Raw genomic sequence first — 72,089 nt, forward strand, 5'->3', positions numbered from 1 at the left:
GCAGATGCGGATGCTGACGAAGTTCGGGCTTTGTTTCTTGTCGCCTGCAAAATTTAAATAGTTTTGCTCTTCAAATTCATATGCCATCCACCGAAAATAAAAACCTACAATACTTCATCATGCTACGACGGGCTGCACCAAACCTATGTAATATAAAACATGGATCGCTGTGTTTATCAAAATTAGTGGGTCAGACGCCCTGGCACATATGTGATTGGATATGCTTATACAAAATTAGTATCTGACTACACAATAGGAAGTTCAATTGTTGTAAGATGGAGCATTACAATTATTTTCCCAAGTTTTCGCCGCAAAACTTTGAAACGGCTAAATCAAAAGAAATATTAGAACATGTATTGAACAAGAAACTGTACCTGGGGACCTACAACCATCCTTGAATTGCCACTAATAGATGGTTGCTGTGAGTCTTGACGCTGCTGTGGTTGTTGTTCAAACTCTTGCTGCTGCAGAGCAATTGCCAACTGCATATCAGAGCTGCCAGAACACAGTTTAACATTATTAGTACATTTTCCACTCTATAGGCCAAACCATATTTTAATTAGCAAGCTGTAACTAGTCTAATTGCAGAAACAGGCAAAACCATATTTTAGTGAGCAATATCCCTAAAACTTCATTTCTCATCTGGTTTTAAACCACAGATTGTAAATCAACTACTAATCTGCAAGTAGAAGCAAAGTAAAATAGTTACTTCATATCAAATGCCGCTTGTCCTGCACTATCCATGCTAGCAAGATAGTCCTGAAACATTGATTTCATATTAGCATCCCAGAAAACTGTGCACAGACTAAATACAATAGTACCAAAGGTAATGCATACCGCAGTGCTGGTGACAGCATTGTTTTCATCCCACGTGTCATTTGTATGATTTTCTACCTTAAACTCTTTGAAGTTGCCTGTCATAAACAATGTATCCCCATTGACCTGAAATGTGTAGGGAACCATCATTAGGATACTGAAAGCAGGAGAGAGAGAGAGAGAGAGAGAGAGATTGACAATGTGAATGTAGAATACCACTTTAAAAGTTTGAGCATCAAGGCACCCTACTATTTTGAACATCTCTCTACAAATGGAACTTTTATATTTCTATGGCAGAAAATAGCGGGATTGTTAATGAACTTCTTCACCTAACATTTCAGCTAACAAGAAACTTTAAACTAACCAGGTTGGGCCAATGGGGTTCCTCAGTTTAAATATTTCCCTTAAAATGGTTAGGTTCCACCATAAGTATATTAATATAAAAAACATCAGCATGTATCTACTTTTAACTGAGATCAAAACCAGTGATCATGCTTTAAATACCTCCGAGCAATTCTGATTTGTCAATAAAAATATATTTCAATGCGATTTCTTTTTTATTTTTCATTTGTTTAGCCAATCCATCATGATAAGTAAAAAGGGGTAATGGATAACAATATCCTTTACTTAAAAACATAGGAATTACAGATCGTACCTCATTTAGCTTTTCCCACACCAAATCAGGCTGATTTATGTAACCCTGATCAGTGGCCAAAAGATAAAGTTCACCATCGAACTGCAAAAGAAATGAGATCTGGTAAATTTTTTCCCTAAAAGAAATTAAATCATTTATTTCAATTTTTTTTCCCCACCCAAACAGGTGATCCTGGCAGTTCAAGAAAAGCAACATCAGTCATTAAACTTCCAATACATACTAACCTTAAACAGGGTGCTGAAGTGATTATTTCGAAAGAAAACACATAGCTCACGCTCTTTAAGACCCTCTTGTAAGCAGAAAAGGCTGCACAACCACAATAACAATAAGTTAATTGAGAGCATGACTTTAATCCAAAAGGATTACAGGGCTACAAAGGTCAAAGTAAGCCAGCATACCCATTAAATGTCAACTGACTAGCATTATTCTTCAAAAAAGTCCTGACCAGTTCACCTGAACCCAGTTGGCAATTGCAATGGGAAATGGTTTAATCAGAACATTACAAACATTAACTGAACTCAAAATAGTCACCAAAGTTACAAATGAAATAACGAGATCCACAAATAATCATTTTTCCGCTCTGATATGGTATAGTACTCACCTTGTTGTGGAGTGATTTCACCATTGGGCCTTGCATCTAAGGGGTTTTTGTCGTCTTGTTTTGCAAGTACCACCTCACCTTCATATACAGGCTCTCTGTCTTCTAAAACTGGAGTTCTTGAATCCAGAATGCACTCCTCTCCTTCATATATGGGCTCACCGCCTTCAACACTTGATGCTAAAGTTTCTGACGCATCATTTTGCTGTTGCTGCATTCTGCCAGTAGATGAATTCAAACCAACATTTGAAGCAGATGAGCAAGATACCTCTGTCACGTTGCTCTTATTTTGCTTATCCAGATGTCCATGAGCATCAGGTGTAAGCTTGGCCTGGCTCTCAAACTTTTCACCCCCTATTGACACATCTGTAAGGTTTTTCTCCACTGACTCAGTATCTTTCCCAGGAGAAAAAAAATTTCCACCTTCAATCTTGATTGATTCATTTGTAGTGCTTTTCACAACCAGATCAGAAGAAACAAGCTCTTCTGATTTCATATAAGTTGGCTGATCAGTATTTTCTGCCTTAAGAGTCTCTGACAAAGAAAATGCTGTTTGTCCTGGAGTAGTATTGAAAGATATCACATTACTACTCTCATTCCTGGAGGCATTGCAATCTTCTGGTACAGACAGTTCTGACTGATGTACATTATTGTATACAGCAGCATGATTCTCTGATTCATCTACAGAATCTACAGGCATAACCTTCTCAGGATGTGTACTTGCATCTGAGCTAATTGACAGAGGGGCTCTGTCAGTAGACTCAGTACAGACGACTGCAAGCAGATCACCCGCTGAGGTTGTCAATTCGGCCACAGACATTTGTAAAGCCCTCATCAACTCCTCTTCTTCTTCACGGTCACCTTTTCTTGCCTTTGGTTCATCAGAAGCTGAACGTGGAGACTCGTCGAAAGATCTAGTTTTAGAAAGGCATGGTGAAGGGACTCCCAGGGTTGCAGTTGTTGCAGCAGCAAAATCAACGCAATCTTCTTCTAGAGTGCTCTTACATTCACTCTCCATATTCTGTGCTTCCAGTGCAACAAGCTCCCCCATGAGAGCATTATAAGACTTTGACCCAATTGCATTGGCAGTACAATCATCCTGGTTAGCATACACTAGCAAATTGATTACAAAAACAAAGACCATGATGTAAATACCAGATGGCATATTATTCAACAAAAAACAGAACAACATTCTAATGAAAAAATTATGAAAGAAACCATATAATGTTATAAACCAGGGAATAAAGGATGTGTGCATTGTAGCCTAGTAGCCTACTCAGAATATCATGAATTTTCCCGACATAAAAATTTAAATAATAAAATAAAAAAGTAGAACCATAGCATATTGTATCAGTAACAAGTTTCCCGGAAAACTTAAATCATATTAATGACTCACGAGTTACACCAACACAGAAAAATCATCTGAATTTTCAAACTATATGCTGTTTTCCCACTCCAGAAATTCGCAGAGATGAACTGCATGTCAAAATTCCAATCAAGTGATGACCAATTCAATACCTAAGCAACAGATTTTCTGAATTTGTTTCCAGTTATGATGTGATACATGTCATTTCATTACTGGAATTTTCCATATATAAGGGCTGGTTGAGAGTAAATATATGTATGCACACAGACCTCAAATCCTGAGTTCAAACCCCATCACAACCCCTTTGGTGGCCACCTCATAAACTTTATCCCAGTAATTGCCTGCTGTAAGTGGCACACACGGACTACAAGTACCCAAAATCAACCAGATACCACCTTAGCAAAACATACATGGACACATGCATACAAATGTGCAGGACCTGTACATATTATGCAAGAGCAATTTTGATGTGTGGCTCTCTTGTGCTTGCCTGCGTAAGATCCAATTGATTATTCCTACCCATAAACTAAATATACAATCTATGTTCTTTCTTCGGCCAAAAAGTTTGTGGCCCATCTTTGTGGTGAGGTTTTAGTCGTTTAATGAAGACACAAGATATCTTATATTGTGGAGGCACACGTTGTCATCCAGTATGTAGACACATGACCACAAAGTTGTTTAAGCAGTCAGGTGTGTGAAATATAATATAGTTGTTGTGTGCAGACACGTGATGTCTTTACGTCAGCACAAGCACAAATCTATTTTTTTTTAATGCTTTTCATTTAATTATGTCAGTTTCATTTATGTTTCTAAGTTATTAATTAAAATTTCAAATTATGTAACAGGTAGGAGAATGATCATCAACCATATCCATATGCTACATATTTGGGGGTATATTAAAGTATACCATAATTGGGAAATAAGAAGATTTTCCTTCCTAATTTGTTTACGGTGTTAAGTAGTTTCTACTTTGCATAGTATGGTTGTGATTTAGTATCTTATTGTGTATCTGTGACTAGAGTTATACTATATTTAAACCCTTCAGGCTTATGATTAGTCCATATAATTCTCTTCCCAATTTCTTAACTACTATATTATGTGAGGCAAATAAGCATTAAGGGAGCCTACTACACCAGGCCCAATTGCATGAACCTCCAGCACACGTCAGACTTTTGCAATAAGCAAAATTAGTGCTTGAATAACTCTACTCATGCTACGTAAGGATTGAGAACTAAAGAAGCAAACCTGCGGATCAACGATCCAACCATGATATAGTGGAATGTCTAACAGGTCAAATATGGCACACTCTGGAGTAAACTCAAAATCATCTATCCTGCAATCATTAGTTAAATTTCCATTAAAACTCACAATGCAGAACATCACAATAACCTACAGGAAGAAATAAACAATGCCAACCTTCTGAATTTTATATTTACATCAATCCCCGTTGCAAGTCGAGGGAGAAGGTCAATAGCATCAGCAATGTTCTGCTGTTGGTTTTCTACATATCCAGCATCTTTATTCTAAATCACAATAACAACATAGTTCGCATCAACTTACAAAAAGAAAGAGAGAAACTCGGAATTGGTAATGAAAGAAAATTGTTGTTAATTACATCGATATTACTGTTAGAATCAATCAGTCTTTCAGCAATGAGCGAAAGTAGTTTCTCCTGTGAGACTTCTGCCGTGTCTGGACTCAAATTCAAGCTGTTCCTCAGCGAGAGAATGTTACCTGTAAGAAACTCAAATTCAAACCAACAAAAAGAAGGCACGAGTCTATGTCCCCAATAAAATAATAATCGCAGTATGCGTATCTTTCCCTAGGTGTAAGTCACAGGATTATTCATGTTCAAATTCACTTGCATGCATGATAATTTTGTTCCTACATAAGGAATACATCCAGAACACTGTAATTTATCATAGGCCTGACCTCATTAAAGATCTTTTATAGCTAAATTGAACCATTCATTTAATTAAAATCAAATAGCAATGGCACTTAAGATTCATAAAGTTATCCATTTAATCTGCAGATCTCCCAGCAACAAAAAAGCTAAACAAGAAAATAACAATCGAAAAATAATAACAATTATAATTGAAGATTGATTACAGAAACAGTAATAAACGGCGCGATTTTTCCTTCTCAGCTTGACAACCAAATAGAGTGTCATTCAATCCAAAATTCAAATCTCGATAATCAGATATGTTATATGTCACCATTTTCTCAACGGTCAATCTGAGAAGGAAAAAAAAGAATTGTGCACGTGGGAAAACATAGGGAGCTGCTATTGCCACTCCAAAAAGTCATCCCTAGCGAAAATAAAGGAGAGGAGTGCATGATGACTATTTTGGAGCGCTAATGACTATTCCCCAAGCATAATTCAAATGATCACTCCAGGCGTTAACTAGCAAAATAGTTTGGAGGGAGGGGGACGAACCCTAACAGCAATGCACATTTGATTAAGGCTCAAAACCTAAATTCCTCGGTTTCTTTTAGTTTGGTTCGATAATTGACACGATTGACGATCAGAAAACCCTAGAAATTAACTGAAAATTTGATAACAGAACCCTCCAATCTTGAGTATATGAAGCATGATTAAGCAATATTTGCAAGGACCAAATCTCGATTTCGGACTCAAAAAACAGATCAAACAAATGAAGAATTCAGGGTATTGAGTGATCAAGTCGGTATTTTTCCTCCACGTTTGTTTGTTTGCCAAAAAAACAGCGTATGAAAGATAACAGAAATTTCGAATCTCAGTTTCTGACTACACTAACACACCCTGCAACTCACACCTACAGAAATCCACGAACCAATTTCAGATTGCGAGTCAAAATACCAATCCCTAATCATTTTCCTCTACTTTCTTGGCAACCAATCAATCCGAATCAAAAAGCAAGAAAAATCAGAAAGCGAAACCCTAAGCGAACGAGAGAGAGAGAGAGATGAATTACAGATAGCGAGGAGCGGGCAGGGACCATTGTCGTTCTGGAGGACGATAGGCGTGGAGCGTCCCAAAAATTGGATGAGCTTGGTCTTGTGGACGCACTCTTTCACTGATTGTTGTTGCTGCTGCGGCGGCGGTTGTGGTGGCTGCTGCTGCTGCTCGGGATTCGATTCTTCAGTCGACGACGACGACGACGCCATGGCTCTAATTGAATTTTGATCACCACCGTCTCGGTTTTTCGTTTTCCCTTCTGTTCGTTAGATAGTGAGAGAAAGGAGATTGTGACTGGTGGAGCATTTGCATTATTTTTTTGGTTCGACGGAACCGCCTGAGCTAAAGTTCTATTATTTTTTGTCCTTTGGTAATATTTTTATTAGAAACTTCGTATTTAAGATTTAAGGGATGTATTCAATTGAGAATTAGAGAGATTTTAATTTATTTATAAATCTATAGATTTTTATAGAGTTTAATTGATTTGTAGAGATTCCATATAAAATTTTGATTCAATTCCCTCGAAATCTCATGTGGAAATGTGAGATTTGTAGATGCTTAAAATACACAACGAAATCTCTTCATTTCCATCTAATTCCTCAATTTTCTCAAATTCTTTAAAATCAATTTCTAATTGAATACATCTAGAATGTTTTAAACTTCTTTAAAATCCTAATTGAATACACCCAGATTTATAAGGATTTTAATAAACTATCTTAAAATTTTAATTGAATACACCTTGAATTTCAGATAATCACTTAAAATCATAATTGAATACCCCTAGATTCATTAAAAGAATTAAAATCCCTTAAAATTCCAATTAAATACACCCCCTAAATTTTTTATGAATAACGCTATTTTCATGTATTTATTAATTTTATTTTATTGATTTTCTTCAATTCATTCAAATTACGTTTTAAAATTTAGAATGTTTGTTAAAAATAAAAATAGGCGTGCGGCACTATTTTTTTATTTCGCGTCTAAAAATGAAAATGAAAATTTTCCAATTGTGTTAGGTCCAAGTCCAAAGACGTGATAGCTGTGTATGTAAAATATAAGAGGCAAAAAGTCAGTCGATAACCCCTTTGCAAAAAAAATTTTTGTGGAACAAATGAAGAGGTGGGGGATTAGGCTAAACCGTTAGAAATAATGTGTTTCAAATTCATCATTAGATAGAATTGAATTTAAAACCTCTCACTTACATATAGATAATAATATCATTAAATTATAATATTAAATAACGGTATGTCGTGATTTTAGAAACTAACATTTTTGGAAGAAGGTGGTATATTATGGAAAGATCCGGATCTCTTCCATCAAGACCACCTGATCAAGTGATTTGAATTCTTAAAATTTGATCAAACAGCTAAAGTTATTATAACTTTTAAAATGGATCCTTGTTTTTAGCCGTTGGATCAAATTTCAAGGGTTTAGATCACTTGATCTGGTGACCTTGGTGGAAGAGATCTGAAGGTGATCTCTTTCCGTATAGCATGGACTTCTACAATACTGTTTAAGATTACCCTTAAAAAACTAATGGTATCTTCCTAACAAAAAATTGTACCATGAATAATTTTATAACGTTAAAATCATCAAATTCGTTGGCTTTATTTGGTCGTTAAATAACCCTTTCACTATAAGGGGTAGAGTGAATTCATATAGTAGGAAGGGAATCCGGTTTCTCTTAAATGTAGTCTTGTCTTCATGCATCATTAGGAACACAGCTTTAGCTTACCAAATTGGATTTACTTAGTATACGTCGCCACAGTCTTAATGATTAAGATATGAAAATGTATATAATATATATTTGTATATGTTGTCAATGGTATTTTAGTGATTGTGTAAATTTAAAGTAAAATCTCAATAGGATTTGGAGATCAACCTCATATATAAGCTTTGTATTACTTGTAATGTAAAAAAGTCCATCATGATTAGCATAAGTAAAGCTATATGGTCAGGGGGTGAAGACACAATTCTTATACACCTGAGTCATCTCTCTCTCACATCCATTTTTATAAGGGTTTTTTTTCACAACTGGTCCCTGAATTTGGATGTTTCAGATCAATCATCCTTTCGTTTGTATTCTGTTAAAAAAATCTGTTAGTATCCTGATGTGGCACATTATGACCCCCCACTCCACAATTATGGCGCCATGTGGATATAATATTACAAAAGTATATGAAACCACATAAAACAGATAACTTCACATCGTATGTGTGGAGAATCTTCTAGACTCGTCATAGGATACATTTGAGCTTCAGGCCCAAGTATTGGGACATGGGTATGTATGGACTTCAAGCCCATTCCAAAACCAAAGGGGTGCATAACCAATAAGGTTCGGAGGTTCCCATAAAAAACTGGGGATAGGGGGTATGTTTGGCATCCTACTACTGAGCAGGAAGATCAAGTTTAACATAACCCCATCCAAAACTCGGCATGGGATTCGGTAGGCTCATGTCAAAGCATAGCATTTTGATCGGTACACTTTTGCCGAAGCAGGGCATTCCTTTTTTGTGGACCACAGCCGAAGCTGTCAGGGTCATTTGATAGATTTCTACCAAAGCAGGGTCTATATTGTTCGGTGGACTACATACCTAAGCCGTTAGGGTCCTTTGTTAGACTCTTGTCGAAGCATGGTCTATACTATTTTGTGACTCCCAATTGAATCTCTGAAGAACCTTGCTATTGTAGCGGTTGTAAGGCTCGCCGTTACAAGTGGCGTCTAGGTTTCTGAGGTTGAAACAGAGGCTCCAAACGTCACCATCAACCTTAATTTGATCGAGGGATGTGTTTTCCAAGCAACCTTGGGCTCACAGTGGAACCCGATCTTTCACCATAGAGAAATCTCAACATCAAAATTCAACGAGCAGTCCTCAATCTACTTCTACGGTATGCAGATTCATCCCCATGGTTGTCAATGTCCTTGATGGATTATGGTGGTTATGGAGCCAAAAATAATCAAGAGGCGACACGTGGATTTTTGGGTAAAAATGACAAAATTACCCTCGAGGCACATCAGGTTTCCTACGCGCGAGCAGCAGACAAACATCCCTCAACCAAGCCAAAAGTGCCCAAAATAGGTAACAAATTCAAAATTATTTCATCCATCCTCATCTTATATTCCCTACAAGGTATTTACTCCATAACCTTCAAAACATTTCATATCAATTGAGTTAATTGGCCAATTAATGGATTTATCACCTAATTAATCCATTAATTGCCAAATAACTCACCCATTACACCCCAAAAAACACCCAAAAGGCCACTCTCTCTCCCAAAGAGGGCCGGCCATGTTTTATAAATTGGACCCCATTTTCTCTAAAAAGCTAAGTTACCCACTCTTGCAAAACTTCCAAAAACTCTCCAAACATTTTTCTCTCTAAATTCTAACTTTGGCATCGGAGGTTCTTTGGCCAAAGCCCTCTCCCCCTCCCCCTCCCCCCCCATTCATCATGGGCGCGTGAGGCTCTTGGCCTTGATCAAAGGTGTTGATTGTTTTGTAGGTGCAATTTTGTCAAAGAAGGAGAAGGCAAAAATTTGCATCCACAAATTGGTGCTTTCATTGAGAGTTGAGATTCACTCTTAGAAGACTCTCTTGCAAAAAAGTTTTTTTCTCTATTTTCTCTATTTTTCTAGTCCACTTGTATTTTTTGTACGTTTTTATTATTAGAATTTTTTATTTGCAAAGATTCTTTGATAAAACGTAAAAGATGAATACAATAGCTAGAAATTTAGAAAATTCCACAAGTGAAAATTCCAATATTAAATAAATGGGACCGCGGCGATCCACGAGACTAAATGTGATCTTAGGGGGAGCGGCATCACCACCACAAGGCTCCACCATGGCAACCACCGAGGTGGCCACCACAGCAATCACCCACGGCAAGGTCCATGGCTTCACCACCAATGCCAAGCCATGTCACTCCATGCCCAACGCGAGCCCAATGCGTTGCCAAGCCGAGCTCAAGCCTCACATTCGCGAACATCACGTGTTGAGCAGCCTACTCTAGCGCCCCAGCCTGCTCTAACGGCCCTGCCTGCTTCCATGGCCCAGCCTGCTCCCATAGCTTTCCAAGCAACCCAAATCGGCCCAAGATTAGCTCAACCATCCTGGCTTCAAGTTTCAGGACCTATGATTGAACCGGGAGCATTTTTACCTCATTTCTCCATAGATTTGACATTTCCCAACTCAAATCTCGCGCCTAGAGTCTACCACCATTCCACTGCTCAAGGAAGTGCATTCCTTCCAGACTTTTCCAATCCAAATGGTGAACAACATTTGTCTTGACAAGTCATAGAGTTGACGAGCGCCCTTGCATAATAGACGACCTTGGTGAATCAGCTCTTGCGGCACACCGAGATGCAACATGCCTCGAATGAGGAGTCCCGAAGTAGGACAAGGGCAGACGAACCTCTCCAGCAGTATCCTGGTAAGCAGCCATTCAACTAGCCACGATCTGAGCGTTCTGGCAATTTACGCTCCCGCTTGGGTCCTTAGGATAGCGTATACTCTTGTTGTAGCGCGCGGAGGAGCGTGCATTCTCGATCAAGCCCACGAACGAGCATACGTTCATGGTTGAGGCCTCACTCCGGTTATCCACATGGATAAACTTCCAGGCTAAGTGTTCATTCACAACTAGGCTCGTAAAGAACATTCTCCATCTCACATCGGAGTAAGCAGCAAGACAAACGAAGAGAAGCGGTCACTCAATCCAACTTAAAGTTCAATCGGTAGCTTGCGAGCAGCTTGTTCGCCTGCCAGGAACGTGCCATATACACTGCAGTTGCAACATAGACAAGTCAAGCATAGGGAAGGGTGACCCAAACCCACATGTCACGACTAAAGGCAGTCGAAAGTTCCACTGCCCCAATAGAAGAAAATTCAAGAAGAAGTCAAGAGGCTCCTAACTAAACGATTGCACAATTTCCAACGTGATGAGGCTGCTAATGATGCACTTCAACGAGACATGACCAACATAAGTATGTCACCATTCACGAATGAGATCAAGTGGACAAATCCATCTTCGCGGGTTCACTATGCCTCACTTCACTCCGTTAATAGGGAGACGAAAATCCAGATTGACATCTGAAGCATTACTGCAGTACCATGATCCTCTATAGGAACAACGATGCGCTTATGTGCAAAATTTTTGCCACAACTCTACAAGGCGAGGTGCAAGACTGGTTTCACACTCTACCACCGCAATCGATCCAGAGTTTCAATTAACTTTTATTTGTTTTCACTAAGGATATTCGTCTAACCGCTCAATCAAGAGGACATTCGACCATCTCTTCAACATCATAAAAGACCCTTGGGAAACAATTTGTGATTATGTCAAAAGGTTCAAAGCGGAGAAGCCCAAGATTATTGGCTGCAATGAGGACATATCAATGGCAGCATTCAGAAATGGGCTTTCTACCGAACACCCTTTATTCATAAAACTGATCATGGGAGAAAAACTGACCCTAGTAGCTTCGTATGCTTTGGCGGAAAAGCATACACTATCGGATGAGGCCAAGCAGTTTAACGAAAACGAGTTGGAAAAGATGTACATGGAATGTTCCCCAACCAGAGAAGACTCAGTTGCCGAAACATTCACCAAGTTCACAGTTCCAATCGGCCAAATTCTCTGTAAGCTCAAGAACGAAACTTGGTTCAAATTGCCACCACCCATGAGAGGCGATCTTACCAGGCTGGATCATACAAAGTATTGCGCATTCCATCAAGGACCAGGCTACACTACCAACGGCTGCCTGAAGTGGAAACAGTATCTTAAGAAGCTAACAAATGAGGGTCGGTGCAACGAATATCTTAATAGGTCAACAAAACAACTTACACAAGCAGGGGAAGTTTCCATCACCCCCTGAACCCCATTAAGGTTTTTTTTCCAAATAAGTTCGAAGTCTTAAACAGCTCGACGAACAAGGCTACACAAGCCGAGGATTATCCAGTTTATTATGCAGTTTCTACTTTCTCGCACAGTTGATTTATTTCTTTATTCTCAATGAAGATTCAAGAAGTTATTCATAAGCCTGGCTCGACTACTGTCTACAACAACTACTCAAAATCCTTTTTGGGTCCGCTCTCCAGTGCGAGAGGATAAACTAAGTACTCTCCAGTGTGAGAGGGTAAACTAATTCCCCAACACCAATATGGGCCTACTTTCCAGTGCGAGAAGATAAACTAATTGCTTTCCAGTGCGAAAGGGTAAACTAATTCCCTGACACCCATATGGGTCTACTATTCAGTGCTTGAAGATAAACTAATTGCTCTCCAGTACGAGATGGTAAACTAATTCCCCGACATTCATATGGGTCTGCTCTCCAGTGCGAGAGGATAAACTAATTGCTCTCCAGTGCGAGAGGGTAAACTAATTGCTCTCCAATGTGAGAAGGTAAACTAATTCCCCGACACCTATCTGGGTAAGCTCTCCAGTGTGAGAAAGCCATATGGCTAAAAGGATCGAATGCTTGAAGATCGAGTAGGAAGCAAAATGGTCAGTGGGCAGCGGCCACTTTTTACACTCAACAATTCGATCATCCAACACTTCATCTTCAGCAACTCCAATCTTGGCAGTTCCACCCTTGACTGCTCCATCTATGATAGCTAAGAAATCAAACTCAAGCAGTTTCCTCATTTCTAGCAGGCAGCCTAAACCGTAACCCATGCCACTCCATTTCCTCAGCCTATGCCAAGCCAATCCTTGGCTCCAATCAAGCCGAGCAGCACAAGCAATGGCCCCTTCCACACCACCTCCTTGGCCCATGCCAAGCCGACTCCTGGCCCTTGCCAGCCGACATGTCGCACCACCCAACAGCTGCACCGCGACAGCATTATCCAGGAAGAAGACAAGGAAAATTAAATTTTTTACATCGGTGCGACGTAGAGACGAAGCAAGCAACGAAAGACGATCTTTTGTACGGGCAAGATGTAGAAGATTGCTAGAGGAGGGGGAACAAATATCCTCTAAGCTTTCTATCTCTTGTAGGGTAGAATAAATCGTTTTCCAAAGTTGATTTAACAACCCACTTAAGGTGGACTTAAATAAACTTTGAGAGGAATTTATTTCCCTTTCCTAGAATGATCTAATTTCATATTAAAGAGGGAATCTACATCAAAATAGGAAGCAGTCCTAAGTTTCCTAGAGCAAGATCTCTACACCTGCTGCCATTTCCTACAAGCAGCTTAGCAGGTATGGGGGCATTTGTGGAGCCAAAAATAATCCAGAGGCGACACGTGGAATTTTGGGTAAAAATGACAAAATTATCCTCGTGGCACACCAGGTTTCCTACGCGCGAGCAATGAACAAGCATCCTTCAACCAAGCCAAAAGTGTCCAAAATAGGTAACAAATTCAAAATTATTTCATCCATCCTCATCTTATATTCCCTACAAGGTATTTACCCCATAACCTTCAAAACATTCCATATAAATTGAGTTAATTGGCCAATTAATGGATTTATTACCTAATTAATCCATTAATTGCCAAATAACTCACCCATTACACCCCAAAAAACACCCAAAGGCCGGCCACCCTCTCTCCCAAAGAGGGTTGGGCATGCTCTATGAATTGGACCCCATTTTCTCTAAAAAGCTAAGTTACACACTCTTGCAAAAATCCTAAAAAACTCTCCAAACACTTTTCTCTCTAATTTCTAACTTTGGCATCGGAGGTTCTTCGGCCAAAGCCCCCCCTTTATCATAGGCGCATGAGGCTCTTGCCCTTGACCAAAGGTGTTGATTGTTTTGTAGGTGCAATTTTGTCAAAGAAGGAGAAAGTGAAAATTTGCATCCATACTAGTGGTTGAACAAAATTTGGGTCAAGGGTTTTGATGAGATTCAAAAGGAATCTCCTTGATTTTGTCACTGAGGTAATCCCAAATCACAAACATGACAACTACATGTGTCAGAGATGGGTGCCATCACCATTAATGACAACAAAAGTCGTTGGAGGTAGCTCGGGATCGCAACCCTCACGAATACACAAGGCAGGGAGGCGGGCGACTAGGTTGGGGAAGAAGAAGACATGTCAAACGACATGTCATGAAACCTAGGCTTAGGACTGGCATGGCTGAACGACTTAGCTCGACTTGAAAGCAGGCGTCGCTTCAACCTGCAACTTCTGCAATTTAAGGTTTTGGAATCCTTTCATTTTTCCTTATTTTTCAATATACCCCCACATATAATCAACATATAACATTCATATAGCATAGAACAATAATCATAGTATTCATGGCATAAATCAAACTGAAATAAAATAGCTTAGGGTTTAGGATTACTTGGATGTTGATGAAGATGGTGAAAAGCTTTCGCAAGGTTTCGTTCAAGGATCCTCTCCTTCTCGTAGAGACAGGTGATGATGATAACGTGTTGTAAACTATATTTTAAAGTGGGTGAGAAAGACAGAGGACGACACAAGAGAGAATAGCTCGGGAGTATGTAAATTATGTCCTCACCCCTTGGCCTATACCTTTATTTAATCATGACAGACTTTCTTACATTGCACGTAATATAAACCTATAAGAATTTGATCTCCAAATCTTTTCAGAATTTTTCATATTTATACAATCACATTCATAATTAATAGTACTATCTACAACAAATTGAGTTATTGTAATTTTCTTCCCATCTCTCTTTTGCTAACATTGGAGAGAGTGTGTTTGATTTTATTCAAAATGTTGAAACTCATAATTTTTACATGAGGCAAAATATACAAAATGAGTTTATACAAACTTTAGCTCTTATAGGGGGTGGGCTTGTGTAGCTGAACTAATTAAAAAACATTTACCTCTAGACTAAAGGTTTTAAGTTTGATTATCTTCCCTATTATCAGTTGTATAAAAATAAAGACTCTAACACTACGTTTGTATATGGAGATTTAAGATTACTAAAGAATTTTAAAATAACGGAATTTTATTTTCTAGAATTTGTGAATTTTCTTGTTCAGTTAACCTAAAAGAACAATAGAATTCGAATACAGAATTTTTTATTTTTAAACTCTCACTCGTAGAAATTTGAAAGCGACACCTAATTATATGGAATTTAAACTTTGGGATTGAAGATCCCAAATTTTAAGTTTTTTTTTTTTTTCTTTTTGGGTGAAAATTCTAAATTTCTTTATTTCTAAGTCCAAACAAGAGAATTGGTGCATATCAAAGTTTGACTTTCGTCAAAATTCCAAATTTATTCCCCCGTCCAAACATAGTGTAATAGTACAAAATTATTTAAACTTCAGTCGTAGTTCTCCATACGTTTCGATAAAAAAAAGTTCTCCATATGCTGCAAGCCATCAAACCAACTTTCGACAATTGAGATGCGCTTTGTCATAGTTCTTTCTTTTTTGCGCAAACCATGACGAGGGAGAAGCCCACCAAAGACATGATCACAGTCAGTAGACAACAGTAAAAATAGTGAATATCTTAAACTTAATGCAGAAGTTTAGTGCTTGCAGAAGAACCTTTCTGCTTGCAGTAAGGTTAAGTGACATGATATGAATTGGTGTAAAAAGAAAACAAAATTGGTATATAAGCCAAAGATATTGATTCATAGAGATTGCAGATCTTGGAAAAATCTATTTGCAAGGGCCAGAAGACTTCTTTGCATTCCTGCAAAAGCGAATGATTAATAGTGTCATAAATTCCTAAATATTATGTATTGATAAGTGATAAGAGAGAAAGCTAGAACCTGTCCCATAGGATAGTGTTCTTTGCAGAGCTTTAACATCAGGTGTCGTATGAGAGACCACGCCAGTAAGAAAATAGCCAGCTATAAAAACCGTCAAATAACATGCGATAAAGAGCAACAAAACGGTTAGTCCAAAAGAAGACATATCAGGCTCAATGTTAATGGCAAGTGGTGCTCCAACACACAGATAGCGGAGGCAAAAATGGCCGAATGGCATCACATATGTGGAGAAGAAACCTGAAGGTGCAATATATAAGACAAGTCAGAATCTCTCCAAATGAACATTGTGTTAAAATCGATATTATCCAGAGTTGGTGTATCATGGATTCAAAAGCAAGCCTGCAGCAACTGGAAGTGACTATAATCTGCAGAATGCTAGCTGGACACCATTCCCCTTAAGTCAACAATCTCTTTCCAATGAGCAATAACGATAAGAATGGTGTGATAAATACTGCAGAAGCAGTAGATAATGATGCCATGACAATGCTCAGAGGGGCCACTGTCGGGTCCAGTCAGAATAGTAGCATAGTTTGAGACTGGGCACCATTAACACAAGATACCAATATAATCCCAGCACCTGATCACAGATATAAGAAAAGTTCACACTTTCATTCTAGTGTTCTGACAGGGAGGCAGGGTGAATCTTCTTACCTACTGGAGTTGGAAGACCAAAAATTGCTACCGCGATAAATCCAAAAACATACCCAAGGAGCGGCTTGACAAGAAATTGACCAGTATAACCAGCTAAAACAGATGTCGGCCTCTTAAAAGCTTTGAGGAAATCCTTTTCGCTGGAACTAACCCCAACTGAAAACATCAAAAACCCTAATGCAGGTGCATAGTACCTGGGCCGTGGAAAAAGGTTTTTGTTACTTTAAAAATGAGAAAAAGAATCCACTTCTTTTGTATGCGTATCTTTCCACATACCAAAAAACATAGTCTACAAAATATTAAGATGAAAGGGGATTCTACAAAATATTGGCTGAATATGGTTGTTTAAGTCTTGGCATGTAAATCACTTAAACAACTACATTCAGACAAACTCCAGTTTTAAGTGTAGCGGTTTAAAACTCAACCTTCTGTGGAAGTAGCTCACTTTCACTAAACTCTTCATCCAAACAAGGTTTAATGATGACCAACCAATTCATTTAAACAAGGTTCAAGAACCTGTTGGTAAACCTTGTGAAAGGTGGAAGGACAAGAGCCAATATGTACCAGCAAGGGTTACATGTGCATGAGCACATTGTCATGCCACCATGGCAGTCATGATCGACTTGTTTAAGAGAACAAGCCCAGGTTTTGGTGCTCCAGAAAAATGCATTGCAGTAGTTGCAAACAATCCTGTTTTATCGACAGCACAAAACGTTTAAGTTGACAAAAACCATTAAATGCATTGCAGCCGTTGCAAATCAAAACGCTGTTTGTCGAGAGCATAAAACTTTAAGTTGACAATAATACCGTTAGCTTTTCTTAGCATCTCTTCACCTGATTTCAGCGCAATTAAAGATTCAATTTTCTAGCCTGAAGGAAAGATTTGAGTTTCTATTATTACTACAAGACATATATGTTTGCATCATCCTAATGATGATAAATTTGATGTAAGCACGTGAAAACTATCTTTGTCCAAGTAGTAACCAAGAAACAAACAAAACCAACGAAGAATGTCAACTAAATCTGCGTCACAATGTCACTTAATACTAGATTCAATCGTCTGCTTGGATTACTCTCAAGTTTTATGTTCTTCCAATTAAGCATGTGAGCTCATTCCCACAGTTACTTATAACGTATCTTCACTGTAAAACTTTCACAAACGGAACTATTTTAATGTTCTAATCTTCATTTGAAGATCAACCCTAGGGCATCAGATATCATTTAGTCCTCCAAATATATGAAATAAATCTATGGTTCATCATGAATATGCTTCTTGTTCAAATGATTTTTTGTAGGGATACAAATGAAGATTAAGAGATTGAATAGTTTCGATTATGAAATTTCTATGGTAAAGATACGATATTTGCAAGTGAAAGAATGGGTTCGTCTCCTACTGGGAATGCAAGTATTATCCTCAATCTAATCTTTTCGCGTCCCGACGTGCCGCATTCTCTCTTCCCACTCTCACCCCATCACATTGCATAACCAATGCTCATGTGAGCCTTCTATCTAGTACAATCATGTGAGATGAATTCAATACCAAATAAATAATGATGGCTTAGTCCAACTTGTATCTAGAGTAGAATATCTTTGTATCAAAACAAAAAGAAAACAATATTGGAACAAAAAAAGAGTCAGTAACAGAAAGAAATGCACCTGCGATGGTCCGGATGCATAATTGACCCGAATGCGAATGAAAAGAATCCGACAAGTTTTGCAATCGCATTGTACACAACAAACAAAAAATGATAAATCTAAATGAAAAGATTATATTTTTTATTCAAATAAAAGAGCAGAAAATGCGAAGATAGCTACTCACACGGAGATATCGACCGAGAACGAAGGGAGCTCAGAGACTGTGAGATTAGGATAATGGAACAAAGATTTGGCGGTTGGGTTGTTGATTTAGACGTCGGTGAATATGTAATTGGTAGTTGTTACTAAGAGGAGTATGCAGTTGCACTTGCAATTGCAAAGCCATTTTTGTGCAGACTCTCTGCACAGCAGGGAAGGAGGAGAGAGCTGAGATAAAAGTATACAGTCAGTCCACTAGTCTACACACTGCCTATATTTGTGGGTCAACGACTTCCGGGCCGGATCCAGGTCTGCCTCCCGGCAAATTAGGGTGGGCACATTCGTGGGTTTATAAACCAGCTCAACGAAATTTGTTTGGTTCGGTTGGGTTGTAAATTTTTAAAAATTATTTTTGAGCAGAAACACCACCACCCGTACAGTAAGTAGGTTGTGTTGGGTTGAAGAACAATTTTTAAACATACATGTATTTTACATACACATATACATAAATATAATAGTTATTAAACACACTTGGTTTATTTATATTTATGAAATTTAAATATTAAGTAATAAATAATGATTCTACAACACCAAATTCACAAGATAAGTTTAATGCTACATTAGGGAATTGCTATTGGTACTCCAAAAATCTCATTTTGTGCTTCAACTTTCTATAATTAAAAAAAAAATACACTTATGATGAGTGTAAAATTGGATTTTTAAAATGCTAATAACATTTTTCTTACATTATTACATGAATTTTTAGAGTGCTAATTTGACTTCACTTTACTACCTGTATTCTAGATTATTTGTCACTTATACTCTCTTTAGGAATAAGAAAGAAAATAAATAATCAAAAACCGTTCAACCCAACCCACCATAGAAATTAGAATTGTTTAAGTGAGTTGATTTGCCCATTTTCTTGAGTAAAAATAAATTTCAATAATGTAAAAATATATTACGAAGTAAGCCACCAAATATATGTCCAACGATCTCAATCCACAAATATATAAACTCATTTGAGCTTAATTACGTGCGTAGCCTCAATTTTAATTTTCAAAATCTTTTATGACCGCAACTTGCTTAATGCTTACCATTCCTTTGACAAAATAAAACAAAAGAGTAAGGGAAGTAGATAGTGGTACAATGTTAGGAACTTAGGACCATTTGGCCAATGTATGTACAGCGCTGAAGGTTACTTAGAGAGTTGTCTTGCGTCTCTAGGTATTCTTTACCTACTTACATGTGTTAGTTTCGGGTACAAATACTCTTTTATTGAAGGTTGTTCGGACTTTTATTAAGAGTATGACATGAGTTACTTCAACGTCGTGGCGATTGGTACTCGAACATTGACTCAATGCCTTTTCTCTACCTCTTCTTACCCTGAAAAATCAGTTTGAGCAGCTTGTTCCTTTGCAACGTTAGCATCATCTTTCTGTAGTTCTGGCGTTCTCCATTCTGGTGGAAAAAAGTCATATAGTTTATTAGACCCCTGCTAATTTGGTCGTTAGAATTAGATGGGATTAGACTCTAGTCCTGGTCAATCCTAAATACTAACGTATGTTTGTTGGAACTCTGGACTATTATTAAGATTGTATTACATTTTAATTATCACATATACTTTTAACTTAGTTAAAAAAATCATGACACGAAATTTTTTCTCGAAAAAAATCCCTCGTGCTTTTACCCGACGATCAATCTTTGAAATTCTTTCAGGTTGTTACAAATGGATGACAATCCACATGAAATTTTTTTCCAAAAAAACTCCCTTGTGCTTTTACCCGACGATCAATCTTTGAAATTCTTTCAGATTGTTATAAACGGATGACAATCCAACCCATAAATTTCAAGATAAGGAAAAAATTTCTAGGAAAAAGAAATCTTTAGAATAAGAACCCAAGCCAAGTGATGAAGTTGTTCCGTTAAACTAAGAACCACTTAAACTAAGAACCAGCTACACCAAACGTGGTATACTAGGCCTAGTCAAGCCAGTCTCTGTTATTTGGTGTACCAAATAAGACTTCTATGCAAAATATAGTATTACAATTTAGTAATTTTACTCTCTACTTATAAGTAAGTAATACCAGATTCGACTCACTTAGAGTACAAGTTCAACACCTAATTATAACTGATTGATTATATATAAAAAAATAAGGAAAATAGCTATATGTAATGACCACATATTAATCATATATCAATGCTGAAACTATGACATAACAACAACACGATGATGATATAATGACAAATAATAAATATTAATTATTTCTGCAACCAAATGTCAAATATGTTTATTGTAGTTAATTTTCTCAAACATTTATACTAGTCCAATTTACTTAAAATAGAGGCCAACCTTCCAAGTAATCTTCGCCCACAAATAAGAAAATCTTTGTAACAAATAAAATTATACGATAAATATATTTATTGAACGAATGATATATTATTTGAATAGATGACAATTATTGCAATGGTGATACTACTAGGAGAAGGTTGAATAAGAGGAGAACGTTAAAAAAAAGCAACCAGAAATCCAGAAGACTCGAACCAAAAACACAACATTTCAATATTTCATTACCAGCTGCAATGACCTTAACAGAAAAGAAAAAGAAAAAGAATAAAAAAGCAAAACCCAAACAGAGGAGACCTTTTACACAATAATGTCATGCATTGAATGCCCTGTCTCTTCACATACAAGTTACCTTTTACCTAACATTTATTTTAACATTATTTTTGTGTGGCCTTGATTTGGTAGATCTCAAAATATCAACTCCAGCAAGTCAACACTCATCCACTTTCGAAGGTCTTGGACTCTTGGCCGAAAGCTACCTTATGCGGCAGTACCATACCCATGGTTCCATGGTCATAGGGGTTTTGGATCAAGCAGGTGGGACACAAATGTGGGATGTGAGGTCTCACCTGACGCATAAAGCAACACACGTTAATCGTTAATGTGATGGACTTGAAATGTAAACTTACAGATGACTTGCTATTGTGTGAATGATGTCATATTCAAGAGTTGGCATACACTAGAATTTCCTTTCTTTATGAGTGTATTACTAATTTTGCCCAAAACTTTATCCAGACAATTTGTCCCCAAAATTTACTAAAAGATATAAAGTGGAAAAACTAAGATAAGACTTATTACAGTAATAGTCCTTAAACTCATCATCATGTGTCGATTTTTAACTCAGAACTTTTATTTTCTTTCTTACAAATGTTGAAACGTACTCTCGATTAACATTGTAGTCCTTTAGGTTAACTTGGTCATAATTTGGTTAACTATGGGGCAATAGAGTCACAAACGCAAATGAACCACAGAAACAGATTAAGAGAGGATTGTTGTAATTAAACGGATGGGAGGAGTTCACCGTCACACGGCAGTTCCTTCGTGTGGTCCCTGCTCCACACCCCTCTCAAGCAGAAGCCACGTGACAGACCTTGTGATGTTGACAACCGTCGACGCGTGGCAACACCTTATTGGCTGATCACTCTATCCAATCGCACGGAGATATTTGACGTCTCAGCCCCTCGTACGGACAAAGACTTTTTTAAAACGAACCATTTTTACGGTGCCCATTCGGTGCTCCAAATTTACCTGCAACTTCTTGTTACAGCGACTGTCCAGTTATAACTGGCAATAGACAAGAATGTTCGCTGTTTTCGCTTTAAAGCTCGTCACCTCTGAGCCGGCCAGTACCGGCGACGGTTGTCGGTCACTTTTTGCACGTGTCACCGAAAGACTTGATGGCATCAAGTTTCTGTGCACCCCATTAAGGGGTTTCAATTATTTTTTTACCATTGGGTGAAGAAATAGTGAGTGGGTGACATGTGTAGGCTGTGCAATTTATTCCCTTGTTTTTTACTTTTTTGGGAGGTGCCCATTAATTACCAAAAAGAGAAAGGGAGATGATGGATTAGGTTCAAATCAGATGGCCTCCTTGCCCTTTTCATTTTATTCCATGCTTTTTATATTTCCTCAAATATACTTGTGTACATATATTCCTAGGGTTCTCCTCATAGACTTTGAGACCTAAAAAGTAAAAGAAGAAAGTAGGGCAAATCAATCTGTCTCTATTAATCTTTACTAATAATTCATCTTCTTCCTCCTCAAATTATTTTCTAGGATTGCAGGTTTCTCTGGTCTGCCCCCTTTCCATATTTAGAAACCCTTTTTCTTGCGGTTGCTTGAGATTTTCCGGGAAATCGGCTACTGGGGTTTTCCGGAATTCGATTTTCGTGTTCGGAAAGGTGAGAAAATGGTGAGGGGGAAGACTCAGATGAAGCGCATCGAAAATGCAGCGAGCAGGCAAGTGACTTTTTCCAAGAGAAGAAATGGGCTGCTGAAGAAAGCCTTTGAGCTTTCAGTCCTGTGTGATGCTGAAGTTGCACTTGTGATCTTCTCCGCAAGAGGGAAGCTCTATGAGTTTTCGAGCACTAGGTACGTTTAGAACACAACCATAATTTTATGTTTTATTTTGTTTACTAAATCTGGCATTTTATTACGATTTATATTTTGTTGAATCTCAGTTTTTGACCGTAATCGATGGATAAAAGCTGCTTCTTGTGTAGTACGTGCAGCAGATAATAGATAGGAAAAAATCTATAATACCAAATATTGATCAGGCTTTAGATGTATAGGATCCTTTCTGATTCAATTTTTTTTTTTTTTTGTGCTAATTTTGTTTCATTGTTTTGCGTTTGGGTTGAAAGTTTTCTGGGTTTTAATTAATTGGGTTTTCTTTTTTATCTTTTGTTGCTGATCTTTCACTCACTATATTTATTCAAGGGCCGCAAAATTTCTGGGTTAATTGAACAATAAAAAATAAATCTTTTAGATGTAATTCTCTCTACCGTATGAATCTGAGGACATAAATATGTACAGTAGTTTCTGCTATATCTATTTGTCATCAGTTTTGATTTGTTAATTACTGAATCTTTGTGTTTGTAGATCTTAATTTATTGAATCTAAATCAGTGATATACAATAGATGGTGTAAATGAACCCGAACAGTGGAAAAATAACTGATAATGTAAGGTGAAATAACTGATAAATAATCTTGGAATTCTGTTCAGTACTGTATCTGAGGGACCTCTGAGCAATGGTTGTACTTGTCTTAAAAATCAGTATACAATTACCTTAATTTCAATTCTTAAATTAAATGTCAGTGTATATAGCTTTAGTTCCTGGCCTCCCCATTTTATATATTGAAAATGAAGGGGTCTCTTTTCATAATCTCTACTGCAAGAGATACTCTAATTATGCAAATAAGACTTAGTTTTAATGATGTTGTCGTCTAATAAGTACTTACAATGTTTTAAAAAAATCACTACATGTTTAATGATGATTGAGACGTAATATCGTTTTCCCTTCACCAAAAAATATATAAGGGGGTCTCTTTTAATAATCTCTACTAGAAGAGATTCTCTAATTATGCAATTAAGATTTAGTTTTAATGACGTTGTCGTCTAATAAGTGCTTATAACGTTTTAAAAAAAATCACTACATGTTTAATAACGATTGAGACATAATAAATTATCAATGATGTATGAGAGAATCTCTTCTCCACTCAATAAATACTATCTGGTAAAGTTAAATTAATAATCTTGTTTGAAGTATGAGATGAGTTTGATTTGTTACCAACAATGATTTAATTTTAGCGTTGAGAAATGCATGAATCTTGAGAACTGATTGATCGACATCTTATACCCTAGAGCACACTCCAAAATATTTGTTCATTTAAAAAGTTTAATATTATATCTAAGGTACTTGTGCTAAGAGAATCTTCTTTGTGATTGAGAAATAATAGAAAAAAAATATTACGAATGTGTTCGAACAAAATAGCATATAAGCCATTATAGTAAAACCAAAGTAGAATTTGACTATAATGGATATACAAATGTGTTCCAACTAAAATGAGTGCAAATATACCATTTGCTAGCTTCATTTTATCATATTGCATGCTTAATTAGGACAAGAGAATTAAGATCATCATTCCGGTGTATTCAAATATTGGTTAGGACGATCCTGGGTTAGGGAGGATTGAACTCAAGATCTCATGTACATGAGTGATTGCTCTTAGCTACTTGAGCTACAATTTTTTTTGCATAACAATAATTTTTGTTAACCATGCCTTCTAAGAAGTTGTTCAATATGGAAAGTGATGTTCACACTCCATTTCTAACTTGTCACACACTCCTCTTTATTTCTAAGCATGAATCAAGCGAATTCAACCGCCAAAATTAATTAGGAGCGTTTGAAAGACTGATAATGGGGTATGTTTATCATTTCCCATTCAATATATAAACAAGAGTACTAGGTTTCTTTGTTATTTTCATCAACAGAAAAATGTCCTTTTAGGTTATAAATAAATAACATGTAGAAACTATACCATGTTAAGATGTTTCCATCTAGTAGACTAGCACTAGGCGTATGTATAGTTTAGTTTTTTAAATATCCGTACCTTTTAGATATATTATATCTATACTTTTAATAATACTTGCATTCTCCCGTGAAGGGATGACCTCATTTTCCCTATGCAAATAATATATACCAACCATACAAATTTTCTAATCGTAATCGTGATATTTTTTAATCTTCATTTAAAGATCACCGCTACAAACAAATTATTTGAGTTGGAAATCATTTAGTCATTCAAATGTATACAAAAAATCAACGTTGTAGGTACTAAGTAACATATTCTTGATGAACCGTTCAAATGAAGATTAAGAAGTTGAATGGTTCCCATTATGAAATTTCCACATTAAGAAAACATAAAACATTCTCCAAGGGGGAATGTAAGTATTATTATCCAAATAAATAATAACTAAACAATCATTTACCATGCAGATGGCGCTTTACTGTAGTAGCGAAAAACAATAATGCCTGTTGTGGGTTCAATACCCATCCATCCCCTCTCCCGTAACATTTAACAATTTAACTCACTAATGCTAAAAAAACAATCGTTTGCCATGATCTCTCTCCCAACCTCTACTTTTTCTAACAACTTAATTGACATCTATACTCCTAAAACTTAACTCAAGTCTCATTTTAACCTTCTAAAACTCAAATGTTTTTGCCTTAACTCCATCGTGTCTCAATTTGCCCATATCATCAATTTCATTAATAAATTATTCAAAACTATTTACCCGTCACAAATGACACATATATCAACTACAATTGGTCCTATTTGTGCAGTGTAAACAATTTTAACGAATTTCTTAGTAAACTTAACGTTAGGGGCACAATGAGACATGATTTGAATTTCATAGAATTAAGACTTGAGTTGAGTGTAAATATAGCTTTTTTAAACACATTCCAAACGAGTTGTTAGAATCTGGAGATAAGAACAATAAATTGGTTGACTTGATATCCAGAGAGATTTAGTTTTTTATTCTTTCTCTACTATAGCATGGCCTTCAACTCGATCTAACCTTCTCTTAAGTTGTAAGTGTACTTTCACCTTGTTAAGCAACCTTTTGCATAACTTGAGTAAGGGGTGCCCGCCGTGGCCTTCAACTCGATCTACCCTTTTCTTAAATCATTGTAAGTGTACCTCCACCTTGTTAAAAAAAACCTTTTGCATAACTTGACTAAGGGGCTAACACTGTGCCCGACCTGACTTGCCTTTGGCGCACTGAATTATGATATATCCTCTCTTTCCATACTCGATATATATATATATATATATATCCTCAATCCTCAATCCTCAATCCTCAATCCATAATCTTATATATGTAGTACTTAGTCATCTTATTAGCTTTTCATTTCAAACTCCAAATCACGACGTCCATGGCTTGTCACTGTTTTATGAATTATGAATACATATAAATCCATTGCCCAACTTGAAACTTTTATTTGGGTTTAGTTTTGAAGAATTACTTTGAAAAATCTTCATATATAATTGAAGAATTAAATGAATAGTGGATCATCAATCTCACATCTGGACGTGCATGCAATTAGTTAATCTTGGTTAACATATTTAACTAGCACTGTTAGTGGTATTCTTATCTCTTCTTGTGCTTTCAGCATCAGAAGCACAATAGAACGTTACCAAATGAGAGTGAAGGATCAAGGCCAGCTCACTACTAAAGCATTTCAAGAAGATATGGAGGTAGTTCGAGTCAACTACCATTACACAGTCTTTCTATCAATCCTTTCATACAATTTAAAAACATCAATTCTGCTGCTATATAATTGGCTAACTTTTATTGAAGAACTATCTTTATATAAAACTTAAAATTAGACGGTTCAAATCATAACTGAAAAACGCACCTGACTCCACGGGGGAAATGGTTATCCTTTCTGGAAGGGCTATTACATATATACCTTCTTTTATCTAAGGCAATGCCTTTTCATTAAAACCTGCATCTGCATGCATGAGAAACGTTACTAAATTTTTTACTATTATTGGACTGTATGCAGCATGAGACGAATGACACTCAAACCTTGGCCAAAAAGATCGAGTCTATTGAAGCTTCTAAAAGGTTTAATTCGCTTCTTAACTTGAAATATGTATTTTAAGCTTGTTTAATTGGTTATGTACTATATATACTGCAGTCAGATTTTCATTTTGGTCGGAGATTATAGATAAATGCTTTACGTATGGTGTAGGAAGCTGTTAGGTAATGATTTGGAATCATGTTCCATGGAGGAACTACATCAGACAGAGAACCAACTGGAGCGAAGCTTAAAAAAAATTAGGGCCAAAAAGGTACAGATTATGAGTTCTATATAATGCATTCTTTTTCCTTCTTATGCTCTACACATCTGGTTTTCTTTATAATTATCATTAATATATAGGTCATCAAGTTTTTACAAGAAATGATACAGATTTCATTAATACGAACATAACAAGCACAAGATGGTGCCAATGGGTACATATTCTTGAGTGATCATTTTCCTAATCTGAAGGTCCTATCGAACAATTAACAATAAAAGCAAACACCTATGTGGCCACCAAACCACTACAATAACTACTAGACACTGGTGCAAATATACCACAAAGATGATGACAAATGCCTGCATCCATAGCCCACACAAAGCCACCATTGAACAGCGAGGCCACAAAATTCGGCTAAGCGAGCACAAAACTACTAGGTGGACAACACAAAAACACCAAAACTACTAAAATCTACGCCCAGAAGGGTCGACACCGAGGGCGAAGAGAGAGTGAAAGGGAGAAGAAGGGAGCTAGTGATTATGGGGGAGGATTGTGGAGGGGAAAACTCATGGGAGGAGTGTGTGATGTACATGAAGAAGGAGAGGAGGCTTAGGAGAGGAGGGGAGAGGGCTTTCACCGACCCCAGCCAGAGCAAGGGGTCGTTCCTGGAGGCACCAGATCTAGGGTTTGGGTTGGTGGACAAGAGGGTAGTGTTGAGAATGAATCTCACGTGTAAAGCCCAAGGGTCATGCATGTTTCACGTCTTCCCGTTTGTGTTGCCCACGTGTTAGGTTTGAAAATGCGAGGGCGTGTTGAGAATGAACCTCACATTGATGGGAGAAGAGACCTTGTGAGACCATGATTTTCTAAGCTCAAGACACCTGGCACTTAGAGTGGCTAAAAGGACTGAAAAGCCCTTGAAGTGAGATTAGAGGTACGTGTGTATTCTAGATCAGATAACTACATGCCAAGATAGTCCGGCACGGATCCATTAGCTCTAAACTCATTACTTATCTGCCAAGTAAGGAAACCCTAATTCAAGTCAAATTAGGATATCTTGGGATTATGCAACGTAATCATAATCCTATGGGGATTGGATATCTTATTCAAGATTCCCTCTTAGATAGTCTCCCGATATAATTGGGATTACGTCTCCTAAGACCTAATACCAAGGTGCTAAAAAACACTAGGCGCTAGTCGGGCACCTAGACGGATTTAGGTAAATTTATTGTATATCTTGTAAATAAGTGCATATTGTCTCTTACAAAAAATTATATTTATATGAAATACATGGATAAGATAATAAAATAATAATAAAATGCAAAAAGAGTATCAAACAATGTCTCTCCAATAAATAGGATTTTTTTTTATTTTTTAATGAATTAGATGGTATAAGATGAAAGTTCATATGATAATAACTATGTATTACTTAATAAATATTTTTTAAAGATTATTTATTATATAGTGAATGAACTTAAAAAAAAGTAAAGGTGTAAACGTTGTGATTTGTAGTATGTAAAATGGGAGGTGGGGAACACTGCACCAAAAAAGGATGTGGGGCACACCACACAATATTCAATGTCTGTAGGATTAGAAGTTAATTAATTTAAAAATAAAAAAATAAAACAAAAAGTGGAGTGGTTATGTGACTTATGTCTATCACGTGGGAAAGTGGTAAGAAATAGAAACTCATTTATTCTATCTTCTTCTTCTTCCTTCCGTCTTCTTCCTTTCATCTTCTTGAAACGCAGAAGGTAGAACCAGAACAAGAACCCAGCTCTCTACAACGACATAATGTCTAAAACGCCCAAACCCCCTAGGTCATCAAGTCGTCTGCCTAGGCCGCCCAAGCATCGCCTAAGCTGCCTCTGCGCCCGCCTAATCCTCTTGCCGTTTTTTCTCCCGATTATAGGCTAATCGGAGCGGCCGGCCACCTTGTAGCACCTAGGCAGCCGCCTAGGCCGATTTTTAGAACATTGGTAAATACCCTAGCCTAAGTATTATTCTCTCTAAGTCTGTTATGATCCAAGACTCAATCTCTACAAGGGATGCACATATTCTCTCTACACGCTGTTCGTCTGCACATAGAAATGGATGAGCATCTCCTCCATGTCTAAGCCAATGCACCTTCGCCAATGATGTATTTTGATGTAGCACACATTATACATACTCCTTTCTTAGAACTACACCAGTAAATTCCATCCTCGCAGATATGTAGGCAGTCCCATCTGGATCAATCAACACCCCCGCCCCCCAAAAAAAAAAAATCAACCCCATTCTCCCTTCACATGAGTTAAAGGGAAATTCCGCCTCCAGCTGTGGACGTGCACGATTTTGGTTGAAAAAATTGATGCTTTCATTGAGATATGAACTCATATTCCTTTGACACACAACCTCTACCAGGACTAACGATGAAAGCCTAAAAATCCCAATGGAGCTTTGATTAATGCTCCATGAAATGAAGCAAGGGCTCTTTTCCCACATAGCGTTTTGCTACGTATTATAGCTAAGTCTTTAATTCTTACCTTTTGTACTGAAAGATTTTTGTTTTACATAGTATTGGTATGAAGTTTGCGGCTTGGGTCTGGTTGCCAAACGAGCAAGTTTTTAATTTTTTATTTATTCAACTAAATATTTCCATTTTCTTCAAGAGGATCTTCTTGTGCATAGAAATTGAATGATAAGCCTAGGAAATCCTAGACTCCTGGGCCAACATGAAAGGAGGCAAAGGCAGGTTTGGCTCTGTGCTGACCAACTCCTCATCACATAACCAACTCGTAGACCTCTTGTATGAAGTCTACAATTAGCTTTCATGAGTGTGGCAATGAAGCGTGGACACCATGCCATTCTCCACAAGCTAAAGTGCGAGTATTGGTTAATTCGAAGGACATGAAAAGTGTGTTGGCAACTCTAGAGCAATGAGGGACTTATCCCAATAACATGAAAAGTGTCTGTAACTGCAGACCCCCTAAGCATAGTTTCAACGCGGAACATGAACCAACTCTTGTGCTGAGCAAAAGGCAATCGACAATTTGCCTATGCACATCAGTCCATTTCATGGACTAAACTGGAATTCCTCAAACATAATTGGACATAGAGGCTTGTATTGTTGGAAAGCTACCGATAGCTTTCTATAACATTTTCAGGCTTATGATTCCAGTCCCTAATGAAGAAATATTGTCATTTGACTACGAGTAGCACAAGCAAAGATTTTCTATGGATTTGCATAGTTCACCTTTTCAAGTTCAAACTGCAATGTGGAAAATAACTCGAAGGCCCATATGTCAAGTGAACAACCTTGGCACAAGCTATGGTGGTGCTCCAAGAGGTAAGTACCTTTGATTACTTAACTTTTATACATGATTAAATGTCGAATTTTACATGATTTAAAGATCTCATACAAAGACTGGGGCATGGAATCATAATGAGCCATGCGCATGAGTTACACTCTAACTTGAGTTAGCCTCAATCATGTGTGGCTCCCACCAAATCAACCTCTGATTGGTTCAATTCTAAATTCCATCAATCCACCACAAGCAAATTAGCTTGGCCAAAGAAATAATGTCATATGGAATGAATCAGGCACGTAGCATGGTTTAACATCGGGAATTGCATATTTAGAATAGAAACCTCAAATCTCAAAATGATCTTTTCAAATTGTCACTACAGATGACCTAAGGAATGTGAATCCTTGCCACCTAACAACTCTCATCCCTTCTTGCATGAATGTGCATGTTTTGATCCTCGCATGACTTTGTTCTTTCTTACATCATCTTTTTGCTGTACACAGCATCCCTCAATGTCCCAAATATCACACAGCTTTGAAACTTTGCAATAGTGCAAGTATAAAAATTCAAAGTAATAATGTCATAGGAGTCTTGTGTGATAAAGCCTATTCCATGATGTTCCGGTTACCAACTTGGGAAACTCGAGTCATATTAAGCGTGGTTATGTTAGGCGAACTATGAACATTGGAACATAGTCTCGTTGTCCGAAAGCTTACAGTGCACCATCTGGCTTTTGTAAAGTTCATGCAACCTAAGAATTGTGGGTTACACATTCAAACCTAAAGTATGAATACTTCTATCCCGGATCATGTACTAAGTTAAGTACATTTTGCAGCGATCTTGTGCCTAAAGTAGGTCCAAATGAGGCATCTAAATTAGGAAATCCTCAAGTGGAATTTTATTCTAGTGGAGCTTGATTCTAGGAAATAGCTTAGCAAAGTCAGCTAAGTTTAATATGATAAGAAACACTTAGGTTTGACTCATATAGAGTATGTCAAAAGGATTCTGAAGGTTTTTCAATCCCACGTGCAAGTGACCAAGCCCCCAATGAACTTTTGATTCAAGATTCATTACAGGCAAACATGTAATTTGGGATGGAAAGGAAACTCCTTCTCGGTTACACATTGCTATTATTAAAATCCTCAGACCTAGAATGGGGCAAAGTTAAAGAACAAACGGAATCAAAGTCATGGTCAACCTCTTTTACAACACTTAGATTAATCTTTTGTAAGTGTTAAAACAATCATCATTACTTAACCAACAAGATTAATCTTTTCAATGTTATCAAGGGGGTCTGAAGCTACCTAAGCCTACAAACTTATTTGTGTTTGACTACGCCACCTATTAACTCTGAATATGTTATTAGATTAAACTATATTCTATTAAAGGGAAGCAAATGATGACAAGCTCTTAAGTAATTTACTCTAACAAGATTAAAGGCTTGAGTGAAATAAACTTATCAAAATATCTCTAAAAGCATCTAAGTCCTAGGGACAAATAAAAAACGGCGCATTCCACCTAGCATCCAGCTTTTCAGCTATGCATTTGAAACTCCGCCCATGGCTTTACAATATGGTTTGGAACTCTTAAAGATCAGATCTTTGAGAGATAAGCAAGCAGGACTAGTTGGCTAGCTCTGGATCATTAAGCTGTTGAAGTTCAAAGGTCATTCCGGTGTGTATTACAGAAAAGGTTATTCCGGAATGATTCGCTTGTGTCCATTGGTAACCATCCATCTTTGAGCTGAACACACTCTCAGAAGTATAGCTAGAGGCATTTGTGGGACCATAATTTTTTGGTGGCACTTAGGGTAGTTAGAATGATCGGAAAAACCCTCAAAGTGAGATTAGAGCTCTATGGGTATTCCAGATCGGATTACCATAGGCCAAGGTAGTCCGGCACTGCTCCATTAGCTCTAAGCACATTAAAGATATCACTTGTCTCTCAAGTAAGGAAATCATAATTCAAGTTAAAATTAGGATACCTTGGGATTGGACAACGTAATCATAATCCTAAGAGGATTGTATATCTTGTCCTAAATTCTCTCCTAGATAGTCTCTTGATTTAATTAGGATTGCACCTTTCAAGATCTCTACAAATACCTTAGTTCGGGTATTTATATTAGTCTTTTATGATCCAAGACCCTCTCTAACATCTCCAAGGAACTTTGATGACACAATAAACTCATTCTCTACAAGGGATGTATATATACTCTCTACGTTCGTCTACGTGTAGACATGGAGGAGCGTCTTCTACGCACCTAATCTAAGGCACATTCGATGAGGATATATTCCGATGTAGCACACATCATACATGTTCCTTTCTTAACTAGTGATTTGACTCTCCATGCTCAGAGATATGTAGACAATCTGCTCTGGATTCAATCACACCACCCAATCAACCTCATTCTCTCCTTGTCAAAGTTCATGGGCAATTCCGACTACATTACGTTTCCATCTGTGGATATGCATGATTTTGTATCCAACAAACCTTGCATGGGCTTATAAATAAGTTAGACTACTCCTTATATTGTCAATTGATTTTATGATGGAACCTCAACTTTCTTCAATAAGGGTTTCAAAAGAGAGAAATATTGAAGCTGACTTTATTCACCTTTTGTAGTTTACATAGTAGGTCACCAATTAAGTGTACTTGATATAGCAATCATTCCGGATAGGAGAGGAAAAAATAAATAATTAGTAGTTCTAAATGTCAAACGTTTAAGTTATATATGTTTTATTTGTTGAAAGTGTGAATCTCATGATAGGAATAAAAGCACACCACAAAGTAGCGCACAATTGTCTTATTAATTTTCTATTAACAGTAGGATTTGTCAATTGTACTATATAAAAATAAGAGTCTTTTCCGCAGAAGATTGAAACTTAAACTACTTAAAGTATCACAAAAGCTGGGCTGTTATTCCTACTGACTAGCCATCGAAAAATAATTATTAGACTAAATTACACATCTAAATTCAATGAAATTTTATATGTAGGCACTAAACACACAGAGGTACTCACATTTATTTGAGATTTTTGGAGTTGATTTGCTATTTTAATTAAATCCAACAAAAATAGAACAACAACAATGATGAAATAAAGAAAACAAAGTTTAGTTACAAATTAAGAAAACGAGTTAGGGGTAGTGCAATGAAAACAAAGTTGAGTCACAAATTAAGAAAACGAGTTAGGGGTAGCTATCTACCACCAAATAATCATGCAAACGTGTAATATTTTGTTAGAATTCCTTCTATTTCCGAATGAGGATGCTCAAGGTGGCTCACTGTTATAACTCCAACTTATTACTCTCTCTCTCTTACGTAGTTTGTCAAGAGAATGATGTTTTCAACTTAACTTAGTTTCTAGCATGCAATCTAGAATGGCGTGTTCATAGATTTAACAAGTAGAAATCATTAAGAGCAAAAGGAGCTTGAGTCATCACGAGGCATCATAAGTATTGGCATTGTCTTACTTATTCTAGAAATTAGTTCATATATTAATCACAATTAACAAGTACTACTCTAGAACATATGGAGGTTCTCATTCAGTAAGGGTAAGCATGCACATATTCATAGCATTAGAATCTTAGATATGCTTACTAAGTATGCATCCATAGAAAACACATAAAGAATGCATCACTGATATAGGTAGTGAACTAATTTTCATCTTTCATAAAAGAAACTCAAACAAAATGTCATAGCAAACTTACAATCATATTCTGGGCTTCAAAACAGCCTCTAACTTCTAGAAATTTAGTTACACATGATTCTTAAATTAACACAAAAGAAAGATATGAGTTTGAGAAGATAAAACCAAAAGAATAGTGTTATCCTTTCTGCCTTGAATGCTTCCCTTTTTCACCTCCTTGCTAGCTTCCTTTCCTCCCAATATCTATGTTCAACTTGTTTTCTTTCCTTTTCATAAGCTTCAAAAGGTGTTATAGTTATCGCCATCATGACTATTCAATTCTAATCAAACCCAATTAGTAGTGAGAGTTGTGGTATTCTTGGTTAGTGATAGAATTAAAAGCACGCCACAAAGTAGCACACATATGTCCTATTGATTTTCCTTATTAACACTAGGATTTATGAATTGTAGCATATGAAAATAAAGGTCTTTCCTGCAGAAGATTGAAACCTAACTACTTAAAAGTATCATAAAAAATGGGCTGCTGCTTATACTGACCAGCCACCGAAAACTAATTATAAGACCGAGTTACACTTATCTAAATTCAACGAAATTTTGTATGCAAATACTAGACACAGAGAGGTACACTCACAAATATTTGGGATTTTTGGAGTTGATTTGTTATTTTAATTATTCAACAAAAACATGACATAAACGAAAATGAAATAATAAAAATAGACTGTAGTTCGCAAGTGAGAAAATGAGTTAGGGAAATTGCTATCCACCACCAAAGAATCATGTTATGTTTCATTCAAATTCCTTTTACTTCTGGATGAAGATGCTTGAGTTGGCTCACTGTTAGAACTTAACTTACTACTATTTCTTACGAAGTATGTTAAAAGAATGATGTTTTCAACTTAACTTAGTCCCTAGCATGCAATCTAGAATGATGTGTTCATAGATTTAACAAGTAAAAATCATTAAAGAACAAAAAGAGTTTGAGTCATCACAAGACATTGTAAATACATGCGTTGTCTTACTTATCTTAGAAATTGGTTCACATGTTAATCGCAATTAATAAGTATTACTCTAGAACATATGGAGATCCTCATTTGGCAAGGGTAGGCACACACATATTCATAGCATTGGAATCCTAATTATGTTTATTAAGTATGCATCCATAGAAAACACATAAAGAATTCATCATTGACATAGGTGGTGAACTAATTTTCATCCTTCATTAAAGAAATTCAAACAAAACGTCATAACAAACTTGCAATCATAATCGAGGCTTCAAAACAACCCCTAACTTTTGAAAATTTAGTTACACATAATTCTTAAATTAAAGCAAAAGAAATTCATGAGTTTGAGGAGATAAAACCGAAAGAAGAGAATGAGGTCTCTTCTCTTCTTTGATTCTCCTTCCTGCTGCCTTGCTTTCTCCACATTCTTGCTGCCTTTTTTCCTCCTCTCTACACTTAGCTTCCTCTCTTTTCTTTTCATAATCTTCTAAATGTGTTATGTTTCCCACCATCAGGATAATTCAATCCTAGTTAAAGCCAGTTAGTATCGAGACTTGTGGTTTTTTGGCTACATCAATTGTGGCTGCTAGGATTTATTATGTTTATTGCTTTCATTGCTTTCTTGTCAGTTACAAACTGCTCAGCCTTTTGGAAACCTTTTAGTGTTAAAACGGGCATAACTTCTTCTAGAAAAATGATATTAACAAGCCGTAAAGTGCTCCAGAAAACAGACATCCTGTAGCTTTCCAAGCATACAAGGCTCATTCTCTAATTCATTATGAGCTGTTCGAAACTCGCAGCCAAAGTTAGCTGATCTGCACATGCAGTTTTGATGAATTTGCTATTTAAAACCCCACTTGTGCTCTTTTCCTCTGCTTTGGTTGAAAAATCCTACAAAACAAAATAACAAAGTAAATAGCTCAAAAATATTAGTAACTGACTAAGAAAAGACAAGTGAATTTGATGTAAAATATATATAAATATGAGCTTATCCGCTACATCAATTTTGGCTGATAGGATTTATTGTGCTTGCTTTCTTGTCAGTTACAAACTGCTCAGCCTCTTAGGAACCTTTCAGTGTTAAAACAAGCATAATTTCTTCCAGAAAAATGATATTAACAAGCCGTAAAATGCTCCAGAAAATAGACATCCGTAAATTTCCAAGCATATAAAGCTCATTCTTTGATTCATTATGAGCTGTTCGCAACTCACTGACAAAGTCAGCTGATCTGCGCAGGCAGTTTTGACGAATTTGCTATTTAAAATCCCACTTGTGCTGTTTCTCTCTTCTTTTTTGCATGAAAAATCCTTAAAAAGACAAAAACAAAGTAAATAGCTCGAAAATGTAGGGATCTAACTAAGAAAAGACAAGTGAATTTGATGTAAAATATACATCAATATGAGCTTATCATCTCACACCAGTGAATTAACCGACCTTGCATATTTTATAAGGAGTTGGGCCACCTTTATTACTGCCAATTTGTTTTGGTGTGTAACCTCAAATTCTTTCAATTTGTGTTGTCTACATATTAATCTTAAAATGACCTCTTACGTGCCATGAGAGAGTGTGTTGAGAGTGAATCTCACATCGAAAATTAAGGGAGAGTTGAGTCATATATTTTGAATCATTACTAGAACTTACTGACATGTAATGCACTTTGTTTTTTCCTTATCAGAATCAGTTATTGAGGGAGCAAATAGATAAGCTGAAGGAAGAGGTAATCACCAGTAGAAGTTTCTGTTACATATTATTACTTGCGGTCGTGTATGTCTATTTGTCTGAAAATGCTGATATGCCATGTTCAGGAGAAAAACCTATTGGAACAAAATGCAAAGCTACGGGAAATGGTAATATTCCAGATTCTCTCTTAACAATGTTGAACATCAATATTGTATAGGCTCCTATGGTTAATACGATTCTTGGCCACTTTCAATTAGGGTTCACGATCTCCAATATCTACAAATGAATCACTTGGATATGCATAAAGGCTACTGTTATCATGGTTAAGTTATATTGTTGAATTGTAAATTTGATCATACATGCATTCAAATGGCCATGATTCGTAATCTGACAATATAAACATCTTATATGTCATATATATATAGCGTTATAAATTGACTAGAAAATTCATTGTCGTCTTTGAATAGGATGAGTATTATTATTAAAACTTGACGTTGGATATGTAGGTGTTAATTTTGGTATGTAATTAAGTACAATATTCTTGGTTAACTTTTTGTAGGCATAATAAAACCTAATCAAAATCAAAATCAAAATCTAGTCTAACTATACTTGGGAATAGTAAAAAATAACATTTGTGAAAGGATCGAAATTCGAATATATACATAAATTTTATATGACTGTTAATTGTTTCAGTGTGGCATGCAATCACTTGGTCCTTCGGGAAAAAGCAAGCATGGAGATGATCGTGAAGTATTCCAGCCCCAGACACCAAATGTGGACGTGGAGACGGATTTGTTCATCGGGCCACCTAAAAGACAACAAAGTAGCCAAAAACTATAGGATGACGATGATGATCTCAAATTCAACATTGTTAATAATAAAAGTTTTCAGCTTCAAAAATCTGCAGCAGCAGTTTCACAAAGCTTCCTGATGGCTGTACGTGATTTTGGGCGTGCGTCTAAAATAATTCTGAAGTAAAACGGTTAAAACATCTATGTAGTGTATAAATTCACGGAAAATTCTAACCAAAGCGAAATGCATACAGTTAAATGCGTGAATATTTGTTTTCTGAACACAGTACTTTAAGTGAAACAACATTTATATATAACTAGTATTTGCCTACACACTTTGCGTCTATGAACAAATGTTTTTTAGAAAATGTGAAAGAGAGAGGGAGAGAGAGAGAGAGAGAATGTGGGGAGAGTGTGAGGTTTTTATTTTTGGTTTTATTTTATTTTATTTTATTTTTTATTTTTTTTTAATGTTAGGTATTTTAACATCATCTGTATGTGAGGCTTTAATAAAAAACAGTAAAATTTGGGTATGTGAAATTTCATTATTGCCCATGATTTTTTTTGTGTGATAGGATACTAAATTGTCTATTTATTCTCTTTTGGTTGATAAAAAGAATTTCATTAATTAGTAGAGATATATGTGTGCGCAACTGTATTTTAAGTAGGAAGAGGATTCACTTTGTTAACCCACTTGCCCGAGCACAATATCAAGATAGCCAACCTAGCCCAAGTTCTCGTAAAAGAGTTCCATTCCGCGTACTCGTATTGCAAGCAAATCCGTAGTTCTCGTTAACCCACTTGCCCGAGCACAATATCAAGAGTCTCCAATTGTATATATAGATCCATTTTTCTGTTTGGATTGTAACACCTACCCTCTATGGAGTGCCCAGACTTTACATACCACTTCTCCGCAGCCGCAATTTCATGGAGTTTAGTCTTGTAGGTAAGAGCAAGAGCAAAGGAAATGACAGGAAGATTGCATGATATGAGATACTCTTGCTTTCGTCCCTGATGGTATGAGATATTTTTGCTCTTGAAGGAAGAAGTATAAGATTTTAATGTTGGTGTAAACCTTTATGATTGAAAGGGGTTTCTTGCTGAGGAAATGAGTTTGGCATTTTTAGGGACTTAATTGAAGAGGTATTCTCGGAGAGGAAGAAAACAGAGTATGTTGAGAAGTTTGGTTGCAGATGCATTTTTGGCAAAGAGATAGAGTTAGGCGTTTTGGATGTGTGCCTTGCCATAGAGGATGAAAGTCGACATATAGAGGAATTTTCCAAAGCAGGTAGTGGTGTGGATGTGGCTTTGTCATCCACGCTTGTCGGCAACAGTGTTGTAGTTGGAATAGTGAAATTCACGTGTTTTCAACTCTGTCAAAGATCTTTTGACAAAGTTGCATGTGATATCTGAAAAGCTGAGATTGCGTTTGGAAAATGTTGACTGACTTTATGCAGAGAAATCCGACTTTTGAAATTCGGAGAGCGATGTCTCTTCGATTTTTGAACAGGTGGCCACGTTGCCTCTTCTTTTATAGAGGTATTAATTGTATTCAAATTGCACTTTGAAGTTTTCCCACCTGTGAAAATTGTCTATGTTGTATTTATGAGATTTTAATTTATCTGACCTTCTTCTCCTTCATCATTTTCTGAAAATGGCTTGCCCATCTAACCTTTGTTTAAATTTGAGTCTCAGGAGGGATACCGACGAGTCACGTTAGGATAATATATGGCGCCCATCCTTCTCATCTTCTAATGGCCCTCTTACAGTTGGAGACTCTGTGATGAGGAATAACATAACCGCTACAGTGGTAGCTAGGAATCTTCTCACTCCAAAGGATAATAGAATCCTTTCAAAACGGTCTGATGAGTTAGCCGTTCAAGACTCCTTGGCTCTCAGTGTTCGGTGTGCTGGCTCTGTTTCCAATATAGGCCAACGCCTACTTGCTCAAACTCGCCAAATTGAATCATTGATAGCCAAGGTGGCAAGTCTTAAACAAGAGATCAGATGACTCAAGCACGAGAATAGAGTATTACACATGCTTACAAATATTTACTCAGCGAGCATGAAAAGAAAACTTAACCAGCTGCTAGAATCTGAAAGTCGGACTCAAAGTGACAATCAGAGGTTCAAGGCTTTATTCCAATGGCACCTATTGCCTTCGTCATCTGGAGTTTTACCAAGTATAGAGGCTCCAAATAATCAATCTTTGGTGCCTCCCCTTTCTAGGGTACTTCCGAGTACTAAGGCGTCACATGAGCAACCTCTGTGAAGGCTCCATCCTGTTTGTTTTAACTCATGTGTATGTACACGTCTGTAATTTCTCGGAGATATCAATAGATAAGCTTTATTTCATTCAATGTATTGTGCTAAATACAATAAAGCATATACTTCACTAAGATGTGGTACTTCTGAACCAAATATCAATTTATCATTACCCTCTCGAAGATAAATGATCGTTCTTAGTGTCTAAATCATTTGAGTATTCCACTCATAATCTTCAATCCATATGATTCTTTAATATGATAAACATCATGGATAAAATTAGTGTTGGTAGATTGATCGATCTGTAGTTTGAGACAATATTTCTCTCAACACTTTATAATCTTTCTAAACTCTTTAGGAGTTCCATTCTAATATTATTAACTCTTGCAAGAGATTTAGTATGTTGCAACAATATGATAATGATAGTATTCATTAAAGTAATTTATACCATTAATTGGTATTGAGTACATAATTTATGTTTTACCCTTCCAGGGCTTACTTTAAGCAATCTGAATCCTTCAGGGATTTTATATACTTTATGAAACATTTTCCTTTGGAATTTATACAGAGCAATTTGCTCCCATGTATACTTGAGGGATTTACTTATGGAGATATGATGTGGGTGACTTACAACCCTTCGTATATAATTCTCCATTCATATGAACTCCTTTACAACCTTGTGTCATATCATGTGAGTATACTTCACTGTATTACAAATGCCTATATATAACCTTCTAGGTTCAACATCTTTTAACCATTTGTATTGTATTCAAGTATATAGGTCTATTTTTCCACATTCTTACAATATTGTAATGGAATTGCCTTTCTCCATTTTGGCCAATAATTTTGTTAACGGAAAAAGAACGGGACTCAATATCAACACAACTCATTGATGAATTTAGTAGCTATTTGAAAAAACCAACATTACCATTGGTTATCATCAATCTGTGATCCCATATTCTCATGTGCATGCACATGCATAAAAGCTTTTCATTTCTTTGGATATCCATTACCTCTTCAAGGGCATTATACTATCTCTTCTAGGATAGTCATAGTTTGGAGAATGCAGATCATAACCTGATCTTGAGCGTTATAGAGCTTGAATTTTAATCTCCACTTCGGGAGTTGAGTCATTGGAACCTATATGTCTATCATGCTTCATGCATAAGACATCAACATTCCCATGTTGGCGGATTGTCCTTTCTGGGACGTGTATCCATGCAGCGACTGTTATGCTTCCGGCATGTAACAATTATGCTTCGGGATTGCAATAGTTCAGTAGTGTCATATTATTTTTCTTTCGAATGACTGAATCTTTTGAGTCTAAGGGTCTGCCACGCTTCAGGCGTGCAACAGATAAATCATTTATTGCATCATTATTTTGTCCAACAGGAACATTAATTCTTGTAGGCACATTTGCAGCAACAATATGTGATTTTATCACTTTCGTTGCATCATTAAATGCAGCTGGCATTTGATTGACACATCATTGCATCATTCAATTATTCTTACTTCATTTTCTCATTGATTGCTTCGTGAATCAAAATAAGACAAATTCTCTTCATTTTTCTAGAACGGTATTTTCTTATCATTCTTTTGGAATGATATTTTCTCATCGTTCTTCTGGAACGATGTTATTTTCTCCCCCTAATGGCAAGAAAATTGTCTTATCAAAATGATAGTCTGCAAACCACGGGGTAGACATATCCTCAGTCAAGGATTCTAAATATTGAATGATAGATGGTGTTCAACACCAATGCCCAATCTGCGATGATGCCTCATTTCAGTACGTCGTGGTAGTGCGATAGGCACATAGATAACACAACCAAAAACTCGTAAATGTATAATGTTTGGCTGGTTCCCAAACACGAATTGTACTGAGAAGTATTGATGGTTGGTAACAAATTTCAACCGACCACATCATGCAAAATAACATGTACCCGTGTAAAAATTGGCAATTTTGTTTTCATGAGCAGAGCGCAGGTAATCAATTTCATCCGCTTAATAAATGCTTCTGCTAAACCATTTTGAGTATGGATATAAGGAACTTCTGGCCTTTATTACAGTTAAGTTGAGGCATTGCGGCACTTCAAACTTACTATACTCATTAAGGAACTTCATGTCTGGATCTGAGAATTTAGGGACTTCATGCCTGATCTTTTTGTATAATGGAACTTCGGGTCCAATCATTTTTTTATGATGAGCATCAAGAAATTGCAGGTTTTGATCTGATCAAGAAACTTCAGGTCCTATATATACTCATTGTAACAAAAGAAAGTATAATAAGTAAATTAAAGCAATAGGCAGTAATTCCAGCCATAGTGAATAAATTGCATTTAAGTAAATAAAGCTTGTGACAAGGGCTTTAATTCAACACCATTTACATAAATCAAAACTTAAAGCAGTAGGCGGTAAAACCATCCATGATAAATAAATTGCTTTAAAATAAATAGAACTTGTGAAAGTGTTTTAAACCAACACCATTCACATAATAATAATATGAAATATATATATTTCTTTCCACATGGTTCCATGCACCATCAGAAACCTTTATATTTGTTTTTATTATTTTTATTCCTTCTCTATCTCTGTCAGTCTTGATCCTAGGGCTGGCTGGGTTGTAGTGGAGGTCGCCCAAATTCAATTCAATCCAAAAGGCTATCAAAGATTGGCGTTGTTCTTGCATGGCCCAGGGAACATGGCATCATGAAGAAAGAACCTCCATACTAGATGATAGCGGGATTTATGGAGCTATAAGACAGGGAGGCCTATGTGGAGTCAGTCCTGCCATCACCAGGCCTGTGTGGAGTCAGTCCTGCCATCACCATCTCAGACAACTGAGGATTCATGGGAGTCCTCGAGATCCGTTGAAAACAACGCGATCTGGGTTTCTAAGTTTGATGAGATTCTTTTGGATCTTTGGAAACCAATTGTCAAGTACAAGTTTTCTCATTTCATAACGACTACAAGTTGTAAATTTCAATTCTCACCGAAATTCGGTGGGACGCTTCTGGTGCTGTGGAAGAGACGGAAAATGAACATACCTTTTTCTGTGAGATTTTAGCTGACGGAGGTGAGAGGGAAATAGTGCTTCACTTGATTTATGGTGTTGTACTGTCTACTGACATGAGAGCTTCTCATGCTGATAACGTGTTGTAAAATCGACTGTGTGTGTGCAGTGGAAGAAATAAACAAGACACAAAATTTACAAGGTTGCTCTACAGTCAGTGTGACTGGAGTACATCCTCGGGGTAGCAGGTAGGCCTGACAATTCTTGACACAACCTGATAACCCGACATGACACAACACGAAATTAATAGATGTTCGGATCAACACGATAACAAATCGGGTCGTTATCGGGTAACCCGATAAGCACCTGTTAAGATAACGAGTTAGTACCGGTATAAATGTGGGTAACACGATATACGATAATCAGAATATTAATTTAATAATTTTATAACCCTACAAAGATACTATAATAATTATATATATTAATTTAACAATTTTATACCCCTAAAAACTATAATATATATATATATATTAAATTAACTATAATAATTATAATAATTATATATACTATAATAATTATACCCCCAAAATATTAACTATAATAATTATATATATATATATTAAATTTTATACCCCTAAAAACTATAATAATTAATATGCATCATGCCGCCCTTTGAAGAAAAAGGGAGGGAAAAATGAAAATTATAAGAAAAGCTGAAAAGAAAACAAAAAAGAGAGGGAAAGATGAGATCTAGTGGTATTTTCAATTTTGCTTACTACTAGTAGGGTGGGTTTTTCCACCGTGGTCTCTCAAGTGTGCACTTGTTATTGTTAGCATAAGATCCGATAACTGTGTTCCTGACACGTGTACGTCATTTACCTCTCTCTCTCTCCTTTTTTTCTTGAGAAATTTTTCATTGTAAAAGGAACACAAATAGTACATCATGTGTTTTAATAGAAGTGGTGAGAATTTTTATTTTTTTAAATTATTAACTTTTTATCACACATATCCCACTATTTTTATAATGACACGTGATGTACTACTCTGTGTACCGGTCAATTATACGTACAAAATAGATTTAAATCTACTTAATAAATATATATATATATATTTATATATATATATATATACACACACACCATTGAACTTGATGGGATACGCATTCTACGAAACTAGTTTCAATGATCCAACCGTCAAACATGTTTTATATACTTCGAGATCGCATACGTCAAAAATTGAAAAAAAACAAATATTTTGAGATCAAGTAACGGGACAAAAACTTTTTGACGGTTATAAAAAAAAATCATGATTTAACGGTTATTTTAACTCCAATTTTGATGATTTTTTACAGGTACACTCCTTGACCTTATATGAATACAATGAATGAATTCGATCTTCAATTTAACATATTTACACTTGTGGATACCACAAAATCTTATGTTATACTTAATGAAAGTATAAACAAAATCTTAAGTGTTAGTGAATCAATTGTTTTGATGGGATACACATTCTACGAAACTAGTTTCAACGATCTAGCTGTTAAACATGTTTGTATATACTTCGAGATCTCATATGCCAAAAATTGAAAAAAACAAACATTCAGAGATCAAGTAACGAGACAAAACCTTTTGATGGTTATCAATGAAAAATCACAATTTAACGGTTATTTTAACTCCGATTTTGATGATTTTTTACAGTTACACTCCTTGACCTTATACGAATACATTGAATCAACTTGCTCTTCAATTTAAAATATTTACACTAGTGGATACCACCAAATCTTATGTTATACTTAATGAAAGTATGAATAAACTCTTAAGTGTTAGTGAATCTATTATTTTGATGGGATACAAATTCTACAAAACTAATTTCAACGATCCAACTGTCAAACATGTTTGTATATACTTCGAGATTGCATACGCCAAAAATTGCAAAAAACAAACATTCTGAGATCAAGTAACGGGAGAAAACTTTTCAACGGTTATCATTGAAAAATCATGATTTAACGGTTATTTTAACTCCAATTTTGATGATTTTTTACATCCACACTCCTTGACCCTATGTGAATACAATGAATGAACTCGATCTTCAATTTAAAATATTTACACTAGTGGATACTACAAAATCTTATGTTATACTTAATAAAAGTATGAATAAACTCTTAAGTGTTAGTGAATCTATTGTTTTGATGAGATACGCATCCTACGAAATTAATTTCAACGATCCAACCGGAAAAATTGTTTATATATGCTTCGAGATTGCATACGCTAAAAATCACAAAAAACAAACATTCAAAGATCAAGTAAAGGGACACAACTTTTCGACGGTTATCAATGAAAAGTCACGATTTAACGGTTATTTTAACTCCGATTTTGATGATTTTTTACGGCTACACTCCTTGACCCTACATGAATACAATGAATGAACTCGATCTTCAATTAAAATATTTACACTAGTGAATACCACAAAATCTTATGTTATACTTAATGAAAGTATGAATAAACTCTTATGTGTTGGTGAATCTATTGTTTTGATGGGATACACATTTTACGAAACTAGTTTCAACGATCCAACCGTCAAACATGTTTGTATATACTTCAAGATCGCATACGCCAAAAATCGCAAAAAACAAACATTCAGAGATCAAGTAATGGAACAAAACTTTTTGACGGTTATCAACAAAAAATCATGATTTAACGGTTATTTTAACTCTAATTTTGATGATTTTTTACAGCTACACTCCTTGACCCTATATGAATACAATGAATGAATTCGATCTTCAATTTAAAATATTTACCCTAGTGGATACCACAAAATCTTATGTTATACTTAATGAAAGTATAAGTAAACTCTAAGTGTTAGTGAATCTATCATTTTGATGGGATACGTATTCTACAAAAATAATTTCAACGATCCAACCATCATACTTGTTTGTATATGCTTCAAGATCGCATACGCCAAAAATCGCAAAAAACAAACATTCAGAGATCAAGTAACGAGACAAAACTTTTCAACGGTTATCAACAAAAAATCACGATTTAATGGTTATTAACTCCGATTTTGATGATTTTTTTACAGGTACACTCCTTGACCCTATATGAATACAATAAATAAATTCGATCTTCAGTTTAAAATATTTACACTAGTGGATACCACAAAATCTTATGTCATGATGATCGATGAAAAGTGAGGATTTTGTAAAAGGAATAATATGCAAGCTTTGAGTTCCATTGGTAAGGTTTAAAATTTTGAGAAAGGCTTCACAACCTTGAAAACAAAAACTCTTTCATTTTGCATATCCTTGCACATTTAATATTTTGTAATAGACTAGTAGTGCATGGATGTTTGTTTATTGGGCTCTTATTTTCAAGTGTAGATGTAGTACTTAAACGACAAATGTGTTTTAATGTTTTGAAATAATATTTATGTGGCAATGTGTGGTATGTGAAAATTTAAGAAAAAAAATACATTTTTCTTAACGGGTTATAGCGGGTCATAACGGGTCGGGTCACTTTACCTGTTGGGTAAAGTGACCCAACCTGTTAAAGACCCGTTAAGATAACGGGTGTGACATGACAAGACCCGTTAAGATAACAGGTGTTACACAAAAATGACACGAACATGATAGACACGACCCATTTGCCAGGCCTAGTAGCAGGGGTGCTTTCATTATAATTTGATTTAGAATAATGGGCGTACAAAAATAACTCTCTCTATTATTTCCTCTCCTCTTCCTATTTTCTCTCTCTTCCTTTTTTGTGAACTTATCTCTTTGATGTTGTGTGGAGTTTGTATTTATATAGAAAATAGGAGTCATATGAGGCAAGCTTCGACAAACAGTGAAAACAACCCTTATTCCCACTTGTAGCTTAGTGGATTAGCGGTTAGCGTGAACATCCACCATATTTACAACAGACTTGAATATCAGTCTATCATTATATGCGATATTTTTTTTACACCAAGTAATACTGAGTGGTTTGAAAAACTAATTGTTAGATTTTATACAGTGATTTAATGAATTTTTACAACAGTCAAATCCAGCATAAAATTCATACCATTAAGTAGGATGTAGCATTTGTTGAAATATCTCATATCGATAGTATCTCTAAGAAAGAAAGAGTTCAAATATCCACACTTCAACTCATACCGAGACGTTTTGTGATAAAACCTCACACCTGATGTATTGTGTAGGTGACAATTACCAAGTAAGAGACAATATTGGTGTTGTTAGAGTGGGCCTTTGGCCCATCTCTTTGATAATTTCACATGGCATCAAAGTCAGCGAGCGGCCCTGTACTGCCATGCGATGGGTGGGTCCTCTTGGCTCTGTGTGATAATAGTTGGTTCCTTGGCCCCGCTTGTAGGGTGAGTCTCTTTGGCTCCACGAGGCTTGGCTTCTTTTCTTTATGTCCCACATGAAGGGATGTGTTGAAATATCCCACATTGACCGTATCTCTGACAAAAGATGAGTTTAAGTATCTTAACCACACTCCAACTAATACTGAGACCTGTTGTAATAAAATTTCCACCTGATAGATTGTGTAGTTGATAATTACCAAGTTGGGAATAATATATCGATGTTTTTGGAGTAGATCTTTGGCCCGTCTCTCTGATAATTTTAGAGCATCGTAGCCTGACCTTTTTATACAGCAAACTTGCAATTAACTCTTCTTTTTCTGATAAACTATAGTTTGATAAGTGGACATAAAATTTTCTTTTTCTGATGTTGATAATTCATTTCAGTATATACGTGAGCTTTTGTAATTTGCAATTAACTCATTATTGGGAGTCAAGATGTGACTATTAGGAAACGTAAATCTATTTTGGTAGGCAATCATTTTGTTTGGATACAGACTAATACGTAATGAATACAAGTATTATAAAGTATAGGAAGCATTTTGGTCCACAACACAGACTAATTATTATAACGACTACGTGTGACTAGTTGTGTACGCAACACTCCTAAAACTTAGACCAAAACACAAACAATTTCTTTGGTCCACAAAATATTCAAAATTATGATGGCAAGATAAAATTACACGTCTTCAACAGTATCTATATGAATTTCCATATCTAAAATATCTATTAATGGAACTCTTTTTGCGAAATGTTGAAGTCTTGAAGTAGTCTCGATAAACAATTGTTCTAGGATTATGTTAGAGAGATGATCTACTTGAACTATATTTTTTGTAAATCACATGTTTCAGTTAATAGTTAGACTTCTTCTTTAAATCATTAAAAAAAGATTTTCACCACCAACCACCACAATAAGGTGCGCCCAAAAATATGATGTGGTAGTTGATGACAGGTTTACAAAATATGATTTCCTTAGCATGCCACGTTTTTCTGGAAATTTTAACGAAAAGCTTCTGGTACTGTTTATTTTAACGAAAACCCACATTTTTACATTAAAAGATCAATCATGGTACTATTCACTTTACCTTTTATTTTATCATCATCATTAAAACTCAAAATTTTCAAACGATTAGTTTTTATTGTTTTTATTAGCTTGCGATTGCGCGCAGGTGCGCCTTGCGGCAAGGCGTCCCGAACGCCTTGGACACAGCCAGAAAACGCACATGCTTTTCCTGTTCAGGCGTGCGTAACTCCAGAAAAAGCGCACGCTTTCACCGAGAAAGCGCAAGGGCACTCGCACCAGATCTGAAGAGTGGGAGAGGGAGTGAGTTGCAGAAGCAGACGATGTTGTGAAGAAGACGATGGTCCGTAACGTGTAACATTGCCGTTTCAATGACTTTCTTTTACTGAAAACTCAAATGCACCTCCCTTTTTAATAAAAATTCCCAAACAACTGATGTAAATTAGGAAGAAATATACTTGGGCCCGTTAAAATTGAAAGAATTATTAACAACTGATTTAATTTTTGTTTTTGAAATTAAAGAAGGAGATAAAGCGTGAGAGTGAGGAGAGAGGGAGAACGGTTTATTTTTATTTATTTTTATTTTTTAAAATTAGAGATGTTAAAATCATTTGTATTTAAGGTTTTAATAAAAAACAGTAAAATTTTATTTTGTGAAATTATGCTAATGTTTTTAATTTTTTTGTTATGATAGAAGACTAAATAATCATTTTACCCTCTTTTGGTTGACAAAGATGATTCTATTAGTATGTAGTTTAGATAAGCTCAAAATGTATAATTTTACATTTTTATTTGTATATCTTATATGTTATATTTTAATTTGGGAAACACTCCAAAAATTTCATTTACTCTTCACAAGTGTATTTTTCTTTCTAAATATAAAAAGTTTAAAGTGCAAAATAAGAATTTTAGAATGCCAATTACAGTTCTCTTAATTTTAAATAAAAAAAGCCCCAACGATTTACGCATCAATGCCTCAAAGCTTCTGCATCGCCTTGTGAGACCTAAACTTACGTCTTCACCTTAAAAAATATTACTTAGATTTGATTCTCGCTAAAGACAATTTGAATCACATTATTATTAGCATACTTCATTTTAATTTAGATAATGTCGTTTGTTCTAAAAAAAAAAAAAAAAAATGATCGTGAAATGGACGTGTCCTATTGAGAACATCTTTTAAAATAACGAGTTTAAGAAATAAAGTTGATCGTGAAATGGACATATGTCCTACTGAGAACAACTACTTTTCGTACATGCATTAGTGATAGATACAGAATATTTGAAAAGGATATGTTAGTACATATATCAAACGTGAAAAATTCTTTGAAAAAACTAAAAACAATTTGAATAATTTTGCTTTCTTAGATTTAATATTTTTTTATTTACATTTATTTCTTTCATAATATGTTAAAAATACATACAGAATATTTGAATTTAATATGTATTATTAAAAGCTATGTGAAATTAACATGTACATGAAAACTATGTATGTACATGTATAATAGACTCATGTATTGTACGTTAAAGTTCTAAACAACATGTAATTCAACAAATTATTAAAATGTGTACAAAAATCATAGGGTAAATTACATTTGCACTTTCAAGTTTGGCTGCAATTGCAACTTCATACATCATCTTTAAAATATTCCAATTTCATACATTTATTTATTATTCATTCCAATGTTATCACCTGCTATATTTTTCGTTAATTTAGTCGTTAAATGATGATATGTCAGATATAGGACCCATATTTTTACTGATGTAGAAACCAAATTTGTATTATATGAATAAAAAAAATTAAAAAAAATTAATTAATTAAAAAAGTACCATAATTGTCTTTTCTCCTTCATCTTCTCCAAAATTATGAGGTAGGTGCGGTTCCTAATCGTCTTCTCTGTTGAATATATATGTGCAGTGTGCAGTGTGCATTTGTCCAGCTCATTGATGTGAAAATTAACTTGACACACAAATTAAACCTTAATGTTATCAATTGTAGTATATATGTAAGTAGGGATCGTTCTAGACTGAGGATTAACTAGGGATGCTAATCAACACAAATAAGACTCAAAAACACTAAATTAGACTCTATAGACTCAAAATTGACTCAAAACACTCAAAACAGCAACAAATAATAAAAAAGACTCAATTCTAGACCTAACAAGTGATTTTGACGAAAATAAGATTTAACTTGACTCAAAAGACTAAACGAAAACATTTTTTATTTTTTATTTTTTTTGAAGAATCGAAAACAGATTTTGACTCAAATAACAAGACTCAATGAAAGGGGGATTGTTTTTGACGAATTTAAAACTTAAAACAGAAACTTTGCATAAAACACTTTATAAAAACGAATTTGGTGAAATTAAAAAGGGTGAAAGGCTAGTTAGAGGGTCATTCTCCACACATGACATATGCATACAAACCAATTTCCAGTTATTATTCCTTTAGACTATGAATGACAATGCCCCAAATTAACCGTGAAAAGCACAAATTAACTTTCAGATTTTCCTTAACTCATTGAATTGGATGGATACGCATCACAACCAAATTATCCTTATCAAGTTCCCTAACTATGAAAAGCATGATAGAAAGACATATCATAGGTCATTAAGTTCTTTGAAAACCATAAGCATTGATGAAGCATTCGTAACTATGAAAAGCATGATACTCATACCAACGATTTACTTAACACAATCATGACCTAGTGACTTCCACTACTTGTGAATATAAGTTCATAACGATTAGGTGAAACTCCCTTATACTCTAGCATCAAATTCATGCATGCAAATTAAGTGTCGACCTTCAATCAACATACATAAACAAGTTTTGATAACTCAGATAAGCAAATCACATTCAAGCCTCAAGAAACAATAACTGGATGTAATCAATTTATATAAAACATATAATCATGGCTTCAAATTCACCTCCAACTATAAAGAAATTAGTTCCTCATGTTCATCATAATTGAAAACCAAATTAAAATAAACATTGAACTAAAACTAAGGATAGAAAGAACCCAGAAGCACTCCACATTCCAATGGCAGGCACGACATTCCCATTGGATGGCAGATTGCACGACACTCATCTTCTCTTTCCTTCCTTGCTTGCGCCACTATGGTGATTTAGGTGTTGGTGGTGTGAATTATGGTGTTTGATGGCTGAATGAATGAATGAATGAATGAGTGAATGAGTGAATGGATCGGGGTTTTCTGCAGCATAAGCATGTATATATATGTATGAAATAAACATTTAGAATTCACTTTTGAAAGTAGAAATCAACTCTGAACACCAAGGGAAACTTCACACAACACTTAGGGTCAGATTCAAACTTTTGGATCCTTTCTTCAACAACCAATACTTGTGAGTTTATTCGCACTTATTTCCAACTCTTTATCTTTCTTTTCCTCAACCTTTTTTTTTTTTTTTTTTTTTTTGTTTCTCTTTTCGTGCCCTTTCTTTTCTTTGGCACACAAAACGTACAACCTCCTAGATTTCCATGAAAAACACCGTCCCCATACTTGTTTTTCTACAAATTGTAGATCAAAAGGGATTCCCTCTAAGTCATGCTGCACTATACTTTAAGGACAAGGGTATGGATATTCCTATTGATGAGCGGATTTTATATTATATATTTAACCCTATTCTTAGTATATTTTGGTTAATATTTTGGAAGAATTTTGATGCTTTGAATTGTATTTCAAATATAGGACTTTCGACTTCCTCAGGAGCAAAACATAATTAAATGGACTAATTTTGGAGTAATTCTAGTTGGAAGACGTTTGTGAATCACTTGGCTTGATCATGTCAAAATATCAGAATTTTCTACCAAGCGGTTATTTTCTGGCGATAAAATAAAGGAGCAATGCGCAGTGCTGGAATAGTGACGTTTTGGGCTTGAATTGCATTTTTGAAGTCCAAGATGACCTCGGATGGATTTGTGGCCTTCTGGAGATATGTTTAGAGCGTCCCGATCTTCAAAACAAGCTATTATGGGCCGGATTTGAAGGATTTCTGAAGCTAAAACGTGCCTAGACATTTCCCTTGCAGTTTTTCCTAGTTTAATTAGGACTTTATTTTCTAAGTATTTTATTTTATTATTTACTTTCCTAGTTGGAATAAGAGATCTATGTTTTAGGGTTTGTATGAGGGCTTAGCAATGATATTGCTTGCCCATTCTTAGTTTCAGAGGGGGGCATTCTTTGATGAACTTTTGGAGACAGAGAGTGATTGCTAGGGTTCTTGGATATTTTCTACTTTAAGGTGTTTCCATTCCTTTATTTTTAATAATATTTTCTATGATTTCAATTATGACTATGCGTAGCTAATTCCTTTTGTTAGGATTCGGCCATGAACCTTAGCATGAATATGTAATTTTATTAATTTGCTTATGAATGGATGCATGCTTGCTTTGAATTATTAATCACCACGATTAAAACTATCTATATATATATTAATGATTGATCACCATTAGGGTATTTAGACAAGTTATTTGATGCAATTTTTGTTGGAACATAACCCTGAAATTGAGGAGGGCTTCTTGTGATTAGTAATTGTAAGTTGACTTAAGGCGAACATCACGCTCTTAAGGGTTGCATGGTTTTTCAAAGGGTTTTCATGAAGTTTAATGAGTCTTGCACGTTTATATTTGATCTGAACATCACAGATGGATTGCATGTTAGATATACGTTTTTGCTTGAACATGACAAGGAAAATATGCGTTAGGAAAACCTAACCTTCAAAGCATGGATGTGGAATTCATAAGTAATTGATAGAATTGCATAGGATTGTAACGGTGACGGCTAAACCCTAGTCTTTCCCTAAATTGTTTTAATTAAAAGACGCTTTTCTGTTTGCTGCCTTTATTTTCTAACTTCTAGGTTTCTTTAAATTGTTAAATCAATATTTTCAAACTCAAAAATCTCAAATCTTTGATAAAAATCTGTTTTAATAGTTAGTTAAGAGTTGATTTAATTATGAATTAGTCAAACAATCTTTGGGGAGAACGACCTTACATGAGCAATTATACTACAATTACCTTGTATTCTTGCAAGTATTTTCAGTGATTTTTACCCTACTTTTGTATGTGGTAAAAATCCTATCACCTATTCTAGGCTAGGTAAGGATAATGTGGCTAACAAAGAAAATTAGGCTAAATAAGGCTCAAAAGGGTTAAACCTACAATGCAAATGCAAAGGGTAAGGCTTTTTGGCTTTGGTTTTAACTAAACAACTTCATCTTGTTATATGTTATGCACTCAATTTTATGCTTTGAATGAAATGGGCATGAGTTCTAGTATTTGGAACTATAGTGATGAAACACATTTTAAGTAGCAACCAAGCAAAGAAATAATGAGATCATGCAACAACTTTAGAAAACAAAAACATCAAGATTAATAACTCTCCAAATAAAGTTTAGGCTTAAATCTCTCAGGGTTGTAGCATTAGTTTGAGTTTCTTCCTTCAAGCATGTTACAAAAACTGATTTTTTTCTTTTTGTGATTACATGTGAATTCGTTAATGACAACTACAACTAAGCATAAACCAAAGAGCATATCAAACTTCCATCCATGTTTGTAACTTGCTTTAACAATCATGCAATTAAAAATCAAATCCTCATCATTGTGTTGGAAGATACCCTAAGACATAAACAAACATAAAAACAAAAACGACTCTAAAAACAACTCTTTTTGGGTTTTTTAGACACTCTTTTTCGATTTTTTTTTTCTTTTCAAAATTTTGGATTTTCTGTTTAAGGCACATAAAAACACTTAAAAACACACTAAAAACACTTAAAAACAGTGAGTAATAACATTAGAAGTGATAGGTGATAAAATCCCACGAAAATCATGCAAAAACAGCTTGTTCCCCCCCCCCCCCCCAACACTTAACCCAAACATTGTCCTCAATGTTTCAAACATAGACTCACAAACAAACAAACAAATAACACAACTAACAAACATGACAATCATGGCAATGTAAAAGCAATAAAGAGTAGGGTTTAGGAATGCAAATCTGGTTGTGGAGTGTTGGAGATTCCTAGGTCTTCTTTATTGGCGTGGGTTGCCTCCCAAGAAGCGCTTGCTTTAATGTTTTCTAGCCGGACGATACCTCCTTTAAGCTTCATTGGAGTCCAGGGCCTGGAGGGGTATATCCTCCATGACATGCTCCTCAAAGTGCTCATAGTATGGCTTCAAACGATGTCCATTCACTTTGAAATCGTTTCTGGTCTTTAAACTTTGAATTTGGACTGCACCATAAGGAAAGACATTAGTAATAACAAAAGGACCAATCCATTTAGAACGTAACTTACCTGGAAACAATCGAAGGCGAGAATTGAAAAGTAACACTTTCTGCCCTATAGAGAACGCCTTGATACGAATCATCTTGTCTTGCAAAGCCTTTATTTTCTCTTTGTAAATGCGAGCGTTCTCATAAGCCTCATTCCTTATCTCCTCAAGCTCATTCAATTGAAGCTTCCTATGAATTCCAGCGGCATCTATGTCCATATTGAATGTTTTGCTTTGTGCTCCAATTCAACAGGAAGATGACATGGTTTCCCATAGATCAGCCGAAATGGGGACATCCCAATTGGTGTTTTGTAAGCTGTACGATATGCCCACAATGCATCATTCAAACGCAAGCTCTAATTTTTTCGGTTTGGCCCAACGGTCTTCTCCAAAATCTGTTTGATTTCCTGATTAGAAACTTCGGCTTGCCCACTTGTTTGAGGATGATAAGGTGTTGCCACCTTATGCGTGACGTTATACTTTTTGAGCAGCACCTCAATGGTTCGATTGCAAATATGCAAACTCCCATCACTTATAAGAACCCTCAGCATTCCAAATCTTGCAAATATGTTAGTTTTCACAAAATCTGCAATCACTTTGGAATCATTAGTACGGATGGTTTTCGCTTCCACCCATTTCGAAACATAATCAACCACAAGTAAAATATAAACAAAACCATGAGATGAAGGAAAAGGACCCATAAAATCAATACCCCAAACATCAAAAATTTCGACAACAAAAATGGGGGCCTGTGGCATTTGATTTTTTGAACCAATGTTTCCGGTTCTTTAACAATGATCACATGTTATGCAAAAAGTTCTAGCATCCTTAAAGATAGTAGGCCAATAAAAACCACATTCAAGTACTTTACGTGCAGTCCTTTAAGTGCCAAAGTGACCTCCACATGCATAAGTGTGACAAAAAGTTAAAATCGAATTAAACTCCGATTCATGCACACACCTACGTAGAATCTGATCAGGGCAATATTTCCATAAATATGGGTCATCCCATACATAAAACTGAGCATCCTTTTTTAATGTATCACATTGGTGCTTATTTAGGTTGCTTGGAACTTGTTTAGACACCAAATAATTCACTAAATCGGCATACCATGGCACACTTACCTCAATAGACAGCAGCTGCTCATCTGGGAATGTCTCTGGGATAGGCACGTCATCCTCTTCATGCACCATATGGTTCAAGTGGTCAGCCACCACGTTTTCACTTCCTTTCTTGTCTCGGATTTCAATATCGAACTCTTGGAGAAGAAGCATCCAACGAATAAGCCTTGGTTTGACCTCCTTCTTTGTAAGTAAGTACTTCAACATTGCATGATCAGAGTAGATTATAATTAGGACCAAGTAAATAAGAACGAAACTTATCTAAAGCAAAAACAACAGCAAGAAGTTCTTTTTCCGTTGTGGAGTAGTTCAATTGAGCATCATTTAAGGTCCGGGATGTATAATAGATGACATGTGGCTGCTTGTTCTTCCTTTGGCCTAAAACAGCTTCTAATGCATAATCTGAGGCATCACACATAAGCTCAAAAGGAAAACTCCAATCTGGTGGAACAATGATGGCGGCCAAAGTGAGCATCTCCTTGAGGTGTTTGAAGGCCTTCTCAAATGCATCATCGAACACAAATGGCACATCCTTTTGGAGAAGTCAGCATAGGGGTTGGGAAATCTTAGAAAAATCTTTGATGAATCGTCTATAGAATCCTGCATGTCCAAGAAAAGAATGAACATCTCTCACCAAAGTAGGAGAGGGTTAGCGTACAAGATCTATTTTCGATTTATCAACCCCAATACCCTTGGCCGAAATAATCTGACCTAAAACGATGCTTTGTTTTACCATGAAATGACATTTTTTCCCAATTTAAAACAAGGTTAGTTTCAATGCATCGTTTCAAGATTAAGGTGAGATTATGTAAACAATCATCAAACGAATCACCAAGAACACTAAAATCATCCATGAAAACTTCAATAATCTTCTCCACAAAATCTGAATAGATACTTACCATGCATCTTTGAAAAGTGGCTGGTGCATTACATAAACCAAATGGCATTCGACGATAAACAAAAGTACCAAATGGACAAGTAAAAGTAGTATGTTCTTGATCATCTGGAGCTATAACAATTTGATTATATCCTGAATAACCATTAAGAAAGCAATAAAAAGAATGACCGGTTAACCTTTCAAGCATTTGATCAATGAACGGTAAAGAGAAGTGATCTTTCCTTTTGGTGGCGTTGAGCTTCCTATAATCAGTGCAAACTCTCCAACCTGTTTGGATACGGGTTGGCACAAGCTCATTCTCAGCATCCTTGACCACTGTAACTCTCGATTTCGTTGGAACAACTTGAACTGGCAAAACCCAATGGTTATCTAAGATAAGATAAATCACTCCACAATCAAGAAGCTTGATAATTTCCTTCTTCACAACTTCCATCATTGGAAGGTTGAGTCGGCATTGAGCCTCTCGAGTTGGTTTAGCCTCCTCCTCTATAATTATGCAATGCATGCAAGTTGTAGGGCTAATACCCCTAATGTCGGCCAAGGTCCATCCTATGGCTGTTTTGTGCTCTTTCAACGCCCGAATCAGTTCTTCTTCCTCTAATGTCGTGAGTGTTGAAGAGACTATGACCGGTAATGTTTCTTTGTCTCTCAAGCAGACGTACTTCAAATGACTTGGCAATGGTTTAAGTTCAAGAATCGGGGCTTGAATTATTGAAGGTAACAACTTATTAGTAGAAATGGGAATTGAAATTGGGATTGGAGACTTACTAGGATGTCGTGGCAATGCCCCTAGGGCAGCCACCATCTCGCCAATTTCATCACTAGGCATGGCCATATTGGGTTCTAGGCTCAATCCCTCGGCAATTGGTGTTTCAAGGGGATCTTTGTCCAACGAATCTAGATAATCCTGCGCCAACGAATCAAACACATCAATAGAAAAACAAGAATGATCATCTTTAGGGTATTTAATAGCTTCAGAAATATTAAAATCAATAATCTCGCCATCAAATTCCATCGTTAAAGTCCCTTTGAACACATCGATCTTGGTGCGGGCTGTTTTCATGAAAGGTCTCCCAAGGAGGATTAACCTGCACCAAAACATCTTCTAAAACTCCTTTCGGATATGCATTAGAAAGATCGGCCAATTGAAGAATCACACCATCGTTTTTAAGCTCTCCTAAGTTCATAGATGCATAAATTGAGTAAGGTATGACATTAATTGAAGCTCCTAAGTCTAACATAGCATGTTCAAACTTAGTATTGCCAATAACACAAGGAATTGTAAAACTACCTGGATCTTTGCATTTAGGTGGTAGTTTCCTTTGTAACACCGTAGAAACATTCTCACTTACCTGGACCACTTCCTTGTTTGAAATCCTCTTCCTTGTTGTGCAAAGCTCTTTCAAGAATTTGGCATACTTAGGAACTTGCTTGATTGTATCAAGGAGCGAGATATTGACTTGAAATTTCCTAAAGGTTTCCAGAATGTCTTTCTCATTCTCTTCTTTCTTTGATTGCCTAAACCTACTAGGAAAGGGCACATTTAGTGGAATAGAACTAGAAAAATTCAAATTTGGACTTACCTTGGTGGCTTGGGACGGTTTTGGGGCTTTAGGAGCTACGGCAAGGATTAGTCTTCCCTTGCCGTGGCACTTGCTTCCTGTTCTTCTTCTTGTAGCATCTTTTCCTCCTCGCTAAGGCCCTGTTTGGATGGTTTTGTGTGATTTCCAAGCTCCTTGCCACTTCTCAACGTAATGGCCTTGACGGTTTCAAAGCCTCCTTTTGGATTCACAACGGTTGAACTAGGAAGTTTGCTTTGTTCTCAAAACTGCCCAAGGAACTCTGAAATCTACCCTATTTGCTTCTTCATGTCACTCATCTCCTTGTCTTGGTTTGCTATTCTATTATTTTGATTTTGTAATCCCTGCGATACAGAAGTTAGTAATTGAATAGCTTTATCATTATCAAATAGTGAACCTGAGTTTGGTTGAGAAGTTTGTGATTGAGGTTGAGATTGTGCGAATGGCCTTTGATATATCCCAGGGGTGGCTGTTGAAATCCTCCTTGTTGTTGAAGTTGTTGAGGCTCCATCCACTTGAAATTTGGGTGATCTCTCCATCCCGGATTGTATACAGTTGAGTATGGATCATTCTTTTGCTGTTTTTGGCCTTGATAACCTATGGCATTGGCACTTTCCCATCCTTCATTCTTTATCAATTGAGGACATTGATCATTGAGGTGCCCTTGAATAGAGCACACGCCACACACACTGGGTGTAATTCCTTGTACTTTGCATCATTCGGCAACCTGAGATATGAGCATAGTGAGGTTAGCTAATTGAGATTGAATTTCGGCTATTGAACTTACCTCATGGACTTGCTGCTGTGGGATGTCTCTTTATCCAACACCTTCGTATTGTTATGCATTCAAGGCCTGGTTTGCAATTAAGAACTTGGCAGCCACTAGTGTTTTGTCAACCAAAGCACCCCCTGCCGAGGCATCTAACATTTGTCTCTCAATTGGAAGGAGTCCCTCGTAGAAATATTGAATTAAAAGCTCTTCCTTCATTTGATATTGATGGCAACTAGAATCTTGAAATGTTCATAATATGCTGGAAAAAACTCCTATTGGCTTTGTTGAATGCCACTAATCCTCTTCCTCAAAAGAATGACTCTCGAGGTTAGGAAAAATTTCTCTAAGAATGCTCTCTTCATGCTTTCCCAAGGAGTGACAGTTTCGGGTGTCAATTCGTATAGCCAATCTTTAGCCTTTTCCAAAAAAAAGAATGGAAAGGCCTTCATTTTCAGAATGTTTCCATCGACATTGATGGGTGTCATGCTCAAACATACCACTTCAAACTCCTTAAGATGCTTGTTTAAATCTTCCATGGATAACCCATGGTATTTGGGAATGTGATGCAACAAGCTAGAATTCAATTCGAACTCATCGGTCTTGCCTTGAGCTGCCCCAGGATATTGAATGCATAAGGGCACGACATTGTCTAATCCTGAGGCTGAAAGTTCCTTGATTGTTCGATTATCCACAGCCATGGCTTGTTCTTCCTCTTCTACTTCTTCTTTCTTAGATTCGGCTTCAGAACTAGGTGGACTAGGTTCTGGATGCCTCCTCTTTCTTCTCAACGTTCGTTCAAAATCGTCTTCAAACTCCAATATATGCTCACGAACAGGTTGAGAACTACGAGTCATAAACTAGTACCTAAAACAAAGCAAACAAAACAAAATAAAATCAAAAAACAAAATAAAACAAAACAGACACAATAGAAAGAACACACAACACTAACTAGGGGAAGATTAGCAATTTTGCTAATCCCCGGCAACGGCGCCAAAATTTGATGTGAAAATTAACTTGACACACAAATTAAACCCTTATGTTATCAACTGTAGTATATATGTAAGTAGGGATCATTCTAGATCGGGGATTAACTAGGATGCTAATCAACACAAATAAGACTAAAAAACACTAAATTAGACTCTATAGACTCAAAACTGATTCAAAACACTCAAAACAGCAACAAACAATAAAAAAGACTCAATTCTAGACCTAACAAGTGATTTTGACGAAAATAAGACTTAACTTGACTCAAACGACTAAAAGAAAACAAATTTTGACTCAAATAACAAGACTCAATGAAAGGGGGATTGTTTTTGACGAATTTAAAACTTAAAACAGAAACTTTGCATAAAACACTTTATAAAAGGGAATTTGGTGAAATTAAAAAGGGTGAAAGGCTAGTTAGATGGTCCTTCTCCACACATGACATATGCATACAAACCAATTTCCAGTTATTATTCCTTTAGACTATGAATGACAATGCCTCAAATTAACCGTGAAAAGCACAAATTAAATTTCAGATTTTCCTTAACTCATTGAATTGGATGGATATGCATCACAACCAAATTATTCTTATCAAGTTCCCTAACTATGAAAAGCATGATTGAAAAACATATCAAAGGTCATTAAGTTCTTTGAAAACCATAAGCATTGACGAGGCATTCGTAACTATGAAAAGCATGATACTCATACCAATGATTTACTTAACACAATCATGACTAGTGACTTCCACTACTTGTGAATATAAGTTCATAATGATTAGGTGAAACTCCCTTATACTGTAGCATCAAATTCATACATGCAAATTAAGTGTCAACCCTCAATCAACATACATAAACAAGTTTTGAGAACTCAGATAAGCAAATCACATTCAAGACTCAAGAAACAATAACTAGATGTAATCAATTCATATAAAACATATAATCATGGTTTCGAATTCACCTCCAACGATAAAGAAATTAGTTCCTTATGCTTATCATAATTGAAAACCAAATTAAAAGAAAGATTATAGAAGCACTCCACACTCCAATGGCAAGCACGACACTCCCTTGGATGGCAGATTGCATGGCACTCTTCTTCTCCTTCCTTCTTTGCTTGTGGCATTATGGTGATTTAGGTGTTTGTGGTGTGAATTATGGTGTTTGATGGCTGAATGAATAAATGAATGAATGAATGAATGAATGAGTGAATGAGTGAATGGATCAGGGTCGTTTTCTGCGGCATAAGCATGTATATATATGTATGATGCATTGCAAACCCTAGGGAAATCAGACTAGGGTTAGAAGTTAGCATAAATAAAGGATTAAGGCCTTAAGGTGCGGCACAAGACTTGGGCCTCAAGAAAAGGATCAAAACCTAATTAATTTCTGAAAGGCTTTGCACAATCCAAATCCTCAAGGAAAAAGGCCAATTCAATTCAAAATCCAAGAGGGAAAATGGACACAAGGTGCGGCACTTATTTAAGGATTCTAGAAACAATGTGTTTTATGGCAGAAATTGGGACTTCTAGAAAGGATAAAGGGGAAGGGTGCCGCACCCTTTTAGGAGCAAATAAAACTTCTAGAAATTAGGTATGTAGGTCCCCTTGCAGCTGCAAATAAGGTAGAACAAGATTAGGTTAGGATAAGATTTAGATAAGATAAGGTTGTTTGGATAATGTTTCATGTTTCTTGCTCTTTCCTTATCTTCTTTGTCTTAAACTTGTTTTTCTAGATTTGTAGCATGTTCCTAGCCTCTTTTGACTTCAAATTCGTCCATCCACCTTGCTCCATATGCAAGCTATCCATTCCAAGCCCAAAACTGCTCCAAATAGCTCCAAAATGCATTTTCTTGCTTCTTTTGCCATTTAAACCTACAAACATACAAAAATAGCTTAAAACACTATAATAAATGGAAACTAACTATGTAAATGCAAGAAAACAAGCTAACTAAGTCGCATAAATATGCTCCTATCACTCATGAGTTCCAGCTTAGCAGAAGTTAGTTAGACAACTGGTTATGTTGCCAAAGTCTGTTAGGCTATTATCTCAATAGCTTAGGCTGCAAGTTAACATTTATAGTTGTATAAAGATGTAATCCCATATCTGCAAGCTTAATTCATTCAATATCAATACAATACAAATTATCTTTCTTTGTTCATTCCTTTCTCTCTCTAAAGTTTCTTAGTGTTCATAGTCTGTTTTCTACATTCTTGATACTTTGTTAATATGGTATCATCACCAAGATCGAACCTTGGTGGCCTACTTCTGCTAATAGTGCTCCGAAAGGTGGAGAAGATCTTCGATCAAAATTGATTCAGCTCGATTTTGGGTTCAAGAAAACCAAAGTTATCAGGTTTGCAATCTCGAAATTTCAGTTTTCTAAGTGTTTGATGGAATGTGTCAATGAAAATCTTGCTTCAATATTTTAATTGTTAAAGGCCGATTGCCATATTTGTTAAAAGTTGGGAAAGATTCAAGATCAATGATGTTTCTGATTAAGTTTGTTAAGGCATGGAAAGCCAAAACTCATTCTGTTTTTTCTAATGACTATAGTAAGGCCAATAGCCAGAAGTGATCGAACATCTCTTGAAAGTTTACTCAGTGGTGAGATTTGTTCACTTTAGTAAGACGGATTGCCATAAGTGTTTTGAAGTTTTTCTTGGGATTTTCTTGGTATATTTCTTCATATTTCTTGGTGTTAAGATTGATTTGTTCTGAGATATTGATATAATGGACGAGTCAAGTGTCAAGATTGAAGGGTTATTGGGAATGCTAACTGTAAAGCTACAACATGACAATTTTGTAAAGTGGAGCTACCAATTTCAATCAATTTGCTTATTGCCACCCTCTCTGATGATTCCATGGAACATGTCAACAAATGCAAGACGTCTCATAAGGCATGAACATGCTTACAAGAAAAATTTGCATCAATTTCAGTGATTCGTGTGAAACAACTAAAAATTGAACTCTATACAACAAAAAAAGTTGATAAATTGTTGATGAGATTGAAGAATATTAGGGATCAATTAGTTTCTGCAAGTGAAAAGATTGCAAATAAATGATTTGATGATTAAAGTGATGTTTGGGCCCAAAATAATATTATTGGGCCGAGCGTAGGTTTATGTTCGGCCCAAAGCTTTTTCAAATGTACTATGGGTTGTCTGGTGGTCCTAAGCTACTCAGTTAGGGTGGTCGAGTCCTATTGTAAGAAACAGTGATTTAGATAAGAGCGGATGGGTTGAAGTTTTAGTACGATAAGGAGTCCTAATGCAATGAGGATCCTTGGCCGGAAATGAATACGGCCTGAAAAGGGGGTTGAGTTCAAAGTACTAATAGGAGTAGGATTGGTCAAGATAGGGTTGGATCAGAATAAGAAGTCCTAATCCAAGTATGGTTTTAACTCAATCGTAAGGAGGATTTGTTGCTATAAATAGAAAGCAGAGTGCATCATTCAAACTCCCTCTAATTCAACACACAACTGCCCTGCGCAAACCTCTCAAACATATTGAGATATTTTATTTTTCTTTTTCCACCAACACATCTTCAGTTTGGATAAACAGCACTGTGAAGGTAACCGGTGAACATCTTCAGTTTGAATAAATATCACTGTTGCCGTAGAATCAGCCGCTCCTGGAGCACCTTCAGTTTGGATAAACACCACTGCGTCAAGATTGACTGGTTACCTATCCAAGTCTCGGTCAAGAAGGGTTTCCGAATCCTTATTGGCAGAGGTTATCTTATTAGCCTTTTCGGCGAAGCAAGGTGTTACAAGTTACTACATTCGGCACATTGAACGCCGAGTGATTTTATGATTGGATACTCACAAGTGAGTTTCAGAGTTCGGCATTCTGATGGCTGAACCGCATTTACCATTAAGACATATATCTCTTTTGAGTACCTGTGTCCGTATAATTTGGAGCTGATTCAACGTGCTACTCTTACGAATATAGTCACCGTGACCGAACCCGGCGCTGACGATTCGTGAACTTCGTAGAACTAGCAGCCTTGTCTTCAAGCTCGAGAATCCAAAGGCCGAGACATGTTCCTTCCTCGGTCGTAGTTGCAAGATTAAGAAGTCAGTAGCGTGTCCAACGCAACATCAACAAATTTTACTCCCCAGCTGAGCTTGGCCGATGAGTTGGCAAGCCCCGCATCAACCGAAGGACGTAGTTTGCTTATTAGTTACTCGGCCTGCGTGCCACGTAGGCTTTGTAATTTTTAGGGTCAACATTTTGGCACGCCCGGTGGGACCCAGTGCTAAACCTTTGGAGTTCATGACCATTGAGAGAGGGTCAGTAAAAAAGAAAACAATCATGGGAAAGTCAACAACCAACCTGCTGGTTCAGGGCCCCGGACAAGATTTATCACAGGCACAGAATCACCTCATTACTGTGACACCTGAGGCTGCAAGTGCGACACACCGAGAAAAGGAAGTTTGTCTCGATGGCCAATGTAGAAATTCCCTACAAAACCACAGGCATTTTAATCGAAGGAATAATGGAAGACTGCGATGAAGATGGTGGGAAGGTTCTGATCCCCCGACTAGGTTGTTTCTTCGAAGATGACTTAATGAGCAATCTCGGCAGGTCAAACAGTTGGTCGGCCAACAAAATGAACAATTTGCTTGAAGTAATACGAAGTAATGGTGATACACACACTAGATTGCTTGAACTATTGGTTAGTAAAGCCTTTGAAGATGGACACATCGGTTAGCCTCAACAACCCAACATCTAAAGCCGTTGTACGTTACGACTAATATTAAAGGATACCCAATTTATAAGGTGTTTATTGACTGTGGGGCCATAGTCAACATCAGGAATAACCATGAGCAGCTTCATCGGTGACAAGTCCCAAACCAAAGGGGTGCTCCCGTTAGAGGTAAGCGTTGCAGGTCGCAACCACATGACTGCATTTTTTATAATTGACTCAAAGACCGAATATAATGCATTGCTTGGCCGTGACTGGATCCATCAAACGAGCTACATTCCTTCGTCACTGTACCAAGTCCTTATCTTTTGGGACGGCAAATCAGTTGTGGTCCACTAGCCGATAATCAGCCGTTCGAAACCAACATGATTCAGGCACGCTATTATGATGATCACGTCGACTACATTACCCTACATGGATTTAATGAGGACGGACGATCGACTCGGATCTCAGTCCAGAAAGCCATCCAGGTAGGCGCCGAGACTGTACACCAGGATTCGGCGAGACTCGGCTTGGCAGACTTAATTACCAACATCGATGACTGATGCTAAACAAGAAAGGCGTCAGGCCATGGTTTCATCCACCATGGAACGTTTGCTGGCTTATTGGTATGCTATTTCCAAGCATCCATACTCAGGCATAAATTTAATCAAATTTTTAGCCGAGGGAGACAACGGCCCAGTATTATTGTTAGACAAAATTCAGGCCGTGCCTGCTAAACTCGAAGACAATTAGCCTCAAGTTAAGGACCCAGTAGAAGAAATAAATGTTGGAACGACCGATGATCCTCGGCCGTTATTTATTAGTGCGTTGTTACCTCACTCTATGAAGATCGAACTTTGTAAATTACTCAACAAGTATAAGGATTGTTTTGCTTGGAATTATCATCAGATGTCGGGCCTTGACTGGGACCTCGTCGAACATGAATTACGCATCAAAGATGGTTGTAAGCTTTTCCGACAGCCTCCTCGCCGATTCTCGACCGAAGTACAGCTTAGCATAAAAGACGAACTAGTTCGACTTTTAAAAGCCGAATTTATTCAGACTGCTTGATACGTCGAGTGGTTGGCCAATATTGTCTCGGTGCTAAAGAAAAATAGTGTTCTACGTATCTGTATCGATTTTCGTAATTTGAATATGGCAACTCCCAAGGATGAATACCTGATGGTAATCTTAGATTTGTTAATTGATGCTGCAGCCAATCATGAAATGTTGTCCTTCATGGACGACCATGTTGGTTATAACCAGATTTTTATAGCCAAAGCCAATGTTCACAAAACCGCTTTTCGTTGCGTGGGGGCACTCGGCATGTATGAATAGGTCGTTATGCCATTCGACCTTAAGAACACTGGTGCCATATACCAACAAGCTATGAATACCATATTCCATGATTTGATCGGTACGGTCATAGAAGTATATATTGACAATGTGGTCGTGAAATCGAAGAGTCGCCGAACGCATTTGGATGATCTTTAGTAAGCGTTCCTTTGTATACGCCAACATAATCTCACAATGAACCCGGCCAAGTGCGTCTTCGGTGTATCGGTCGATAACTTCTTAGGTTTTCTTGTGCACTATCGTGGTATCGAAGTAGATGAAAATAAAGCTCACGTGATCATTAGCGCTTTACCTCCAACGACCAAGAAGCAACTCCAGTCATTACTCGGGAAGATAAATTTTCTTCGCCGTTTCATAGCCAATTCGGCAGGTAAAATGAATGCGTTCTCTATGTTTTTGAAACTTAAGGACTTAGATATGTTTGAGTGGTGAGAAGAACATCAGGTGGCTTTCACACAACTCAAGGTCTCCTTTACAACGCCACTGGTCCTCGTATCGCCTCGACGCGGTAGGCCTCTTAAGCTATACATTTCGGTAGTCGATGAGTCCATCGGTTACCTTCTCACACAAGACAACGATGCTGGGCATGAACAAGCTATCTTTTATCTCAGCCAGAATCTGAATTCGCCTGAGATCAATTATCCACCCGTTGAGAAACTTTGTTTGGCTTTGCTTTTCGCTACGTGAAAACTTTGCCATTACATGTTTCCATCAGTTACGCAGGTCATTACCCAGAAAAATGTTAATCGTTACATGCTTACTCGGCCTCGAATTGGGAAATTAACAATGGCATTATCAGAGTTTAGTTTGCAATACGTGCCCTAAAAAGCCGTCAAACATCGGACTAGTCAAAACACGAGACAACTACTGGATGATGCACTTTGATGGTTCTAGCACCTCCACTTCGGCTGGTGTTGGCATCGTCATTCAATCTCCCGACCACTACCGTTGGTATCTCTATCTCAAGTTAGACTTTAACTGTACGAATAATCAAGCCGAATATGAAGCTCTTATCATCGACCTTCACGTCCTTCACGACTTAAGAACAACCCGTGTCCTCATCCTTGGTGATTTCGAACTGGTGATTAACCAACTAAACGGCATTTTTCGTTGCATGAGTTGTACTTTGGCGCCCTATCACATGGTTGCCACCTATTTGGCCGAGTTGTTTGAAGGAATTACATTTAAGCACATTCCGTGTGTTCGAAACACTGATGCGGACGAACTCACCCAAATAGCCTCCAGAGCATAACTCCTGGGGGAGGAGCTAGGCCGGGCGATACCTATAGGACGACGGTCTTACCCAGCTTTGGTTAATCAGCAGGTTCTCCAATGCAATCACGTGATACGTGCATGAGTGATTTCTTTACCATCATTGTTAGAACGAGAAGATCCTGTAGAAGTATGTGCTATCGAGACACTGCCAGATGATTGGAGAAGGGTGTTGATATGATATCTTAATTACCTCAGTGACAAACACGACCGGAGGACAAGAGTCCATGCCACAAACTACGTGTCATAACAGAATAAGTTATATCGAAAGGGTGAGGATGGTTTATTGTTATTGTGCCTTGGCTCGCAGGAGGCTGCCCAAGCAATCGTCGAAGTACAAGAAGGGATTTGTGGGGCTCACTAATCCGGGCATAAGATGCGTTGGTTACTTCGCCGACATGGCTACTTCTGGCTGAGTATATTGAAGTATTGCATCGAATACGCACGAGGATGCATACACTGTCAGATTCACGGACCTATTCAGAAAGTCCTGGCCGAATTAATTCACTTAGTTACCAAACCATGGCCGTTCAGAGGATGGACAATGGACGTAATCGTCAAAATCACGCAGTCTTTTAGAGCAGCAAAACACGTGTGGATACTAGTGATAACTGATTACTTCACTAAGTGGATCGAAGCAAAATCATACGCCAAGTTAACAACCAAAGAAGTTTGCAATTTTGTAGAGGAAAATATTGTGACTAGATTCGGTGTGCCAGAAATGATCATAACTGACAATGACACAATCTTTACAGCCGACAGGTTTAAGGAGTACACGGCGAATCTAATATTCGACTCGAGCAGTGTACGCCATATTATCCACCGGCGAATGGGCAAGCTGAAGCAAGTAATAAGGTTTTTGTCGGTATTCTTGAAAAAATGGTAAGAGAGACCTAGTATGTGGTATTTGAAGCTAAATGAAGCATTATGGGCCTATCGAACTTCAAGCCGATTAGCCACCAGAACGACTCCATACGCGTTAACTTATGGACACGACGCTATGTTACTAGTTGAGCTAAGTATAAACTCATTGCGAGTGATCGAACAAAGTAGTTTGTTCAATGCCAAATACAGTCAAGCCATAAGACAAGAGTTGGTTGCTTTGCCGAAATTCGGCGAATGAGAGTTGGTGTGGCAAACCATGCTACCAGTGGGAATTAAAGACCCTAGGTTCGGAAAATGGTCGCCGAATTGGGAAATACCGTTCGTCATTCACAAAGTTCTCGACAAGGGGGTATACCACCTCAAGGATCGGACCGGTTTAGTTCACAAGTTGTCAATCAACGCGAAATTTTTAAAGAAATACTACCCAGTCACTTAGGAAATGTGAGAATAAAATACCATTTCATTAATTTTACAGACTGACGTACAAGTAAAATTATAAAAGATTCCTAAAATTCTAGGGGGTCGAAAGAAGAAAGGCTTCAAAGGCAGTTTTCAACTCCAACCACCTTACTTCACTCAGTATGATTTCAGCTTGCCTCGTTTTCTTGTTAAGTTGAAGTTGTTGGATCTGCTTTATGCCAGCCGCGAAATCCGTCAGTCGAGCCTTATTCATCTTGAAATCCCTCTCGAGTTCTGAAGCAACAGCCGACCTTTGTTGTTGAAGCTCGGTAATTTGACGTTGAAGCTCAGAAATTAGAGATCAAAGCTGGTCAGCTACTCCTTATTTGCTTTTATGACCTCAACCTCTGACCAGCTAGCCTCATAAGCAACCTCTGCAGCCTTTAGGTCGACCTCGGCCCGGAGAGCTTGTTTAAAAGTAATAAAGTGCTGCCGGGTCTGCTCTAGGAGGTCGAATAAATATACGACATTTTTGGTGCTCAGTAAGCCGCCGTCTGCAAGGTTGTTCAGGCACTCTCCTACAGAGTCGAGGCCTTTACATTGGAGAACCTATGAGGTAGAGAGGAATAGATTTCTTGCAACTTTGCAAAAACATTGCATTTGGCCACGGTCTTCGAAAGCTCGACTGACGCGGCAGAAGATCCGGCTGCTCCAGAAGTACTCAAGAGTAGAGCGTCAAGATTGACCTTCCATGAAGGCTGCACAGGAAAAGATTTTAAACAGAAGGAAAATTATAAGGAACGTAACAAAGGGAATTTGTTTAAAACTTACCGAGATGAGACTTCAGCCATGTCTCCTGGTTCATTGCTCGAACCTAGAGAGCTCAATGGCTGAGCCCAGTATTTAAGATTGCTTCTCAATTCACGTGGCCGATAGAGGTTATCCATGTTCGACGGCCACTGAGGTGGCTAGGAAATATAGATAACACCTTTCATCATATAGAATTGTCGGTGAAATGAATAGTCGGGCACTTGACATTTAATATTTTTCTCAGTTCAGATTTGTTATTCTAAAACTAACAAGAGAAATGGATTGAGCCTCACAAAAGTCGAAGTGACTTCTTGGGGAAGAATGCCAAGGTTTTGATCTTATGGATGGATTGACGTTTCTGCCGCTGCTTTAGGCTCGACGAGAGGCATTTTCCCATGGTCTGCTACATGAGGGTTGACTTGGTTGGCCGCCTCAACCACAGGAGGGCGATTAGTGGTAGGGGTTTTGGTCGATCGAGGGTGACTCATTAGCGGGACTTCATTGTCGTCATCATCCTGAAATAAGAGTTATTAGTATTTATAATTTATTCAAAGAAGTTGCCAGCAACATAATCATACCTTTTCATCCAAAACAATTACTGTTCTTGTTTTTGGATGTGGGGGGAGGTTTATCTCGGCCAGGGTGGCCACTTCTTCTAAGACAGGAGCGACGGCCGGCTCTGGCGCTGCATGTGCTTTGACCATTAGATCATTGGTTGTTTCAACCACAGCTTGCCGAGCGGTATGAACCTCATTGCTCTACTGGTGGGAGGATTTAGTTGCTTGCTAGTCGAAGTCTGAGCAACAGGGGTGTGAGGAGACTCAGAGGTTGCTCCTGTGGCCTGACTCGAGATAACGTGGATCTCTCACTCCCCTTTCTTCGCCAGCTTCTTAACACGTTTTTTGGGGCGAGGAATATCACCGATTGTTTCAGCTTCTGGACGAGGCCGTTTGCACGACAAGACTGGCAAGGCGATCGCAGTTTTTGTTAGCACTAGTGCAGGCTTTTTCTTACCCACGACCACGACTGCGGTGTTCGCATAACTACTTAGGAAAGCTACAATCAAATTAGAATAGAGTTGGAACAAATAGCCAATGTAAAATGATAGATGCAAACAAATACCTTGAGCTGTTTCTTTGGGTGTCGAGGCGGAAGTCTTCCTCGGGCAGTCGCCGAAGATTTTCTTGATAACGTTTTTGATTAGTGCGTCGAAAAAGTCTTGAGTATACGCGGCCCACCAGTCAACAACGGTGGCAGTGTTGAAAGTCTCAGGGATGTTCAGCCGAAGGTGGAATTTCTTGCACCTTTCTTGAAATTCTTGTTCGGCTTTCCTGCATTATCTTTCCAAAGAACCAGAAATACGTCCTCGACTCAGGAGAGAACGGGAGGTTAGTAGAGGCAGTGGGCAGCCTTGAAGGTAACCGAGTTACCGCGCGGTGAAATGAGGTTGGTAGATTTCCCAGCTTTCACCCTTGGCATCACAGCCAAAAGGGAGATCGCGAGTTAAAACGAACGACCCCCAGTTCTTTCAGAGGTTGGCATCTTCGACTTCATTCCATGCCGAGGATGAGAGCTTGATAGAAGAGGGTATTCTTGATGATGGCAGGTCAAAAACTAGTCATCAGAAAAGTCTTATAGGCTGAAAAAGTATTTAAAAACTTTTTCGACCGAATGAGGAGGGGCGGGCCTAGAGCCCAATGGGTATAAAGTTGGGGGTTTCTGGCCTCAGGGTGGCAAAATAGACTTGCAGCCAGAGTTGAAGAACCCAGAGTGGGTCGATCTGGTGTGGGTCAATCTTGTTGACCGCCGTCTCGGCTAAACAACGCGTAAGTGGGCAAGGACAGCCGAGCTTCAGCTACCAACATGTTCACGACCAAACATTTATTTGATTTGGTATAACAAATGAATTTGTTGTACTAATAGAAGAAGAAGGCTTTGTGTTCTCCCTTCCTGAGGTTTTCTTTCCCTCGGCCAGCGAAATGTTGAATAAGGGTGTTGTAGTTGAAGAAGTTCTTGTGCAATTTCTGAACTTCTTCTTTCAGGAGGTTCTTGATTTTTCTTCCTCAGTGATTCGACGACACATTCGTCGAAGAACATCTTGAGGTCGAGGTTGGATGGACACCCAGATAGGGAGACGTCAATCGGGAGACCCGAAGAGGAGGTCCCGAGAATGACAGAGATGTCGAGAATGATGGGATCGATGGGGCGAGCGGAAGAACCATAGTATTGGTGGCCGAGCACTAAAAGCTTAGAGCTGCCATAAGAAGTTTTTTATCCGTGATGATCTCGATGGTCAAGAGCTTGACGGCGTCATAAATGCCGAGAGCTCTCCACTCTTTATTGAAGAACTTCTCCATCCTTTCGACTCACACTGCCCAGGCCGTGGTAGTTTAAGGCCAAGCTCCTTGGGGTTTAGTCAATTCCCACTTTGACCAATCAAAACCTTGAAGTAGGGGTTCTAAGCAGTGATCTTTGAGGAGGTTGGTAATGGACGCTAGGACATTATCTTTAAAGAGTGGTCCCAAGATTTGATGAGAAGTGCTCGAGCCACCTTTGAATCGCAGGTTTTTTATGGCGCTCCGGTCAATGAAGTCCCGGCACTTGGCATATTCGGTGGAAAGCTTGGAAATAAAGGTGTTGGAAGCCATTGTGAAGAACTTAAGGGATTTCTGGGATGGGAGTTTCTGGGGTTTTTGGGATTTTGAAGGCAAAATGATGAGAGGATTTTAAGAGTTTTGGAAGCATAAATTGCGAATGGAGAGGATTCAGGTATTTATAGGCATTCTAGAAGGAAGGTCAAGCATTTGATTTTCAAACTTTGGGG

The 72,089-nt window shown here is 37.1% G+C and overlaps 3 protein-coding genes and 1 long non-coding RNA gene across 14 annotated transcripts in view; 2 read left to right on the forward strand and 2 right to left on the reverse strand.

Annotated features, from left to right (window-relative positions):
* The window catches only part of LOC103966457 (ubiquitin carboxyl-terminal hydrolase MINDY-1), a 6,916-nt gene extending 170 nt beyond the window's left edge, over positions 1-6,746 (reverse strand). Inside the window, exons 1-12 of the mRNA XM_009379624.3 lie at positions 6,390-6,746; positions 5,051-5,169; positions 4,852-4,958; positions 4,681-4,768; positions 2,073-3,168; positions 1,870-1,924; positions 1,696-1,777; positions 1,472-1,552; positions 838-942; positions 710-759; positions 375-495; positions 1-44 (exon numbers count right to left, since the gene is read on the reverse strand). The exon at positions 1-44 is cut by the window's left edge and continues 170 nt beyond it. Coding sequence (XP_009377899.2) covers positions 1-44; positions 375-495; positions 710-759; positions 838-942; positions 1,472-1,552; positions 1,696-1,777; positions 1,870-1,924; positions 2,073-3,168; positions 4,681-4,768; positions 4,852-4,958; positions 5,051-5,169; positions 6,390-6,582 — 2,141 coding nt within the window. The 5' untranslated portion in view covers positions 6,583-6,746. The remainder of the gene's footprint in view (positions 45-374; positions 496-709; positions 760-837; positions 943-1,471; positions 1,553-1,695; positions 1,778-1,869; positions 1,925-2,072; positions 3,169-4,680; positions 4,769-4,851; positions 4,959-5,050; positions 5,170-6,389) is intronic.
* An 8,795-nt stretch (positions 6,747-15,541) lies between these two features.
* Positions 15,542-18,884, reverse strand: LOC103937601 (probable sodium/metabolite cotransporter BASS6, chloroplastic). 10 transcript variants are annotated; one of them, XR_007256702.1, is made up of 5 exons: positions 18,365-18,521; positions 17,273-17,398; positions 16,709-16,902; positions 16,295-16,634; positions 15,542-16,138 (listed from the first exon to the last, which is right to left on the reverse strand). XR_007256702.1 is itself a non-coding variant. In XM_048579955.1 (4 exons), the coding sequence occupies exons 1-4, from the start codon at positions 18,382-18,384 to the stop codon at positions 16,570-16,572; spliced, it is 405 nt and encodes a 134-aa protein (XP_048435912.1). In that variant the 5' UTR covers positions 18,385-18,521; the 3' UTR covers positions 15,542-16,569. The 10 variants fall into 10 exon arrangements, 1 of the variants encoding a protein (XP_048435912.1); XR_007256701.1 differs by having other exon boundaries at positions 15,542-15,978; positions 16,058-16,634; XM_048579955.1 differs by having other exon boundaries at positions 15,542-16,634.
* Positions 18,885-22,408: 3,524 nt separating this feature from the next.
* LOC103937603 (agamous-like MADS-box protein AGL19) lies at positions 22,409-37,898 on the forward strand. 2 transcript variants are annotated; one of them, XM_048579956.1, is made up of 8 exons: positions 22,409-22,549; positions 22,631-22,937; positions 26,525-26,609; positions 26,921-26,982; positions 27,110-27,209; positions 36,770-36,811; positions 36,900-36,941; positions 37,468-37,898. In XM_048579956.1, exons 2-8 carry the CDS (start codon positions 22,756-22,758, stop codon positions 37,612-37,614), a joined length of 660 nt encoding a protein of 219 aa, XP_048435913.1. In that variant the 5' UTR covers positions 22,409-22,549; positions 22,631-22,755; the 3' UTR covers positions 37,615-37,898. The 2 variants fall into 2 exon arrangements, with proteins under 2 accessions (XP_048435913.1, XP_009345827.1); XM_009347552.3 differs by having other exon boundaries at positions 22,420-22,937.
* A 610-nt stretch (positions 37,899-38,508) lies between these two features.
* On the forward strand, positions 38,509-39,206 carry LOC125475149. The gene is made up of 2 exons (XR_007256520.1): positions 38,509-38,582; positions 38,693-39,206. It is a non-coding gene; the product is annotated as an uncharacterized LOC125475149 (long non-coding RNA).
* Positions 39,207-72,089: the final 32,883 nt, after the last annotated feature.

Source organism: the organism of the source record quoted next, unplaced genomic scaffold (genome assembly GCF_019419815.1).
Source record: "Pyrus x bretschneideri cultivar Hongxiangsu unplaced genomic scaffold, Pyrus_bretschneideri_v1 Contig14, whole genome shotgun sequence".
In the NCBI taxonomy this organism is placed as follows: domain Eukaryota; kingdom Viridiplantae; phylum Streptophyta; class Magnoliopsida; order Rosales; family Rosaceae; genus Pyrus; species Pyrus x bretschneideri.

Coding starts and splice junctions, on each gene's coding strand:
- LOC103937601 (XM_048579955.1), bottom strand. CDS start 18,384: ATGCATCCGGACCATCGCAG. Junction 17,399..18,364: donor ATGCATCCGGACCATCGCAG/GTGCATTTCTTT, acceptor TCGATAAAACAG/GATTGTTTGCAACTACTGCA. Junction 16,635..16,708: donor TGGTCTTCCAACTCCAGTAG/GTAAGAAGATTC, acceptor ATCTGTGATCAG/GTGCTGGGATTATATTGGTA.
- LOC103937603 (XM_048579956.1), top strand. CDS start 22,756: ATGGTGAGGGGGAAGACTCAGATGAAGCGCATCGAAAATGCAGCGAGC. Junction 27,210..36,769: donor AAAAAATTAGGGCCAAAAAG/GTACAGATTATG, acceptor TTTCCTTATCAG/AATCAGTTATTGAGGGAGCA. Junction 36,812..36,899: donor TAGATAAGCTGAAGGAAGAG/GTAATCACCAGT, acceptor TGCCATGTTCAG/GAGAAAAACCTATTGGAACA.